This window comes from Sarcophilus harrisii, chromosome 4, assembly GCF_902635505.1.
Source record: "Sarcophilus harrisii chromosome 4, mSarHar1.11, whole genome shotgun sequence".
In the NCBI taxonomy this organism is placed as follows: Eukaryota; Metazoa; Chordata; class Mammalia; order Dasyuromorphia; family Dasyuridae; genus Sarcophilus; species Sarcophilus harrisii.
The window spans coordinates 420,054,817-420,117,866 of record NC_045429.1 but is presented as its reverse complement, the minus strand read 5'-3'; the positions used below and the strand labels follow the sequence as shown (position 1 = coordinate 420,117,866).

General features: G+C 37.1%; 1 protein-coding gene across 1 annotated transcript; it reads right to left on the bottom strand.

The window, feature by feature from the left end:
* Positions 1 to 16,542: 16,542 nt before the first annotated feature.
* On the bottom strand, positions 16,543 to 56,171 carry CD101 (CD101 molecule). The gene is given in 10 exon segments (XM_012549622.3): positions 16,543 to 16,787; positions 16,790 to 16,966; positions 26,430 to 26,825; positions 28,477 to 28,887; positions 31,293 to 31,703; positions 32,930 to 33,310; positions 40,699 to 41,088; positions 42,322 to 42,735; positions 45,058 to 45,438; positions 56,096 to 56,171. Coding segments are annotated over 10 exon segments (3,084 nt in total). The 5' UTR covers positions 56,142 to 56,171; the 3' UTR covers positions 16,543 to 16,710.
* Between the last annotated feature and the right edge of the window lie 6,879 nt (positions 56,172 to 63,050).

Below are 63,050 nucleotides of genomic sequence, written 5' to 3'. Positions count from 1 at the left end.
TGGCCACCTTCAATATGTAACTTTCAAAGCTGTCCAGCTTGTCTGAGTTTCCTTTTAGCCTTTTTGCTCTTCTCTCCTGAGCACCTAAAATGTTTCAAGTGATCCTCTCTTTTTGTTTTATTATTGTTATTTTGGCAACCCTGTATTGCTAGATACCTTCTCCACTCTGAAACTCACATCCAGATTTAAGAAAAGAAAAAACCTTGTAACAAAAAACAAATACACCAGTCAAACAAAACAAATTTCCATATTGGTCATGTCTGAAAAAACATGATACATTTTCCACAATTGAATTCATCAATTCTCTTTCAGGAGGTTGATAAGATGCTTCATAAGTCGTTTGAAATCATGATTGGCCATTGCATGGTTCAAAGATGTTGTCTTCCAAAGTTGTTTTGTTTAAATAATGTTGTTGTTAATCATATTACCTGTTGCTGTTTTATACACACACATACACACACACACACACACACACACACACACACACACATATTTGTCCTAGTTCTACTCACTTCACTCTAAAATAGTACATATAAAGTTTCCCAGGTTTCTTTAAAATTGTCCTTTTTGTCATTTGTTATGATGACATAATATTCCATTCTTTCCACATACTATAGATTGTTTAATTATCCCTTGGCCATCTCTTGGGCTTCCAGCTTTTCACTACAGCAAAAAGAGCTGGGTGAATGTTTTTTTGTACACTCTGGTTTTTTTCTTTTATCATTGATCTTTTTGAGATATAGGCTTAATGGTAACATTGCTGGGTTAAAAGATATGCATACAATGATTTTTTTTGGGGGTAGAGTTCAAAATTGCTTTCAGAATTGTTGGACCAATTAATAGTTGTACTTCAAGTACCTGTTTTCCTGCAGCCCTTCCTACTATTATTTTGATCATCTTTACCAATCTAATAGGTATGAGTTAGAACCTTAGAGCTGTTTTAATGTGTATTTTTTCCCAATTATTGTTGGTTTAGAACATTTATTCCATATGATTGATGATAGCTTGGACTTCTTCTTTTAAGATAATTTCCTTTGATCATTTATCTATTGGAAGCAACTCCATCATTTACCAGATAAGGACACTGAGGCCCAGAGAGTTTAACCTCCTTACCCAGAGTTACAAAATTAATGTGTCTAAAGAATGACTTGAATTCAGGTCGTCCTTACTCCAAATTCAGCACTATATATATCCAGTTCTCATTTTAGTTGTCTACCTTATTCAATTCAATCCATTAATCATGCTTTTTGTATATGGTTTCCTAATCAACTAAAATTTTGTTCAATTGAACTATCATTCAGCCCATTTGTCACCTTGTTCACAAGTATATCAGAGACTTGTCAGATATCTTGTAAAAATTCAGATATACTACATTGATATCATTTCATTCATCTCTCAGCCTCAAAACCTTATCAAGAGAGGAAATGATATGAATCTGGCACTGTATGTAGAAGAACATAAGAAACAACTACAAATCCAGACTGGATGAGGCTCTCTAGGGCAAAAGACCACCCTTCATATTGAATGAATGATTCCTTAGTTATACCATCTTTCTACCCCTTCTGTTCCTTTTTGCTATTCTACTGCTACCTTATAGAAATAGGAACATTTTGACTTTTTATCCCATCATTAACTTTATTCCTGTTCCCTTCAAGTTCTTTCTCAAGGTTTATTTCTGCAAGAAACTTCAATTTTTATAAAGGTTGTGGGGTAAGAGGGAAGAGAGGAGAGTGATGGTGAAGGAATCTAGATCTATAATATCAGTTTGAAGATTTCCACTGTGGGAACTCCATCCATGGATGCAAATTTGCATCTTACTTGGAACACATGAAACTCTAGAGAGTTTCTTAAGGTTACTGAGACATTTATATAGTGTGTTAAAGTTTGCAAAGTACTGTGTATATAAGGTATGTGCACATATAATGTGTGTATAGATACATAAACAAATATACACACACATATTACCCTTCTGGATCATTTCCTTGTTGTGGCAGAGGGACTTGAGTAGCTCACTGAAACTATGACCTATGCCATTCAGGGTTATCCAAGATAGATAGGCCATAGTGGAGAATTATGACAAAGGGTGATCCTTTGGAGAACCACTACAGTGTCTTTGCCAAGAAATTCCCATGGAGAATATCAAATTTTTACATTGAAAGATGAGCCCCTTAGGTTAAGGGTCTAGTATGATGTGGTCCATGGGGTCATGAAGAATCAGACATGAATAAATGACTGAACTATAACAACATAGATAGACACATAAATTTATTGATTAGATAGGTAAAATGGATAGATGGATGAATAGATAGATAAATGGATGGATGGATGGATGGATGGATATATAGATGGATGGATGGATGGATGGATGGATATAAGACGGATGCATGGATGGATGGATATAAGACGGATGCATGGATGGATATATAGATGGATGGATGGATGGATATATAGATGGATGGGTGGATGGATATAAGATGGATGGATGGATGGATATATAGATGGATAGATGGATAGATGGATGGATAGATATAAATAAAACACATTTAAGTCTCATAACAACCCTGTGAGGTAGTTACTACAGGTATATCATTATCCCCATTTTACAGATGATACAGAAGATACCTGTATATATCTATTTGTGCATATATTTACTTCATTAGATACAAACTCCTTGAGGGTAGGGGCTATGTTGCCTTATTTTCATATCCTCAAAACTTCTTATAGTGCCTGGCACATATGGAATGGGAACTGATTTTTGTGACTTGTACAAGAGTTAGCATATTTATTAAGTTTAGAAGAATACTTAACAGATGGTAGGTTGATCAATAAATTAATGATGTATGTTTAGTAAATATACCACTCTTATTTTAAAGAACTTCTTTGAGTATAGTTGAGGGATATAAGATATCCCAAAGTCAAAGCATCCTGAATTCAGAAGACTAGCAACATGGTATAGATGGTAAGAGTCCTGGACACAGGGTTAGAAGTCCTGAGTTTTAATCTTGTTTCTGCTACTTACCAACTCTGTGTCTGGTCACTTTATTTCCCTGAGTTTTAATTTTATCATCTATAAAATGGATATATTCATATTTGTACTAGCTACTATACAGGATTGCTGTGAGAAGAGCTTTATAAATGCCATTCTTGGCATTCCTGTGGGGGTTTTTTGGTACTCTTCCTTCAAGTTCTACCTGAATACTTCTGCAGGGTCTTACCATTCCTCCAACTCTAAAATTCTTCTTGCTAGTATCACCTTTGTTACTTAAGTAATATCCTATTTCTGATAAAAGAGCTGGAGCATAGCTAAGTTGTAAGCTGAGAATGTCTTGTCGGTTTATTTGGCTGGTTTTGCTTTAGAATTAATCCCAAGTGTGTTTGCAGAACAAAAATAATAAACAAATGGCATTCTAAGGACTCACTCCGTTTGAATTGTGTCAGTGGCTGAGAAGAAAAGGCCTATGGACAGGTATAGGGTAAGTCACAATTCAATATATTAATTAAGTGGTCAATTCCCAAGTCAGTTATTTGCTATCTTCAATAACATTTATTTTCCAAAGAAATGTCCCATTTGCACTTAAATCTACATATAAATTGAATTAACTAATTAATATAGGAATAAAATACCCCAGGATAGAAGTCTCTGGTGACTGTATTTCCCATTAATTCCCAGGTATATAAATATATATATATATATCTTCACTTGGAAGTCCTGGATAAAACTCCATTGGTTATTCACTTCATTGAAAAGCTATCAAGAATATTGTATCAAAATGCTTGTCGGTCCTACTGCCTTAGATTACCAGCTCTTACTTGAATCATCCTATAACTATGGAATTAGGAATTAGGAAACTGAATACAAATGTCTGTTTATTAGTTTATTAGTCTAGTTTATTAGTATTATTAGTAGAGAATAGGTAGATTAGCTATTTTATAGGTTAGAACAATAGTTTACTTTTAGGTAGTCCTTCATAAAATAAGCAATATAATGTAAAGAGAAAATCTCCAGAAAATCTGCCTTCAAATACTGGTGCGTTCATGGAAAAGTTAGTTTCCATCTCTGAGCTGCAGTATCTTTATCAAATAAAGGAATTGGGCTCCATGACCCAATTTTAGCTGTAATTCCTATGATTCTATAGCTTCCAAAATATTGTACAAATGTTAGAAAGGTACCAATCAGAATATAGCTTTAGGAATGCAAAACAGAGGTTCCCAAGTCCATCCCAGTTCTCTAGTGTTGCTAAATGAACTTTGTGGATAACTTGCATGATGCTGAAGGTAATTATATGATGGGAATTGAAAGGAATTTATTCCACCTAATCCAAATACTCAGTGAGCCTGGGGAAGATCCTGATGACAAAGAACTGGGTGCTTAAAAAGAAGACTAACCTGAGGGACTTTTTGTTGGCTGGGTGCAATGGTTGGAAGCCTGCCTCACAAAAGAGTTAAAGTGCCCTGAGGAGTTGTTTCCCCAAATAGCAGTAGAGGGCTGCAATTCAATAATGAAATATCTTAGTATCAGCTTCAGAAGCTGAGAGGTATTCCAACTGAGATACAACCTTAGAAGCACAAGTTGTCTAGGAAACAGTGTTCTTTCTCCCACCAGTAGTTTGGGAATCTGAGAGAGATTGTTTCCATGTGTCTAGAGATGGGAAGGGGTGTTTCTTGTTATTTACTTTATTATACTATTTCATTAAAAGTTCTTTGTTTTAAATTGATGTATAATATTTAATAAAAGAGAACATTAACTAGGCAGTTGTGAACCACAGGTTTGAATAGAAGCTGAGCCAAAGAATACCTTAAACCTGAGCATAGCTTTCAATGAACCACAATGAGAAAGTATTAGACTATGAATCTTTTTGATTTTTACAATCTTTTTGATCTTTACTATATTCAGTGAAATGTGCATTGTTATTCTCATATTATAGATCACATTATCACAGATTTAGAAATGGAAGGAACTAAAAGACTATCTAACCCTTTCAATTTATAAATGCAGAAAATGAGACCCTGTGAAGTGACTTACCCAAAGTCACACATAAGATCTGAATTGAGGTCTTCTGATTCTAAAGTTAGTGCCTTTTCCCCTATACGGGGCAATATCTCTTATGAAAAAAACTAAGGTTAAGTGAGGTAAAATATTGTGTCCAAGGTAAGTAGCAGAATGCAATTTTATTATGCCCACCTATCCAAGGCTTTTTTCATCAATCCCAAACTACCAAATTTCTCTCTTAAGCACTGTTTGCTAATCAATGGTTAGCTGAAAGTCAAATTAATGGAGTAATTTTGAAGTGTCAAGTATTGATGGCCTTGCTAAAATGCTCTTCTCCCAGGGACTACCATGCCTTTTGGAAAAAAGGACTGGCCCTATTGATCCTTATATGATATATGGCATTTTTTATTTATCCTTGTCTTTCAGAGTAGCAACTTCTCTGTATTTACTACATCTAAGTTATCCATATTTAGTCCTAAAACTATATTACTTTTATCAATCAAAGAAAGAATTGACTTTTCAAGATGGTGTTTAGGGATTTATGTTTATGGATCAGTGACGTCAGTGAGAGCAGTTGCCTCCAGAGTGAATAGTCTCTCCTTGGTACTAAAGCAGGACTTAGACATTTCAGATAGTTGAAATTTTCTCTGTGTATTTTTTTTCCAAATGATTTTTTTTTTGACTGAGATATTCTGGTTCACTAATTCCTTCTCAAGAATAGCACCATTTTATTGGTCTGATTATATCTCAGGAAGGGAAGATAATAGAATTCATCACCCCCAACCCCCACTAAGAATTTTTCACAGTTGCCTTTGTGACAGAGTATTACTGGCTACCCTGTTAATAATACAAAAATTTTACTCACATTGTCATATTGCTTCTACTTGTCTTGTACAACTATATAAAGTGCTTCATACATTTCAATAATGCAATGTGTATGTACACATATGTATGCTTACATACTTGAATGTATGTTTATGAGCATTCAGCATTTAGTCAGATGATGTAGTGGTGAAAATGTACTTGGTATACCTCAGGTTTATCCAGACAGTCAATAAATAATTGCTGGATTGAATCAATACCAGCAACGATCAAGAAGAAACAGTATGAAGTCTTCTTGAACTACTACAGCCTTCATTTCACTTTTTTGCTTTGAAGCCCTATAGATGAAATGAGATAATAAATCACATTTTCAAGAACGTGGCATTTCAAAGGTGTGAAAACTACTTCCTCATGAAGTTTATAACCTGTTACCTTATATTGTTAGAAATTTACCTGAGGCTGAGAGACATTAAATGACTTGTCCATGGTCAAATGTGTAGCAAGTGTCAGAGATGGGATTTGATCTCTGAGATTATAAAATTTATGAGTTAGAAAAGATCTAAATCACCTAGTTGGGACATACATATGATTATGTCATCAATACATGGTTAGAGATGAAGTGACTTGTTCAAGATCATCCAGCGAGTATGTGTCAAAAGTTGGAATCTTGGTTTCGAGGGCAGCTCTTAATCCACTGTGGCCCATGGTTTCCATCTGACTTGTGCAATATATATATAAAGTACTTTGTATATCTTAAGATATTGAATTTCAGATAATCACTATAATTGTTTTATATGTGCTTACTACATGGTAAGCACTAATTACTTCCTTATCAATATATCACAAAGGAAAAAAAACTTATTTTTAAAAAATTGGTAAAGTTGCTGTGTGACCTTGGGCAAGTCACTTAACTTGCCTCAGCCAAAAAAAAAAAGTAAAATTTCCTTTTCTGAAGTTTATTGCAAAATGGAGCTAATTATAAATATAGTCAAAGAAATATTCATCATAGTTCATGCCATCAAATTTGTCTCTTGGAACACTTAAAAAGTTCATAGAATTTTTTGAGCTGGAGGGACTTCTGAGGCTTTCTTTAAATATGAGTATAAAACCACCAAAAATGACAAGGGGAGAGAATTCTTAGCTTTGTAGTTAACAGAAAGTAAGGATAGCACTTTAAAAAATATTGGCTCCAGATTCCTGAATTAAGCTCACACAAATCTCGCTATTTGGAGCCCATTGTGCTCTGCAATTAGATACTATAGAAGGAATCTACAGTACGGGAAGAAGAATAGCAGGAGAAATGCTCAGAAATTCACAGAAGGCAAAATCCAAGAAAATAGCCAGCAGTAAACCCAGCCGGAGATATTTAGAGACAAATTCACAAAGTATGGGTAACAAAAAGGGCGAACCAGAGATCTTAATGTGAGGAAATAAATTTGATTTCACTGGTATCACAAAGACATTTTGGAAATGGGATATATGACCTGACTATGACTAGAGGGAGCGTATAACTTATTCAAAAGGAATAAGATAGGGAACGGGGTAGGGTAATAGTACAAATAGCATTGTAGAGTAAGAAGATATACCCATGTAAGGAAATTCAGGCTGCAGATAGGAAAAAGCAGGTTGGAAAATATTTGAGTGAAGATCAGTTCAGGAGGAAAAGAGAAATATTATGTCATAGACCACCTGGACAGAAAGAGGAAGCAGTTGAGGTTTTCAGGAAACCACTCCCAAGCTTGGAACATGGGCATAGCACGGAGTGAGAAGTATGCTGGTGTGAGAAAAGGAGCACAGGATGTAGGTGCATCGGAGACCTAGGTAAGTTTTGTCTCTAAACTTAACAGTTGTATGATCATAGGCAATTCATTTTGCGCCTTAGTCTCCTGACCTATAAAATGGGGATGAGATTACCTGTGGTAGCTATCTCACAGAGTTGCTGGTAGGAATGAAATAGGTTTTTTTTTTTAAAGTCTTAAAATCATTATATAAATGCTAGGAATTATTCATGGTGGGGGGTTTCAATTATAGACATATGCTGGAGAAGGCTTAGATGTGAGTAGATTAAGAGCTGGTTCAGAGAAATGACAGGTTTCTTAGACTAAAATTCTTTTTTTTTTTTATTAAAGCTTTTTATTTTTCAAAATATATGTATGGACGATTCTTCAACATTAGCCCTTGCAAAATCTTGTGTTCCAGTTCCCTCCCCTTCCCCAAACACTTCCCTAGATGGCAAGTAATCCAATATACGTTAAACATGGTAGAATGGGAGAAATAGGGACATTTTCCATAATGTTTTTTCTTATTTTATTTTCTCTTCCTGCTACCTTTCCCTAGTTTTAAAAAACACAGACCAAAGCTTTGCAACAAATAGGCATGTTGAAGCAAAGCAAAATTTCAAATTGACCAAGTCTGAAAATATATATTTAATTATGCATTTTGATTCCATCATCTCTGTCAAGATAGAGAAAGCATGCTTCTTGATTCATCCTTGGAAATCAGTCAGTCACTGCATTGATCAGAGTTCTCAAATCTTTGTCTTTATAACAATATTGCTATTATATAAGTTGTTACCCTGATTCTGCTCACTTCTCTCTGTATCAGTTTGCACAAGTCTTCACAGATTTCTCTGAAACCATCCCTTTTTTTTTTCATTTCTTATGGCAATAATATTGCATTACCAAGAATAAAATTCAAAAGATGCAAATTGAGGTAATTCTGATGAGGAAGAAAAAGCTATCTGAAGAAAACAATTTGGATGTATAAGGAAGTTATTGATAAGCTAAGATTTCAAAAAGATCTGTACAGAAGATAAAAGGAAGGATAATAAATGAAGGTTAAATGCAAATATTGGCATTTCTTCAATGCAGAAAATATCCTTGTCACCAGGCAACTCCAGTTGGTGAATTCAGGGCATCTGCCCATTACCTCCAAGCTGGAACATGTCCATTTTGAGATCAATGTTTGGTTACTTATTCTTAAGGAAGAAACACAAAACAAGAGGAAGCTGAAGTTCTAAAATTTAATTTCAGGCTCACCTAGACAGGATACAAATGTTTAGCTGCCATGTGCTTATGGATTCCAGGGTAGACAAAAAGAGTGAGATGCCCTTCTCTTGCTCCTTACTGGTCAAAGAGTTATATGATAGATCTGATGGTTTAAAGGAAGAGAGATCTAGGAGTACAGTTTTTTTTAAGCCTACTAGTTGTAATCTCTTCCTGCTCAGTGGCCAAAAATGGGATTACTTCATCATCCCCAGTGTATTCCTGTCCTGAAATAAAGAGGGTGGTCATTACCCCCAAAGCACTCAAATATAGACATAGTGCTATGGCTGATCAGAATCAGGGTGCATATGCCTTGTGCGATCGCCAGTTGTAAAATAAAACAGATTGCGAATGACCAAAGGCCAATGAAGAGACACATGATGGACAGAGAGAGGCTACCACAGTGTGCAACAATGGCTTGCATGTATGAGTTGATGTAAGAGCAGCTCCTAGGAATGCATCATCAGAAAGGAGGTGGGCTGATCATATAAGGAGCCCAAGGGTTAACAGATGTATAGCTGAAGCATTGTTCTTGTATCCATTCCATGTTAAACAGTGTGGAGAAAAGTCTCCAGTACATTGTGTAGGTCCTAAATGTATGGAAAGGGATACTGACCAGATAGAATGACAAAACAAGAAGGCATGGATGGTTTGTATTCTGTATCAGCTAGGGGAGAATCCATGTTAATAATGTCTTGGATTCATTTAAGTATCTTAATCATGGATTGGGGGTTCCCTCAGTCAAATTGAGACATAAGAAAGACCTTAATTTTAAAAGCTAAGGTCTCCCACTATATCTCCCATTGTCCTGCTCCATATCCGGCCACTGAACCCAGAGCCAAATGAGGCTGGTGACTTTGTGTAACCTCCCCTCACTTTCAAGTCCCGGCATCACCTTCCTGGTCTCATGGTCCTCTTCCAGAAAGAAGGACAGACAACAAAGGATGCTTAAGTGGATTTGTTATTTCCAGTGTAGACATTGCCTCTGGTGAAGCAGGTGAAGCCCATCCATTTCTATCATATCAGCAGCTAGATGCCTAAGTGAAATGAACTTCCTGAATTCAAATCTAGCCTTGGATGCTACTGTGTGAACCTAAGCAAGTCACTTAATTCTGCCTCAGTTTTCTCAGCTATAAGAGGGGGATAATTAATAGCAGCTATCTCCCCGGGTTATCGTAATAACCAAATGAGATAATATTTGTAAAGCACTTAACCAGTGCTTGGTACATAGTAGATGCTTAATAAATAATAGTTTCCCTTTCTTTCCCTCCCTCCCTCATTATGTGTGATTCTTCTCTATGTCCTCTTATAAATTAAAGATGCAAATTTAAAACTGAAAAATTTATTAATTCCCTTCTCTTATTTATGATTGTCTTGCATATAGATTATTTTCTCCCTGCCCCAACCTCTTGGTATTTTTTTCTCAAGATTTCGCAACATATTCTCTCTAGATCTTCCCCTTTTATCTGTCTCCATCAATTTGGAATTACAGTTATTTGTGCACATGACATATTCTCCTTAAGCTCTCTGAGGGCAAGGACTTACTCTGGTAGCACTGGTTGGGACCTGTAATTGTAGGGACTGCCAGATGAGAAAACCCTTTTAATTCTACTACAGGAGATTAGCAACCGGTCTCAGACTTCACATCTTAGAGAGTATACTAGAATATTGAGTGGTTCAGTGACTTACCTATAGTCACACAGCCAGTAAGTGTCAGAAGTGGGGCTTGAACCTCAGGTCTTGCTCCAGAGACTAACTTCCTTTCCCACAACAATTCTCTAAGAGGCATTTAATAAATATTCATCAAAAATCATAATCAGTAAGCTTGCTTTTGGCAAGGAGAACTAATTGAAGGAGAAAGGCAGGTTTTAGTCATAGCTAATACAGATCCATGATCCACAAAGCTATCATTATAAGTATTATTCACCACTCCTGAAAGACTACATGACACTACAGCCAACTGAGAGAACCAAATGTCTCAGGAAGAATGGAAATGATAAAGAAGAATAGAAAAGCATGAAAATGACTTCCCAGAGTTCATTACCAAGCCTTTATTGAAAAGGCATGAATGAGCTGAACATGGTTCCTAAGCCAACATCCAGGGTGCGGAAACTTAAAACACAGGGAGAGCAAGACTGTAAAATAAGGGAACATGACAGTCCCAAAGGCATAGCATAATTTTGAAATGAAAAAAGCAGCAGTTTCAAAGCCCTGAGCCAAATATCTAATAAGGAAATCAAACATAAAAAGAAAAGACAAACTTCAAAAAGATAAATCAAATTTTTAATGGAAGGCCAGTTATAATGATAACTTGGTCTAATTCTCCTCCTGCCCAGCCCCCTCTCACTCCCCTGCACTGGAGTGTTAATTGACACAACAATTTGATTATAATTTTACTTTGCAATAAAAAGTTTTTTTCTTTACCTTATGGATTAAAAAATGGACTGACAAACCTTGTTCCTTTAAGGTATTCCTAAATTCTGTGTCTTCTAATGCAAACAGAAGGAAGTTAAATATAAGCTATTATGATTTATATAGTAGAAGCCTATAACAATGATGAGCCTAACATACCCCCAAACCTCATAAAACAAATACTGATAGGATATAATTTAAATTGGAAGGAGCTCATTCTGTTCTCCAACAGTAACATTAAAAAGAGTTCTCTACAATATAGAAAAAGGGACATCCATCAAATTATATCATGAATGAAACTGTAGAAAGTAGAGGCCAACTGGGGATGTGAAGTCAGCAGCCTTGAGTTCTTATCCCACTTTGCTACTTTACTTTCATGTAATTGGACAAATCTTTTACCTGTCTGGACTCTTGTTTCCTCATTTATAAAAATAAGGATGTTGTGTCAAATTGACCTCTAAGGTCTATTCCACATAAATCCTTTGGGTGAAACTTTTGTTGTTGTTTAGTCATTTTTAAGTTGTGTCCAATTCTTCAGGACCTCATTTGGGGTTTTCTTGGCAAAGATATTGCAGTGGTCTACCCTTTCTTTCTCCAGCTCATTTTACAGATAAGGAAATAGAGGCAAACAGGATTAAGTAACTTGCAAAGGTTTGCCCGGCTATCCTTTATTGATTTACCCCAACAATCTGCCTCACCCCATCAAAACAAAACAAAGCCAGACTTTCTGGAAATAGGTCTGTATTGCCTTCTTTGTAATTTCTCTGTTGTTGATTTGTGGAATATTCTCCCCCTATCTGTGAAAGAGGAATAATATATTGGTTGCCACTGATATGATTTTAAATGAGGCTATAAAGAGATGAATTTAAGGAACCAGTGGTTCTATTGGGGAATTCTTATTGCTGCCAATGATTCCCTTGTAAAGGAGCTAATTACATTTAGAAAGGACTTTTGCCTGATAAAATAATTAAAAATAAATAGCTCTCTTTGGAAATGCAAATTGCCTTGCATTAAAGCAACCATGCTGTCTACAGAGGCTGTAAACAGATTGATTCTCTCAAGTCTGTTTGTTACTTGGGACTTACTGCTACCTATTCAGTCAGCTGCAACAGTCTCTTGACAGTTTCTAAAGTTCATCTGAGGGATAGTTTTTTTTTTTTTTTAATTAAATTTTATTTTTTTTAGATCAATGAAAATCTGCCTTCTCTCTCTCCTATCTCCTCCAGTTGCAATAGTGAGAAAGAAAAACAAAACCCATTACAAACATGTATAGTCAAGCAAAACAAATCGTGCATTGATCATGTCAAAAAGAAAATTCTCAATTTGCACTGAGTTTGTTACCTCTCCATCAAGAGGTGGGAGTAGCATGTTTCATCATGAGTCCTCCAGAATCAAAGTTGTTCACTGTATTGACCAGAATGCTTAAGTCTTTTAAAGTTGTTATTCTTTAAGATGTTCTTGTTATTATTTAAATAGTTCTCCTGGTTCTACACACTTCATTTTGCATCAGTTCATACAATTCTTCCCAGGGTTTTCTCAAACCAATCTCTGTCACCATTTCTTACAGCACTACATTCAGATATTTGCTCAACTATTCCTCAACTGATGGGTGCCCCTTCTGTTTCTTAATTCTTTGTCACTGCAAAAAAAAAAAAAATTTCTGGGGCAGTTAGGTGGTACAATGGATAGAGCTCCAGGCTTGAAGTCAGGAGGACCTGACTTCAAAACTGATCTCAGACACTTAACACTTCCTAGTTGTGTGACCCTGGGCAAGTCACTTAACCCCCTTGCCTCAGGGGAAAAAAATGGTAAATATTTTGGTAAACTTTTAACTGTAGTTAATTTTGTTTAGGAATAATCAGGGAATGTAATTTTTTAATAAAGCTTTTTATTTTCAAAACATGCATGGATTTATGCATGGATAATTTCCAGTATTCACCCTTGCAAAACCTTGTGTTCCAATTTTTTTCTCTCCTTTCCCCGAATCTCCTCCCCTAGATGACAAGTAATCGGGAGGCATTTAGGGTTAAACATGTGCAATTCTTCTATACATATTTCTACAATTATCATGATGCACAAGAAAAATCAGATCAAAAAGGAAAAAAAAATGAGAAAGAAAACAACAAGAAAAGTGAAAATACTTATGTTGTGATCCATACTGAGTTCCCCCAGTCCTTTCTCTGGGTATAGATGGCTCTCTTCATCACAAGACCATTGGAACTGGCCTGTATCATCTCATTGTTGAAAAGAGCCATGTCCATCATAATTAATCAACATGACCATCAAAGCATAATTTTGCTTTGCTGTGTACAATGATCTCCTGGTTCTACTCACTTCACTTAACATCAGTTCATGTAAGTCTCTCCAGGCCTTTCTGAAATCATCCTGCTGATTGCTTCTTATAGAACAATAATACTCTATAACATTCATAAACCATAACTTATTCAGCCATTCTCCAACTGATGGGCATCCACTCAGTTTCCAGTTTCTTGCCACTACAAAAAGGGCTGCCACACACATTTTGGCACATGTGGCTCCCTTTCCCTCCTTTAGGGATCCCTCTTTGGGATACAAACCTAGTAGAAACACTGCTGGATCAAAGGGTATGCACAGTTTAATAGCCTTTTGGCTATTTGGGTATAGTTCCAAATTGTTTTCCAGAATGATTGAATCAATTCACAATTCACCAACAATGCAGTATGCTCCAGTTTCCCCACATCCCCTCCAATACTTGTCATTGTCTTTTCCTGTCATCTTAGCCAATCTGAGAAGTGTGTAGCTTCCAGAGTCGTCTTAATTTGCATTTCTCTGATCAGTAATGATTTGGAGCACCTTTTCATATGACTAGAAATAATTTCAATTTATCATCTGAAATTTATCTATTCATATCCTTTGATCATTTATCAGTTGGAAAATGGCTTGTATTCTTATAAATTTGAGTCAATTCTCTATACATTTTAAAAATGAGAACTTTATCAGAACCCTTGAATGTAAAAGTTTTTTTTTTTTCCCCAGTTTATTGCTTCCCTTCTAATCTTTTCTGTATTGGTTTTGTTTTTACAAAAACTTTTTAACTTATTGTAATCAAAATTATCTATCTTGTATTCAATAATATACTTCAGTTTTTCTTTGGCCACAAATTCTTTCCTTCTCTACATATATACGAAGTAAACTATCCTTTATTCTTCTATATTGCTTATAATATCATTCTTTATATCTAAATCATGAACCCATATTGACCTTATTTTGGTATACAGTGTTAGGTATCGGTCAATGCCTAGTTTCTGCTATACTAATTTCCAAATTTCCCAGCAATTTTTGTGAAGTAATGAGTTCTTATCCCAAAAGCTGGAGTCTTTGGGTTTGTCAAACACTCAATTACTATAATCATTGACTATTTTGTCCTGTGAATCCAATCTATTCCACTGATCCACTATTCTGTTTCTTAGCCAGTACCAAATGGTTTTGATTACTGCTGCTTTATAATATTGTTTTTGGTTTGATTCGACTAGACCACCTTCATTTGCATTTTTTGTCATTAATTCCCTTGAAATTCTTGACCTTTTTGTTCTTTTAGATGAACTTTGTTATTATTTTTTCTATCTGTAAAATAATTTCTTGGGAGTTTAATTGGTATGGCACTGAATAAGTAGATTAATTTAGGTAGTATTGTCATTTTTATTATATTAGCTCAGCCTACCCATGAGCATTTGATATTTTTCCAATTGATTAGATGTTATTTTATTTGTGTGGAGAGTGTTTTATAATTGTGTTCATTTAGTTCCTTATTTTACTTTGGGAGTCTACTCTAGTAGTTTTTTAGTTGATTCTCTAGGATTTTCTAAGTATACGACCATATCATCTGTAAAGAATGAGGGGAATATAATTTTGAATAAACTTTAGTCCAAGTTGCTTTGGGAATTCTTTTTACTTTACATGACTGTTTCTAGCATCTGGCATAATACTGGCTCATGTAGCAAGTTCTGATTGATTGAGAACAAAGAGTTTAAAGGAATAATATTTGATCTACCCCAACTTATTTATTCCCTTAAGTTCATGGCTCATTTGGAGGAAGAAAAGGTGGGTGGGTGGTACTGTTGACCTTTCTTCTTGCCCTGGTCCCAGATCTTATTAAGTCAATAAGAATGATAACATTAGTTTAATTATTCTGAGCTCACTCATTATACAAATTATATACAATTTCCCACCAAAAAGCAAAGCAAAACAAAACAAACCCTCCCCTCCCACCAAATCAGAGATCATTTTGACTGGCTTTGAGCTTCAAGAAAATTTGGTTCATTAAAAGTAATGGATTTGTAGTTGGAGAAGCTGTGTTCAAATAATGATGCTTCTATGTATTATCTGTGTAACTTTGGGGAAGTCTTTTAACTTCCATTTTCCTTATAATACAAAGAGGTTTGGTTCAGTTATTATCTAAATATTCTTTCTAGCTCTAAGTCCTGTGACTAATTTTTTTTATTTTAATAGTATTTTATTTTTCCAAACTCATGCAAAGATAGTTTTCAACATTCACCTTTGCAAAACCTTGTGTTTCATATTTTTCTCCCTCCCTCTCCTTCTCCCCTCCCCTAGACAGCAAGCAATCCAATATAGATTAAACATGTGTAATTCGTCTAAACATAATTCCATATTCATCTTGCTATGGGAAAAAAATTAGATCAGAAGGGAAAAAGCAAGAATAAGAGAAAAAATGAATAAGCAAACAACAATAAAGGTGAAAATATTATGTTTTGATCCACATTTAGTCTCCATAGTTCTCTCTCTGGGTGCAGATGGCTCTTTTCATCACAAGGCTATTGGATTTGCCTTGTATCACCTCATTATTGAAAAAAGCCAAGTCCACCATAGTTGATCATATGACAAATTTTAAACATGACTCCTCTTCCTTACTCTGTCTCTAAACCAGAATATCCAGAATATTAATTAATATTAAGTACCTTCTGTGAATAGAGGTCAGTCTAATTTGAAAGTGGTAAGGTAGTGCCATAAATAGAATGGTGGGTCTGGGAGTCAGGAAGACTAATCTTCAGATACTTACCTACACTCAACCCTTTTTGCCTCAGTTTCCTCATGTGTAAAGTACATTAAAGAAGGAAATGACAAATCAGTATCTTTGCCAAGAAAATGGGGTCATGAAGAATCAGACATGATTGTAACTACTAAACAAGAAAAAAGGAAATATAAAATAAAATTCATGCCCTTAGGAAGCTTATGATTTAGTAGGAGAATCAGAACTCACTTAGAGGAGATGAGTGAAGAATGCATTTTTATTTCCTTCTGTTGTGCTAGTTGGGTACCTTCTTGCTGCCACACAGGTCTGTGAAACTGGCAATAGAGGCTGTTATATAAGGGAAAAAAATGAGTGCAATTAGAATGATTCAGTCCATATGACTATTTCCAGATAGGGATTCCTTTCAGCATTCAATTGATTTCATTTTCTTCCTCCTCCTCTGGCTTCTCATCACTCTTATAGCCATTGTAGTTCAGGATGTTTCCATCAAGTCTACCCAGAGGGCCTTTTCTTTCGCTGCTTTAGACCTCTGTAGAGACACCTTCTTGGCCTTCCTGTGTAAGTAGAATGTGGAAATGAGAAGGGGGAGGAGAATAATAAAGGGATAGATAACCAGGAAGTATAATAAAAGTGATGATGAGCAGATCCTAGATGAAAATGTGGGCTCTGCAACAAAAAAGAGAAAAACAATCATTGGAGGTGGCAGCTAGTTCTTTCCTAGTTCATTTGTATCGATCACTTAGAAGCAATTCCTGATTTGTTACAAATAGTTATCTATAATGGGGGTTAAATAACAGTCATAAATCTCTTAAATCATAGGAGATGAATATAGAGGGAATAACATGTAGAAATTGAACTCATTCATCCAACTAATAATGCTCTTCCAACAAAAGCATCTTTCTCCTCCTGTCAAGCTATTTATTGTTACTCCAAAAGTCTAGAAAAGTACAGAACATATCACGGATGGCTATGGGATTCTGGAATTGGGAGAATGACTCAAACAGTAACCACTATTGTTAACTCTTGGGGGAAAAAGATCTACCATTGGGCCCTAAATCCTGAAGAGTTTTGAAAATTCTAGTTGTGTTTTGCTTTGTTTTTTAAGATAAAAAATTTGCTTTTCTACCACTTCCCTTTCCAACAGATTTCCTCCTTTTCTCTACACCTCTATCATATTCCTCCCATTCCTTCTTCCCAGAGAGCTATCTCAATACAAAGAAAAAGAAGAAAAAAAGAAATAGTTCGGCAAAATATGTTGAAAAAACGTTGACATAATGCAAAAAGTTCCATATTTATAATCTTTCAACCTCTTCAAAGAATGATTTTTTCACCTATGTTCTCAGGGTTCAATTAACCAAAGTAGAGAAGTGGCAAAGAAGTTGGGCTGAGAGGATTACGTGGAAAAGTAGATAATGTACATTGAGGCTGAAAAGGTAGAATATAGCTGAGGCTGAGAAACATTTTAAATGTTATACAAATGAATTTATATTTGATTTTATAAACAATAGGGAATCAATGGAGTTGATTAGATAAAGGAGTGTCAAGGTCAATCCTAAAATGCAAGAAAATCACTTTGGTATAGCAAGGTCTAGGATGGAAAAGAGTAGAAAGAATCTGTAAGCAATTAACTCAATTTAAAGTTGTTTCAAGACCATTGAGCATGATGAAGGTTGAAATTAAGGTAGGAGGTATGTGAATAGAAAGAAGAGGTCTGATTAAAGACATGGGAGTGGGAAAATACAGGAATAACTGTGATGTTGATACTATTTGAATGACTAATATCTGAAAATTGCGTTTGAAGTAGAAATGGCATTCCCCTTTATGATAAAATGGCACAGAACAATGGCAGTTAATGATTTTGGGTTTTTTTTTTATGTTTCAAAGGCCTATTTGCTACAACAAGACATTTTGTATGAGAATGCTTTTATTTACTGAATTATATGAACATATAAATTAAATAAATGATATTTTTTTAAAAAGAGGTTAGGCTAAGGAAATGACATAAAAATATTCAGAAGCCCAATGAGTTAAGCTTCTGGCACAGATGAGAATTACTGCGAGGAAATGGTAGGCAAACCCAGAGTACAACCCAGCAGGCAGGGGAGACAGGAGAGGAGGCAAAACTGTAAACAGAAAGGGATCCCCAGAAAGTGTTCATATAATTTATTAATGGACAGTGTTTATGTGAATTTATCAGGAAGAGACACATATTCTAATGCCAAATGCAGTTTCTTATTTGAATATTAAAGTTTAAAGTCACAGAATCCTAGAATTAGGGAGCAGAAAAAGCAGCTAGTTAGTTTTGTTATTTATATGGTCAATTATGGCAATGATTTTCCTGATATTGAACCAGCCCTGCATTCCTGTTATAAATCCCATTTGGTCTTAGTGTATTATCCTGCTGATAACTTGCTGAAATCTCATTGCTAGTATTTTACTTAAAATCTTTGCATCAATATTCATTAGGGAGATTGGGCTGTAATTTTCATTCTATGTTTTGGCTCTTCCTGGTTTGATATCAGTCAAACTGAGACTTGTTAAAGACTTTAACTTCAAAGAGCCAAGGTCTTTCATCTCATCCAAGGCCATCTCCAATCTTCCTGATCTCTTTCTAGTCACTGGACCCAGATGGCTCTGGAGGAGAAAGTGAGGCTGGTGACTTTGTATAACCCTCCCTCACTTCTGTCCAATTCACTTTCATGTCATGGTATCACTTCCTTGATGTCATGATTTTCTTCAAGAACGAAGGAGAAACAACAGCATATAACAGCATATACATGTGTGCAGGTGCATGTGTGTGTAAAAAAGCATGTGGTTTATACTTTCTGAAGGTTACTGGGCATTTTTAATTTAGGATTGAGATTTTTTTTTTTTCCTTAGGAGGAAATACCCTTAGGAGGATATTAAGGTCAGGTCACTGGAGAACCAGTGGTTAAATCTTCAGTGTGAACAAATATACTTAAGAAATCAGCAAACACTACAAATAAGGGTTTAAGTTGTTTTCTTGATTGTGTAGATTTAAGAAAATGATGGAGAAAATGTTAACAATATAGTGCATATTTTTTTCCTCTTCCCCCACACCCCAGCTAGTTGTTAAACATTTAATAACATACTCATTTTTTCTTTGACCTCCATTCTCTATCCTGGCCTAAAATCTTTTATTTCTAGTTTTGACAGGGTGAGAAATGATAAAGCCATCCAAAAGACTGATTTCTAAATCCTTATCCTCTTTTTTTTTTCTCTTAAAGTCACTATTTAGCTTTGACTATTGATTGTGAACACATTGGGAAGGAAGCAGGAAGGAGTGCTGAGAAGAGAGGGCTATCAGGGACTCTGGAAAAGCAAGAGCAAAATTTTCCCATTTTAAAGCAAATTTACACAAGGCAAATTGAAGAGCCAGACTAGCAGAGCTGGAGGGCCTCTCACTCCCCAGCCAATGCACTTTTACCAGGTGACCTAAGAGAGACTAAGGTAACATCTACATTCCATTTCTGTAGTTTTCTTAGGGAGGGGCAAAAGATTGGCAAACAGGGGCCTTTCTTCACTTTTCTTTGATGACTTCAGCAGCAGCAGGAGCAATCATAGATGGTGAAGGTGGTTTTAAAGTACTGATGAATTAAAACTGCAAGATCTTACATGTGGTACCATTCTGTATATAGTGGTGTGGAGCTGATTTAAATAAGAGAGACAGAGACAGAGACAGAAAATAAGAGAGAAAGAAACAGACGCAGAGAGAATGAGGTGGGAGGGAGAGAGAGAGAAAATAAGAGCAAGGAGAGGGAGAGGGGAAGAAAGAGAGAGGGAGAGGAGGGAGCGAGGGAGAGAGAGAGAGAGAATGAGGCAGAGAGATACAGAGAAATAGAAAGCGACAGAGACAGAGAGAAAATAAGAGAGAAAGAAAGAGACAGAGAGAATGAGAGGGGAGAGGGAGAGAGACAGAGAAAATAAGAGCAAGGAGAGGGAAAGAGGAAGAGAGAGAGAGAGAGAGAGAGAGAGAGTGTGTGTGTGTGTGTGTGTGTGTGTGTTCTGGTGCCTTTTTTCTGCCTTACAGGACCATGGTGTACCAGCACCCCATTTGCCAATGAAGCCCTGAGGTGAAGTATGAGGGGACCACTAGGATCCCAGATTTCTGCCAGAGTTGATTACCTTATTGTGAAAGACTGTCCTAAAAGGATGGCAAAGTGCTCTGATCACTGCAGTAATTTGGCGGGTGTCTGAGAAAACATCAGCTCTGATGCGTCTAAATTACCTCTCTTGAGAGAGGAGGGTTTGCTCCGGCTCCCCCATTCACCATCTGCCTCTCAGGATTAGAATTAGTGACATTCAAAAGTCTTAAAAGGTTTGGCATTTTGATTCAATCGGGGTAAGTGCCCAATACTCAGAGTACAGGGCCTGTGAAAACGGAGCCAAATATGTAATGAGAACACTTCATCAAGAGATTTATTTTGGAGCATTCCCAGTCCTGGCCAAAAACATCATGAGGCCCACTCTTGATATTACCTCAGCAGTTCTGGTAATGGTCAGAAGCCAGCTGTGAAAGGATGGCACAAAATGGGCTACTGAAATTGGGGCCAATTTGTTAAGTTCAGGGAGCAGGGTGGGGCACATCAATGGATTATCTCCTCCAAACCCCAATTTCTTGGGAAAAAAAATCAAAGATAAAGGTGATAATGATAATTAAAATAGTGGAACTGCCTCCCTATTCCAAACACACACATACATTTTGTTAATGTACCTACATTTACAGGTATTTTCTCTAGACAAGGACTCTAATAGAATATAAATTCCTTGAGAGTTGGGATCATTTTTTTGGGGGGGGATTGTTTTTATATTGTATTTATACAAATAAAAGCTCAAAGGAGTACCCAGAAGTGTCGGTGAAGACTGTGCATTTCAGAAAGGAGGAATGGTTTCTGTACAGTGAGTGATGGATAGGAAATGGAATGTTATATACAAAGAACATACCTGGTGGCGGCTGGGAAATTGCAATAGCAAACTGATACTACTGTGATCAGCTATTGAAAGAAATCCATAGCTCTCTCTTTTTATTCTTCTGACTTTCTGGAAAAAATCCTGCAGGTTAATTCCCAAGGCAGGGATGATTGGATAATTATCAAGAACTAGAGAGAGGAGCGGAGGGAGTCACTCAGGCAGCTGCAGCCTGAGATTCCCCAATGCCATTTTCTTGTTTTTACTGAACCACTGATGAAGGGGGAAGTTGGAGGTGCAAGATCTCCCAACTCAAAGTCTCACAAAACAGTCCCAGATCTTCCTTCCTTCCCTTCATCTAGGCCACTTGAATCAACCCAAGGCTCTAAGAAATAACTCCCCAACCTGGCGCAACTTAAGAAGTCTCTCCTGCTTAAGTAGAAGCAGAGAATTGTTTGAGGAATTGGCAGCAACACCAAATGCTATATTTGTCCTGGCTTGGGCTGGAATAAGCTGGTACTCGCTCAAAGTATGAGCTGGTTTGAGAAGGTGGGAAAAGAAGGGAAAAAGAGAATGAAAAGGGAAGAAAGGACAAAGGGAAAAAAAGAAAAAAAGGAGGGGGAAGAGGGTAGGCAGAGAGGCACAGGTCCTTTCTGGGGATGGTGAGCCAAAGTTGGAGTTGGAAGAACCAAAAAAAAAGAAAAAAATCTTGTGTCACAAGAGCCTCCAGATGTATTCTGAATGATTTTTTTCTTTAGATATAACAAAAAGCAGTTTATCAAGATCATGATGTAAGACCTAAGACTTCTCTGCTTCACCTACTTTGAAGAAGGCAAGAACCACATAATTTTAAACACTTTTCTCTCTAATATTTGTCTTTTGAAATGGAATACATGTTGCCTTTACAGTTATACTAGGGAGACTAACAGCAGGGGTATATTATACAGTGCCTCAGGAGAGGTAGACCTTTTAAGACAAAGAATTACATTTGCAGTTATTATCCTTTTCCTCCATTGTAAAAATTTCTGAAGGCTCTTGGCCCAGAACATTACATATGGAAATACGGAAGGAATGTGTGGAACATGGAGTAGCTGCTGGATGGAATAGAGGTTAGTTGTGGGGTGGGGAGTGGGAAGCTGTCTAGCAACCTGGGTGGAGCTAGAGAAAAAACAGGGGCAGAATAAAATCAAAACCAGGTTCTTCTATCTGGGTGTTTGAAGCTTACCTGTCTCAACCAGATGAAAAAAACAGGTTTCAACAATAATATTTCCCACTTTGGGACATTCACCAAAGCTGGTTGGTGTCCTCCCAAGCTCCCCCTATGTCTCCATCTCTTTTCTCCACATCACCACTTTGATTCATCCCTCGTAGTACACATCTGCTACCTTTTTGGGGCTATTTTTCAGCACATAAGCAGTTTTCCAATCCAGTTAGGATATCCATTCATTACATTTTCTTTTCAACCTCTACTCAGCGCAAAGCAAATCTCTCTTCCTGCCCTGAATCCATCTCACCCTGTGTCTGGAGTCTGGAATCAAATAAAAATGATTTCTTTTTTTTCCTTTTTAAATTTTCAATAGTATTCTATTTTTCCAAGTATATGTAAAGAATGTTTTTGACATTCATTTTTGTAAGATTTTGAGTTCCAAATTTTTTTCTCCCTCTCTTCCTTACTTCCTACCTTCCCAAGACAGCAGGCAGTCTACATGTGCAATCATTTTAAACACATTTCCATATTAATCATGTTGTGAAAGAAAAATCTGAACAAAATGGAAAAACCATGAGGAAAAAAAAGCAAACCAAAAAAGGTGAAAATAGTATGCTTCAATCTGCATTCAGTCTCCATAGTTTTCTCTCTAGATGCAGATGGCATTTTCTATTCCAACTTTATTAGAATTGAATTCCTTGAATCACTGTTTTGCTGAGAAGAGCTAAATCTAGCATCGTTGATCATCACATAATCTTACTGTTACTGTGTACAATGTTCTCCTGACTCTGCTTACTTCACATGCATCAATTCATGTAAGTCTTTCCAGGCTTTTCTGAAATCAACCTGCTTATCATTTCTTATAGAACAGTACTATTTCATTATATTCATAAGGAATAACTTATTTAGCCATTTCCCAATTGATGGGCATCCATTCAATTTCTAATTCCTTGCCTCTGTAAAATAAGCTGCAAAAATAATTTCCTATGCTGAGTAGTGCTTATATGTTACTATGGGTAAGTTGTCGTTATTCACCAGAATGACTTTCTAAGGTGGAAAACTTACCTTCTCTTGGAAATCTTTAAAAATAAGTAATAGTCTCCTAACAAAGTAACTCAAATGAACATACCCTTTGACCCAGCAGATCCCACTGCTAAGTACAGACCCCAAGATAATCACAATAAAGAGAAAAATCATATATTTATAGTAGCATTTTCTATAGTAGCAAAGAACTAGAGATAAAGTAGATGCCCATCTACTAGAATGGCAAAAACAAGTTGTGGTTCATGAATATCATGGAGTTTTGCACATTCTAACAAAGGATAAACAAAGAAAAGATTTATATGAAGTGATATATAGTAAAATAAGCAGAACCAAGAAAATAATAAACACCGCAGTGAATATAAATGTGAAAGAACACCACCTATAAGATAATTGAACTGGAATGCTGTAAAATTATAAAGATCAACCTTGGCACCCAAGAAGGAAGAAGAAACACCTTTTTTCTTTCTTGGCAGAGGTAGGGGACTCTGAGTGTGAAGTATTATAATATAACATTGGAGTTGGTCTCTACAGAGGTTTTTACAATGGAGTAAAAGGATAATAACTATAAATAGAATTTTCTGTGTTTAAAAGCTCTACCTCTTCTGAGACATTACACAATGTATTCCCATTGATAGCTAACTTGGCTAGTTATCAGTGAACTTCTTTTAAAATTCTTTGTTAGGAGAAATAACTTTCTGGAAGGAGATTGAAGAGAGAAAACAGACAACAGATTATATAAAAGCAAAAGAACCAAAGAACAAATTAAAAAAATAAATTTTGGTCTCATGTATGTATATATGTATGTATGTATGTATGTATGTATATACACACATATTCTGAAGAGGTGGATGAGTTAAGAAATTCTAGGTCAGAGGATCTTTAGTTACTGTATTTAGGAAACTACAACTTATTTTTAAACATTTCCTGGAGAAGGGGACTTTTCCACCTCACTTAGTAACATGAAGCCAAAGGATCATAGATCATTAATTTAGATTATAGATCATTAATTTAGAGATAGTTTCTAGACCAAGCCTTTCATTTTTATATGTAACAAAAGTGAGATGGCTCATTTCTTAGAGTACACACAAACATTATCTGCCTGATTGTAGTCGACCATGTGGGAACTTAGGTGGAAGGTATACTTATGGTGATATGTAATTCAGGGTCTTAACCCATGATGAGTTACCAAGCCAGAGTTAGCAGACCTTTTCAAAGAGAAAACAGCTTCTGACTGGGGTTTCTTGTTATCGGCTCTCTAGGTACTAGATCAAGAAACTGACTTCAGGGATTGATGGGGAAGGACAAAGCTGTGTCTGAAAGGCACAGAGATTTCCCACCAGAGAGAGAGGCCACCAGAAAGAACCAGTTTGGCTGTTTGGCTGGCCAGGGCTTACTGCCAAGGTGAAATGACTAATTAGCAGTATTACATGAGGCTTAAAATATTAGCCTCTCACCTAATTATAACCATAGTTAAAGGTTAGATTGTTAAAAGCTGTTTTAGTCATTCTGTTAATGTATGCTTTGATACTTTTATATTTAGCATTTATCTCTGTGTAAGAATAAACTAGTCAGCTAGATGGTAGAGTGGATAGAGTGTCAGGACCTGAGTTCAAATCCAACCTTATATAATTATTAAACATGTGACACTGGGCAAATCATTTAACCCTAATTTGCCTCAGTTTTCTCATCAGTAAAATGAGCTAGAGAAGGAAATCTTTACTAAGGAAACCCCCAAAACTAGGGCCACATAAGAGTTGGATATAACTGAAAAAAAATTTGATTAACATATCTAGACTTGTTCTGATAGAACTAGTTTTGAGGGTGGGGCAAGGGTGCCAGGGTCAGTCAGGACCTGGTTCAGAAGCTAATTTTGACACAACTCACCTATGATTAATATTTGGGCAAGTTTTACTACTTTCTGGTCTGCCCTCACAATTTTGGGTACTGGCATACAACCATGGAAAATTTAATGGGAGTTTTGTGGAGAAAGGAAGGGAAAGATTCCTCCTTACCCTGGTCTATCTTCCCTTTGTATGTATATCCTTCCTTATCAGCTCCCTGAGGGTAGATACTTTATTGCTTGCTTGTTTTTGTATCCCCAAATGCTTAGCACATAGCCTGGCAAACCAAAAACACTTAAATTTTTTTTTAATCAATCTGTCAATTGATTATTTTGTTTATTTATTCCTAAGGTCCCACAAAAAGTAACAGAGGCAAGATTAAAATATCTACATAGGAACTTATAATAAAACAAAGGGGTTGGGGCATCTAGATGACATAGTGAATAATGCATTCCTGGAGTCGGGAAGGTCTGAATTTAAATCCAGCCTCATACATTTACTACCTATATCATCCTGACCAAGTCACTAAATCCTGATTTCCCCCCTGCCTCCAAAAGTAAATAAATAACAAGATACCAAAGTATTTTGAATGCTAACAGAACAGGACAAACAATCTTCAAAGAATATCTACTAAGCTTGAGCTTTTGGGATTTTGTGCTGACTCAGACCACGAGCATCTTGACCATCTTTATGGACTAGGGTGTGAAGCTCCAACCATGAACTCCTCTCCAAGCACCCTCCCAAAAGTTTCCTTGCTCATTGTGCCTGCATTTGCCCTTTTCTTCAGCTGGAATTTGGGTCCACACACACATATACACAAATGATAAACCTTAAGCAACCAGTAATACATTTGATGCATTGTTGAGCTTTGGTCTATGGCTGCAAAATCCCAAGCTGGATGCCACAGGGATAAAGGGCTAGGTGTGGAGTCAGGAAATCCTGGGTCCATATCTGGCCTCAGATATACTTCCTTCCACAGAAATACTAAGTAACTATAATCTTATGAGTTTTCCCTCTTATCCTTATCACTAGGAAAATTAAAACACTTGCATCCAAGTTCACAAAGGTACCCCCACTCTCCCAGGGAAGATGGATAACCCTTTGTTACCTGAATGAAGCACTCTGAGCAGCGTATGTCCCGACTCGTCAGATGCCTGGCTGACCCACTGGCCGGGACTTCCGTGGAGTTGCCATTCCTCCACCTTGCACCAGTACATCCCATTATCCACCATCTCCACACTTCGAAGTTTCAGGATGAAATCTCTAGCAGAGGAGCGGTAGCAAAGCAGCTTTTTCTCATGTTCTTTCTTCCCATACTTTAGGATGCCATCATGTTGCATTTCCACTAGACTTATAACTGCAGAATGCTCTTGTTTAAAGAACCAAATTACAGAGAAAAGGGACTCCGTTGTTCGGAGGCTGTCCAAACTGCAGTTGATGGTTACATCTCTGTGCTCAAGAGTATCCTCAGTGTGATTTATTTTCATGACATTTAGCTTACTTCCTGGGAGACAAAAAGGATGAGACCAAAATGAAGGAGGCACAGATTTTTCAAGATGAACCCTTAAGATCTGAAGTCTTACATCTTCAAAGGCTTGTGATTTTAAGATCATTCCATGAGAACTGAAATTCCTCTTTAGAATTTATTTATATCATCCCAACATTTTTTAGCTTCAGTTACCTTATCAATAAAGATAAGGGCCAATGGATCTGCAATGTCTTTTTCTAGCTCAGAAATTATGTTATCTCATTTCTTTACCATCTTTACCCTTTTAATCTCATCTATTTCCATAGCCTCAATGATCAACTCTGAGCAGATAACTCCTAAATCTGTTTATCACCCTTATTCCCAGTCTCTTCCCAGAACTCTAGCTCCGTAGTTCTCACTGCTTGTTGCACATATGTAAGGGTACTGGCATGGAACAAAGGAACTTGGCTTTGGAACCAGAGGCCTTTGGTAAGAAACTCAGCTTTACCCTAGATTAAATTGTATGATTTAAGGTGAGGTACATAATCTTTCCAGCTCAGTTTCCTTCACTTGGAAAAGGAGGAATCTCAGACTAGATGATCTCTAGGGTCTCCTCTAGCTCAAAATCTGTAATCTACTCTAAAACAGAGGAGCAAATAGCCAATAGCATCTGGGTATACTTAAGACCCTATATAACTGATTATGTGGAAATGGGGTAAAAAAACAGGAAATATCTTTTTTGGTAAAGGCGGTAAGATAAGTAGGATTCAAAAAAAGAATGGGGACTAAAAAGATGAATTCCTCTAAAATTTTATCCCCTTTCCTTCTGCCCTTCTCCATTCCACATTTTCCTCTTGCCTCTGATTTTGTGCCTCAAATATACAATATTAATAACATAGTCTAAGCCTTTTTATCTCTTAATGAATTTAACTCTTATCTAGGAATACTCTTCTCTTTCTGAGTTTATAAACAAGCACATGTATGAAAAATTCATAAAAAAATAATCCCAAGTAGAATTAATCATCTGATCTATTACCTTGATTTCTACATGTATTTGGAGTTACTTATTTAGCAGATCATTTTGGTTTTTGCTTAAACTTCAATACTTTCAGGACCCTAGATTTCAATAGTATGAGGGCTCCCTGAACAATTCTGCATCATGGACACTACATGATTAATACTTATTCATCATCAAAAGTTGTAGTGGCTAAAGAAAAATTGGATCATCCAGGAGCCAAACTTCTGGATATATGTCTTTACATGGTCTTTTACTATATGTAATGATAATTATATTATTATGTAATGGTAGTTTAGTTTGGAAGGACCTCCTAGGATTTGTATTCCACTGGCACAGTCCTTGATAACCCACTTCCACTTTTTGGTGTTGTTCCGAATTTTGAACACCTAATAAATTACTCACATAGAGAATAAAAGAATTGATCATTTGATTGGTTTCAACCAGTGCTGTTATCACATGACAGTACTCATCAATTAAATAAACAAACCCACTTGTGGGAAAAGAAATATCAATACAATTGGGATATAATTATTTGCCAATTATTGTTACATATTATTGGCAGTTACTGAACTTTATATGTATTATATGTAAATATATATGTATATATGTTATATATGCAAATTAGTATAATTTTAGCCACAAGATTTGAGGAAACCTGAGAAAATTTACCTATAGGCTTGAGTTTTAATTCTGTCTTTCCTGATTCCTTTTCCCCAAGTTTATACCAAGAGCCACTTGTGGACCATAACCATTCCTTCAAAGTGCATCGATATGTCCCCTGGTCACTATTATCTACATTCTGAATGTGGAGTTGAAATAGGTCCTTTGAAACCTTCTCATTGTGAAATTTCTGTTTCCTCTTTACAATGTGAAGATCTTCTCCATATTTGACAATGCCATCTCGATCAGTAGTTAGGATCTTTAGCCATGATGCTTCTCGAGAAAAGGGGAGGTAATACCAAGTGACATCCATCTGAATCCTTCCCTTAGTTTGCGATAAGATGCTACATTCTATTTCAGCTTCCATGTTGATGGAGATCTCTTGCACTTGACTGTCTGATTTCACCAGCAGTTGACTCTCTAAATGAAAAGGGTGACTTCTATTATTGCTCTATCACAATGACTCTTCATCACACACAATGGACTCATCATTTACATTCACCTGATGGTTTTAAGAGTCAAAAAGACCATTATACACATTATCTTTTGGATCAATTGAGACCATATGTAAAAAGTGTTTTCAAACTTTTGAGTGTAATATCAAGAGTAGTTATGTTTTCCCAACAACCCTATAACAGAGAAAATTGTCATTTCATTTCTGTAGTTTTAACTTTCATTGATAGCTTTTAGTTTTATGTCACCTTTATTTCTAAATAAGACCTTTTCCTTTCCTCTGTCTCTCATGTTATCCTTTGTAACAAAAAATAAACAAATAAAAAAAAGGCAGTTCAATAAAAACTAACTTTCATACAACACTAATGCAGTTACTACCTCTGAGACCTTTGGTAAGTGACTTAATCTTTCTGGTCTCAGTTTCTTCACTTGTAAAATTAATTAATTAGAATAGGTCTTTCATAGCTCTACTAATGTTAAAACAAACTGAGTCTAACACTGTACCCTATCCAGAGTACTCAAGCCCTGGAAAAAAAAAAAGGAGGGAAGTATATTTTGTTTTATCTTCTTTCTAGGGCCAAGGTCGATCATTATAATTAAATAGCATTCAACTTTATTTTGTTCTTTCCAGTTACCTTTTTGTAGTTATTATTGATATTATTTTCCTGTTTTTGATTATTTTACTTTATACTTTGTACTCTGCATAAAAATGTATTTAACTTGATATTTTCAGGTAATATAAATCTTTTCATGCTTCTCTGAATTCTTTGTATTTGTCATTTTTATGGTACAATCCTAATACATTCATGTATTCACCATATGCTTAACTGTCCTTTAATCATAAAGTGTGATAGAATTAACTATAATTTTCATTTTATATATCAACCAATTCATTAATAAATATTTATTAAGTACCTATATGCCATGCTGAGCAGGATGGCATAAGGAATAGAGTATCAGGCCTGGAAGACCTGAGTTCAAATCTAACTAGCATTTACTCACTGTGTTATTTTGCATAAGTCATCTCACTCAGTTTGCCTCAGGTTCCTCATCTGTAAAATGAGCTAGAGAGGGAAATGGCAAATCACTCCAGTATTTTTGCTAAGAAAACCCCAAATGGGGTCACAAAGAGTGGGATACAACAACAACAGGCACTATGCTTGGCACTGGGAATATAAAAAGAGAGAGAGAAAAAAAAAAAGCAATACCCCTCCTCAAGGAACTTCTAATCTAATAGATATGAGATATGATAAATCATAGGTTAAGACTCGCTGAATGACTTATCCATGGTCACATGACTAGTAAGGTTTAGAAGGTCTGAATTCAGGTCTTTTCTGACCTCAAGCCCAGTATCCTTCCCACTTTACTCATGTCGCCTTTTGTTGATTGGAAGATTGGCAGCTGACCATAGCAAGGACATCTCATTCTGTCTGGGTTATTTCTGAGTTCCTTATAAATTTGTTTAGTATCAGCTCTGCTACCTTTAACTGTGCATTAGACAGATGGAAGCTATGTAGAGAGGAATTTTGTCTCTGTGCATTTGCATATGGGCCACTTAGAAGGAACTCTATATACATATTAGAGTCAGCTCTCAATTATCTCCAGGCAGTTTTTCTGCTTTCCCATAAATAAACCATGGTAAATCTTGTTTCTAACTTCTTGCTGACATTCTGCTTCCTTAACTCCTTCTTCATCAGGCCTACCATGTAAACCACTACCTGTCCTCAGGCCAAGTGAGATTCAGGAAACCAGCAAGGCTTGTGTCATGGGAGAGGAGGGAAAGGGAGAGAGGAGAAGTGGGGAAGAAAGAGGAAGGGAAGGAGGGAAGAAGGGAGAGAGACAGAGACAGAGAGAAAGGAGAGAGACAAAGGGAGAGAGAGACAGAGACAGAGAGAAGAAGAGAGAGAGAGAAAGAGAGAGGGAGGAAGGGAGAGAGAGAGAGAAAGAGAAAGAGAGAGAGAGAGAGAACACCTCTGCTCAGACTGTGCTGTACCTTGGATGGAGAGAGGTAATCCATCTTTCTCCAGAATTGGGTGGGGACCAATTAAGAATGGAGGTGGAGAAGCGGGTTAAAGAAGAAAATTTTCCATTTCTTCCTAACTCAGTTCTTGACATCACTGCTTTATTATTTGGTTAAACTTGTATGAATTCCCAGAACATTGCATGCAATCAATTTTAAATATAAGCACAAAAATGTATCTTAAAGCCAAATACACATGCTTTTTGGCTTACCCACACAATTCTTCTGCTTCCAGAATAATGAACATGCATGCAAACTACATGGTACATTCAGGGGGTAAATAGCGCATGATGCATTTCATTTTCCCAACTTAACATAATCCAAGTGCTAATAAGAGAAAGAATTTGTTTACCTGGCAGCGTAATATTTATCCCCAGTGGATGGGAAATGACTGCTGCTGCTTTCCTGCCTGGGCCATAGGTAGATCGTCCCTCTCTCTGATAGGCTTCCACTTTGCACCGGTACATTCCGTTATCTTCTTCTGTGGCTTCATAGATTAGGAGTTGAGAACCCGAGGAAGACTGTGAAACTTTGATTTTCTTCTGCAATTGCTCTTGGGAGTTGCCCCATTCAACGGTTCCATTCTGAGCAACTGTGACCAGTTGCTGATAATCTAACGCTCCCTGGGGCTGGAATTGCCAGGTTACTGTTATTGGCACCTTCAGGGCTGAGTAGTCAGAAAAAATGATGCAGGACAAAGCCAAGGTGTCGCTTATTATGACCTTGGGCTGACGGCTGTGCAGAGTCACACGTAAACCCGAACCTGCAGTTCCAAGCAAGAAACACATTCCCAGGACAGTTACAAGATGGAAACACAGCAGGTCCAGAGCTTCCTAGCTGTCCCTGCTACATATTCAACCCCATGTGCTCGCACCATACAGGGAGCTACTGTGTATTTATTGTCGGGCTGAAATCCATCTAAATTTATACTTTCCATATAGGCTGACTCTCTCCCAAAGCTGCCAACACTTGATACAGCCAGTGGAGAGTTTCATCCAGACTGCTTCTTAGGCATTTATTCAAGGGTAAAATGCCGCACTTCCCCAATCTGTCCCTCTAAACGCACAATCCCATGCTGGTTAGTAGGCTAATAACTGTTTTTTTAAGAGATGAGGGGAGATGGGATTGACTCTACTAACTACTAACCCTTAGCTCTAGCTGTCAGGGTCTCAGCTGTCATGTATTCCCAATATGCTCATCATGTGGTGATTCCAGGAGGAAGGAATAATTTTTGATGCTTAAAAGCTCAATTTAAGAGTCATGATTTGATGTCTGTTTCAAGGATCACTCAATTTTACAGATGTGGTGGCTTAAGATTACAGTTTGTGACATGGAACACATTTCCACCCACGCTTCGACCCTTTTGGCGGTAAATGATTTGACCATCCCATTAAACCATGTTCCCTCAGGGAAATAGCATCACTCAAGCACTGTTTTGTTATTGAGGAACTATCCTCTAGGAAAGGAATTAGTCTTGTTGTTTGGTCCCAGAGGCATAACTGGAAATAGTGGGTGAAACATGGAAATATGCAAATTTAAGTTTGATGTAAGGAAAAAACTTCCTAATAATTAGAGATAAACAAAAGTAGAATGGTGTGTGGAAGGACTAGGGAAGGGGGCTCCCTTTCACAAGAGTTCTTCAGGCACTGACCATATAATCACTTATTCAGACTATATGGTAATCATATATTATAATATTTCATATAATATAATTGTTATATTATAATGTAAATGCTTACATGAATATAAACATTATAGTATATATTATAATTATGATTATTATATATTATATAATATGTGATATATTATAATAGTATGATAATCTATAATATAACAAAATATAACATATGATAATATAATAATGTAGAATGTACTAAAAGGAGGGCATTTTTTCCAGTGTAGATTGAACTAGATGGCTACTCAGGTCTCTTATAGCTTTAATATTCTGCAAATCTGTGAAATGAAAGACAAGAAAAGGATCTGACTTACTTAAAGAGTTCACTGTGATGGAAGTCTTCTGAGACCAGCTCAAACCTCCAGCCTCATTCTGAAACTCTGTTACTTTGCATTCATAAGTCCCTCCATCTGTTGTTAAGCTGTCGAAGATCTCCAGTTGGTATGTGGCCATGTTTTCTTTTTCCAATCTGATACAGCCAGATTTGCCACGGTCTTTATAGGAAGGGCCCAGATGCACAGTGCCATCTTTTCCCAGGCTACCTATGAGCTCTGGCTGCTGCAGGTTGACTGGAATATGCCACCAAACAACGGACAGAGGATATTCTGCTCCATTCAACTTACAGCGAAAAATGAGGGCTTCTCCCTCCCACACAGATCTCTTTCCATTCTCCGTGGATAGTTCCATACTTTTTGCTATGGATTTAATTTGTGAGAATCAATTTGCTGTTTTATTAAACAAACACAAATTTCAGTCATTTTATACCTGGTGATTGCCTCATTCAATTCTAATATTTTGAAGTTGTTGTCTTGCCTGGTATTATTGATTTCACAAAAACATGATGTTAAGGTAAACAATATTATTGGGGGCAGTTATTCCCATAGGAACAATACTATAAACATGACAGTAAATAGATCTAAACTAAAGGGAATTAATACCCTGGGAGTAAAAGTGTGAGTCTGAATTACTAGAAAGTATCTAATTAGCAACTTAGGCAATCAATCTGAATTAATTATAGCTTTCTCTCCCTTTTTTCCTACTTGTGTCGCTTTCTATTGCTTTCATTTGCCCTTTCATGCCTGTATTTGTGTAAATATTGTTCTTGGACAGAGTAAATGAGAGCAGCTAGGTGGCTCTAGAGTGCAGAGTCAGGAAGAGTAATCTCCCTGAGTTCAACTCTGACTTCAGACACTGTGAGACCCTAGAAAAGTCACTTAACCCTGTTTGTCTCAGTTTGCTCGTCTGTCAAATGAGCCGGACAAGGAAATGACAAACAACTCCAACATTTTTTTTTCAAGACAAGCCCAAATGGGGTCACACAGAATCAGCCATGACTGAAATAACTGAACAATAACAACAGATCGAATGTGTTCATCCTGATATAATGGTTCCTCAGAGTCATTTAGATTAATGACTTAGATAATGGCACAGATGATAAGCTTACCAAATTTGCGGATGGTTCAAAACTGGGAGCAATAGTAAATATACTTAATGAGAAAACTGGGGTCACAAAGGTATCAATAGGCTGGGCAGGGGTTAAAAACATTAAACTTAAAAGGAATAAATGTAAACTCTGGGACTGGGGTTCAAGGAGAACAACTATCCAAATACAAGATGAAGGAAATGAATGGAGCTGCAAAGAAATTTAGGTGAAAAAGAGATAGGGGGTTTTAGTGGACCACAAACTCAATATAAATCAACCAGGTAATATTGCAACCAAAAGAGATAATGTAATAATCCTAGACTGCATGAAAGAAAATATAGCATCTAGAATGAAGGAAGTAATGGAAGGAAGAATTTGTATTTTGATCTAATCAAGCCACATTTTGATTTCCATTTCTAGAAATCAGCTTTTAGAAGAAACATTGACAATAGCAAGCTGAAGCACAGTTGGAGAAAGACAACCTCTTGGCAGGGAGAGGAGGGGCACATGAGTTAAAAGAATCATGAATGTTCAATCCAAAGAATAGAAAATTTAAGATGGTGTATAACAGTTGCTTTCAGTATATGAAATGTTATCACATAGAAGAGAGATTGCATTTATTATTTGATCCCAGAATACAAAAATAGGAATGATGGCATTGGAAGTAACAGGGACACAAATTTCAGCTCAACAAAAGAAAAAATTCCTATGGAAATGAAGGGAAATTCTATTAAACAAGTGAGAGAAACTACCCTTCGTCCCCCACCCCCACCCCTGTAATAGACGGATTTGATTATGCTATAATAAAGCATATTTACACAAGAAAAATTAATATAACCAAAATGAAAAAGACAGAAATAAAATGGGAAAATATGTTTAGTAAATAAACTTTAAATTTCAAGGATCCATGATTTTTTAGTAAGATAAGATTCTTCTACTACAATCTCAGAAGAGAGTATTACTCTTTTGTTTGGCATTCAAAGCCCTTTATACTCTGGGTCCTCTCTGCCTTTCCAGTTCTCATTTCCCTTCACATACTCTATAATCAAGCTATATTTGCCTTCTGGCTACACCTCACATATTAAATTCCATGCATTTGCATGTCCTATTCCCCATATATGAAATGTTCTTCCCTGTTGATTCTGCCTCCTCACTTTCTTGGCTACCTTCAGCATTCAGCTCCAATCCCCTTTTCTGCAGATGGACTTTCCCATTCTTCTCAATGTCCTCCCTTCTTCCCTCCCTCCCTCTCTCCTTTTGCAGTTTTGTAGACATAGGGTTGTGGGTTTTTCAGAGTTGTCATCCAGATCACGTTACACCTATTTAGGCTTTCATCATCCAAGTTGATATTCATTTACATGTAATTGATTATTAGAGAGGTTGAACACTTTTTCGGCTGATTATTTCTAATTTACATGTCATCTTTTATAATTATTTATTCATATCTACTGACCATATATTTCTTAGGGAATGGGCCTTTCCCTCAAACATTTGTATATGTCCCTTTTATGGTTTTGGTGTCATTTTAATCTATTATATTTGTTATCAATTTATCCCAATCTATTCTGTTACATAATTATAATAATAGTAATTAGCATTTTTATAGTGACCTAAGGTTTACAAAGCATTTTGCATATAGCATCCCATTTAATTCTCACAACAACATGAAGCGAGAAGGTGCTATTTTTATCCCCATTTTACAAACAGGGAAACTGAGACTAAGAGAAGTTAAGTGACTTGCCATACAGAAAGTAGACATTCAAGGCAGGACCTGAATTCACCTCTTCTTGACTTCAGGACAAGTAGTACTTCATTCACCTACCTGCCTTCATTATACTGAGAGAAAGCAGCAACATGTCATAATAAAAAGAATTGGCTATGAAGTTAGGTGGATCTCATTTCTAGTCTTGCTTTTTACACATTTTAGTTGTGTGACTCTGGGCAAATCACTTAATCTCTTAGCACTCTAGTCAACTCACTAAGTCACACAGGGAAGAGGGGCACTGCATTGAAAGAAAAAACATCTTTTTTTCATCTGGGAATGAAGAATTTTCTTTTTCACCTATAACAATGAAATCAGAGATTGAGTCTCTATCCATATGTTTACACATAATATACACCTGTATTGACAGTTGATTTTTATTATGATTGTTTATAGACAGTGGTGTTTTTATAAATAGTATGATATGTGCAGAGGCAGCATATGGAATAGTATGAAGAGCACAGGATCTGGAGTCAGCATATCTCGATTTCACTCATCCTTAACTACCCATCCAGCAGGAGGACAGTAGGGTCTACTCAGCAGAGGGCTCTTGCCATCTGATTTGCCTCTCTCCAGGAGCCCCCATCCCCATTCACCTTCACATACATATATAATCTACCTCTTATTCTGTGATCTCTATAATGAAATTACAGTATCATGTGATAAATTCCTTACTATCATTGCTATTAAAAGTCCACAACTACTTCTCTGCAGCAATTCTAACAATCCCTAGGACATATTAAAACTCTTCAGTGGTCATTCTAACCCTCTCTGTATTCTTCCTTAGAATATAAGATCCTTGAGGGCAAGCACTGCTTCACTTTTATGTTTGTATTACCAGAGACTAGCTTGTTCCTGGCAAATAGTAAACATTTAATAAGTGCTTCTTAACTCAATTATAGACTCCAACTTTTATTGGCTTCATAGTCCTGGGAAAATTATTTCATCCCTCTGAGCCTCAGTTTTATGTATTATGAGTATGGTAATTTGGGCTAGGATCTCACAAGATTATTATAAAGGAAGCATTCTGGAAGTGCTCTGTAAATGTAGGTTATTATTTGTTCCAAAGGTTTATTTTTAAGTAATCTAATCTATGTATCATATTCCTCATCATTTCTATTGTTTGTTCAATAGACACAAATTGAGATAACCTCCACCCACAGTTGAGATAAATATTTTACCCCCTTTATTTGCAAAAGGAGCATGGCCCATGAGATAAAATATAGGCCTTTGAGAATGGGTTTGAGTTTAGTCTCTCACACTTGATAGCAGTGAGATCCTAAGTAACCTAAATTACTCTCAGCAGCAAAAGTTTCCTCCTTATTTTGTTTTTGTTCCGTTGTTTCAGTCATGTGTGATTCTTCATGACCCCCAGTTTTCTTGGAAAAGATATTGAAGTGGTTTGCTATTTCCTTCTCCAGATCATTTGTCAAATGGGGAAACTGAGGCAAACAGGGTCACACAGACTTGGCCCTCTATGCACAATGGTACCATCTAGCGTCTGTTCCTCAGTCATTAATGTGGGGATAATAAAATCGGTAGAACTCATCTCATGGGGTTGATGGAAAGCTCAACTTTAAATGTCACTGTTATAATACATTCTGTTGCTATGGTTTGTCCTTTTGTGGGGTCATCCACAGTCAACTTTAAATCTGTCTTCGGTCATTGATTAGCTGTATAATCATGGGGCATGTAGGTGGTACCAAAGTGCACCAAGTGCCAGGAAGACTCAACTTCATGAGTTCAAATCTCTCCTCAGGCACTTACTAGCTGTGTGATCCTGAACACGCCATTTAAATCTGCCTCAGTTTCCTCATTTAAGCTGGAGAAGGAAGTAGCAAACTAATCCATTACTTTTGCCAAGAAAGTCCTAAATGGTGTCACAAAAAATCGGACCCAGCTGAATCATGGGAAAGCCCCTTTAACCCTTCTAGGTTTCAACTGTAAAATGGGTATAATACTACCTATAGTAACTACATCATAGCGTTGTTATGAGACTCAAATGAAATAATGAGTCATGGAATCATGAGTCAAGAACTGGAAGGGATAATCATTTTACAGATGAGGAAAATGAGGTTCAAGAAAATCAAGTGACTTCACACAAGACATGGAAGAAATTTAAGGAATAAGATTTGATCACACCTTCCTAGGACTCCAGAACCAAGGCTCTTTCACTTATGCCATGCTGCCTCTATTATTCGGTTCCCTCTTTACAGAATGATGTGGCAACATTTATGATCCCAGATTGAAATTGTCTCTTCCAAATTCCTTTTAGTTAATCAGCCCCTTCTCTTCTATCTTTCTGTGGTAAAGGGAAAAGTAGTCAAGTTCCTTCATCCCAAACATGACTCAATGCATGAAATAAAGAAGCAAATAACCCATTTAATTCTGTTTACTGTAGCAAGTACTTAGAAGGCAATGGTTCAAACACACTTTGTGCTCCTCTGAGCCTGGAGAGTGTTGACATTTCCATAGTGTCTGAATGCTGCCAGATCCCTTTACAATCATTCTCTCATCTGATCCTCTCAACCTCTCAGTGAGGTGCAGTTTTCAATACCCATTTTACAAATCCAATAACTGAGGCACTGAAAGAAGTGATCGGCCCGAGATTCCCCAGAATAAAGGGGAAAGAGAGTGGACATTCACTTTTTAATCTGCTGACTCCAAGTCCAATGCCTCTCAGAGGAACTCAGAGCAGTCTGATTAATGAACAGCTGAAGGCAGAGCTCCCTGTAACATCAACTTCCTTCTTTTTTGTTAGGATAAGTTGACCTTCAGAGTCTTTTCAGCCATCCCCTTACACAAAGATCTTACTCATTATCTTCCCAAACAAGCTACAGGATCCACATGTGTATATAGTTCTATTTTCTAAAGATTAAACTTGGGCTAATGTTTGTAAACAGGTAAAACAAAATATGAATTCATGTAGAGTCTGAGATTTTATTACATGCTTATATATAAACACATTTGGGTGGAGTTGGAATATCATCAGAATAGAAAAATAGTCTTTTCTAATGCAGATCTACAGCCACAGTGTTGTTCAATTTATATTATTAGAGTCAGCAGAGAAAAATAACTTGTCCATAGCTGCACAGAGGGAAGGAAAGGCAGCAAGGATTTATTAAGCACCTACTAGGTGCCAAAGGGACAGCTAGGTAGCAGAGTGGATAGGAAGACTCGAGTTCAAATGTGGCCCCAGACATTTATTAACTGTGTGATCCTGGGCAAATCACTTTCCCCTGTTTGCCTCAGAGAAGGAAATAGCAAGTCATTCCAGTATGTCGCCAAGAAAATCCCATGGACTGTGATGACATCACAAAGAATGAGGGACAACTGAACAGCAACAAAAACAACTTCCTAACTCCAGGTCCAAGTCTCTAACCACTGCACAACCTAGCTACCTACACATTTTAGACAATGGGCTTGAGCCCGGGTATTCTTAACTCTCAGGCCAGTTCTTTATCTAATATCTCCTTCTTCCTCTTGAGTAGGTATTTAATATAAAATGCCTTGTAAATTTGAAAATGCTATATAATTGTCAGCTATCATTACAAGGACAGAATGTAGGAACAGGAACATGACTATTGCTCCCCCATCCCATGAAAGATGGAAGGGAAGAAGTTAACCAGAAGCATTTGGAAAAGGATAATTCCATCAGAGATTGTAATTCTGGCACTTTGTTTTCCCAAAAGGATGAAGAAAATGCTGGAAGCAGTGTGGTACGGAGTTCTGTACCCCCAAACTGGATCTGGAGTCCTAGGGTCTCAGTTCAAATTCTGACTCTGATTCTTATTGAATGTATGACCTTTGAAAAAATCACTGTGATCCCGAGATCTTCCCATTTACCCACCCACATGGCAATTCTATCTTCCCTATTTCCTGTCCACCTTTCCTCAAGCCCACTCTCTAGGCAGGAGGATTCAAATGCTTTGTGTATATTTCTTTAAGTATGAAAAACCAAAACTTATAAAAAAAAACAGAAGAGAATCAAGGAAATCTAGAACTGAAAGGAATCTTAGAGATCATCTCATCAATATTCCTCATTTTATAGCTGAGGAAACCGAGGTTCAGATAGGATGGTTAGCATATTCAAACACATAAAGCTAGTTGCCTGCAGAAATGAAACTGGACCTTGAGTTACCCTGATTCCCAATCTACCACACTTTCTCTTTGTGGAATTGTTTCACCACTCTTTGTAGTCCCATTTTTGGGTTTTCTTGGCAAAGATACTGGAGTGGTTTTTCATTTCTTTCTCCAGTTCATTTTACAGATGAGGAAACTGAGACAAACAGGATCAAGTAACTTGGCTAGGATTACACAGTATCTGTTGCTGGATTGGAACTCAGGAAGATGAGTCTTTCTGATTCCAAGCTTAGTGCTCTATCCACTGCATTACCTAGCTGCCTATACTTTCTCTTTCTATGAAGCTATTTAGGGGAGAATCATTTGCCTAAATAATAAACAAATAAAAGGCAAAGTGAGGGTGAGTATTTTGGAGTTCAGGAAAACCTTAGTTCAAATTTGGCCTCTGACAATTTAGCTGTTTACTGACTGACAAGTCATTTATTTTTTCCAAATTCCAGGCAACTCTCCTAAGATTCATCTACTCAGCCATGTATGGATTGAACTGCATTAGTGGAAGGAATTCGCACACCAATGAAATCACATATTGGCATAGTCACTTTATAAGAGGATTTACCACATGCTCCTTCCAATAAGAACTTTCCTTGGTGTATTTCAAATAAGACCTGATTTATGCCCAGTTCCTCAGGATGTATCCTTTGTGCAAATGGAGGTATACCTGGACTCACTAGGAAATATTAAAAGACAGATCCTCATTCAGGATTTTCCAAGAGTTTTCCAAGGGCATTTTCCAACAATGCCCTATCCTGACTTACCTCTTGGCTTTCTGAGGTATACATTGATGTCTGCAGATTGCTTCCTTCGAGGTAGCCTTGGAAAATCTTTCTGAGTGCTCATCACCTCCCCTATCTCACACCTGTAGACACCTTCATCCTGAGGACCCATGGAAGAGAGGGTAAAGGTGAAGGCATTGTGGCTCATCTTTGACACCTGGAGCTGTCCAAGTTTGGCTCTTTCTTCATAGTCTTTCTTCAAGCTCAGAACACCACTAACATCAATACTGCCAATGTCAGTGGCATTCAGGTACCAGATCACCTGCAATCTTCGGTTCTGTCTACTCTTTGAAAGCACAGAGCAGATCAGTCGCAGAGGTTGCCCTATGGCAAAGGAACTTTCCACAGAAATGTTAACTTGAAAATCTCTAACTGGGAAAACAAAAGTGAGACGTTTATTTTCAAGATTCACTTCATTTCTCTTTGCCTCCTTTCAGCAACAGAAAGATCATAACATTATATATCATCATCATTATATTATCTCAAGAGATCTTTAACCTCTTGAGACCATGTAATAGCTTGTTTTCTGCCAGAGCTATAACTAAGGTAGGCTGACCAGGGCTTTTCCAAGGGTAATGAAATTTAAAGGGTGCCTAAAGCATCTGTACTCCAATAGTTAAAAACAATTAAGCTTGTTTAATACCTTGTTAGGAAAAATAATTAACTAAAATTAGAAACTACTATAGATCTCCCTTGTCCCTCCCCATTTCCCCCAGAGGATTTAGTCTCTACTTGAACTCTCCCTGTTTTCTCCTCTAGCTATAGCCTTTTCAACAGCAGCCAAATATTCTCTCCCTATGTAAGGTCTTGAGTCCTAGCATGTGAATTCCTTTTTTGAGATCTTCCCCTAAAACTGAATTTGTCTTAAAAAGTTGATTTGAGATCTTTCTTGCTGCTCACTCTGGGCCCTTTAAATTGCTAACTACTGTTCTGTATTCTGCAACAGAACAGGAAATAACTAAGAGAGAACATAGAAATCTGCTTTGTATTCTTAGAAAATCTTTTTTCATCAAGTCCAAGGTTTTATTTTCTAGACAGAATGTCTAAATAGTTTTTTTTTTTTTTTCTGACTGGGATCAAAGACAGGTAACTTCCTGCCCTGATCACATTCCTGACCTCATAATAGTGAGGATCCATCCAAGAGTAACACAAAGCTGTGTTGAAGGAGGGGAAAACAGCACAAACAAAAATGAAGCTTCATATGATAAATATCAGTTGTTTGGAAATATATAATTGAGATATAACTCTCAAGAAAGGGGACTCATTTTTACAAATGGCATGTGGATTGTCATTCATTATTTGATCAATAATCAATCAATCAATCAATAAGTATTTATTAAGCCTCTGGTATGTGCCAGATGCAGTATCAGGCAACATCCCATATATGATCTCATGTGGCTAAAATTAAAATGGAACACTGCATTCTTAATACCTATGATTCCCACTTGGTTAAATCCTGGTTTACTCACACCTTCTAGAAAATGTGTTTTGGAACTAAAGCAAAACAAAGTCCCCAAATGGATTTCCTTTCCCTCCCATTAAAATAAAGACACCTCCAGACATATACATGCATGGAAATAATTAATAATCTAAGAACAGTCTTACCTTCAGGTTGGACTATCAATGTAGCTTTGTCTGTTTGTTTCCGAGTGATAGACATCCATGTCTCATCAGGGTCCTGAATCCATTCAACAGCTTCACAGAATAGCTGGCCTTGATCCACAGGCTGCAGTCTCCCTATGGACAACCTGAAGGCTGTATTCCCGATTTTGTCTAGCCTCACATCCCCTGCTGAAAACCTCTCTGTGTAGGAGGATCCGGGGATCAAGATAAAATCTTTGGACAGGGAAATGATCTTGGTGGATTGGTTTCCTCTTTCCTGGAGCCGGTACCAGGAGACAGAGAGGTGGGTGTGTTGAGCTGTGGCTTTGGAGACCTCACAGGTAAGTGCTAATGACTCTCCTTCCTCTCTTTTGATGGTCTGAGGACTCATGGTCACAGAGAGGGTATCTGGAATCACTGAACACAAGAGAAATAATGATGTCCATAGTGCCGTATTATATAACATGACTGAATGAAAAGACACAAGATTTGGATTCAAAGGCCTTGGGTTCAAATTCCAGCTCTGACTAATAGAAGCTGGAAATGTCAACTAACCTCTAAACACCTCAATTCTTTCTCTGCACATCTAAAGTTATAATCCTAGTATCAGAGACTCATATAATTTAGTATTTAAAGATCATCAATTCAAACTAGCTTATTTTGTGCATGAGAAAAGATTTCCTCAAAGTCATACAGGTTCAGGGATGTGCTCATGAGAGTCAATTGCTAAATTTTCAGTGTGAACATTTATAGCCTAGAAATCAGCAAATGTTCCACATTAAGGCTTAATGTATTGTTTTGTTGATCGTCTCAGTGAAGGAGAAAATGTAAATAATGCCAATTATGCTTAAAAGTACATTGTGCTTTTCTGGAGAAGCAATTGTTAAACATTTACCAGCATGCTTCTGCACATGTTGCAGGTAGCAGAATCATGATTTGACCCTAAATACCCTTATCCCAAATCAAGTGCACTTTCTGTGAGACTAGTCTTACTCTGAGGTTACCAGCATGTATTGGTAAACTGGTAAACATCTCATTTAAGAATAACAAGGACTATCTCAAAGTGTTGTTGTCAGAAAGATGATATTATTAATATTATTATTATATGAAGGTACTTGCCCACTATCATCACAGCTCTTCATGTGTTCTCTCACCCCATCTCCACTGTTGCCAATAGCATATATTTGCAAAAAAATGGGCTGAGCCAGTGATCTAGGCCATGATACAGATCAAAGGCAACTGGTGTATTAGAGAACTCTGGTTTCCTTCACAAGTTGCTCAAAGCAAGTTAGCTAAATCAGCCTCAGGTAACACTTAAATGGTGCTGGGGAAAGAATACTGAATTAGGAGCCAGGAGGCCTGGATTCAAGGCCCAACCCTCTCATTAGCTTATTGTGCAACTTGGCAAAGCATAACCCTTAAAGGGGTTCAATTTCTTCATTTGTCAAATGAAGGAGTTGGATGAGAAACTCTCTAAAATCTCTTTCTAGCCTTACAATCTGTGACCTATGTTTCTTAGCCAACATAAAATGCATGAATAGAATCTTGGCACAAAAAAAGGATAAAAAAAATTACACAAGCTTATAGTAATTCTTCACTTGCGTTGAGACAAAAGGGCAAACCCAAAGACCAAGATTTCTGTAGAATAACTAAGACAATTAGGGAATCTATAGTCAGCAATGACAACCTCCAAGTTAATGATGAAGTTCACTTAAAGCCTGGATATTTAATAGCATTCCTGATCTCAAGTCAAGTCCCTAAGGGGGGAAAAGAGGGATGATAATTTTTAATAATCTTAAATAATTTTTATACTTAAAAAAGTACAATTACATGGTAGGTATGATAGATATAAAGAATGTACCGTCTTTAGAGAGACGGTACATTCTTTATTTCTGGGCTCTAAACCATTGACATGAAATATATACTCCATATATACTCTAAAATGACAATAAATCTGTGGCTTCATCAATATGGATATTCCCTACAATGATGCACTTCATTCATGCATACCCATCTTATGCAACTGTCATTTAAGTTTTCCACATGTGCCTTCCTTTCCTCCTCTTGACCTTGCACTCTTGCTTGCAAACCCACTAGTGATCCATCACTCTTGTGATCTCCACTTTTTGGTCACCCATTTCTTCACTGATCTCATATATTGATTTGATTCATTGCATCAGAGATTTCAGTTATAAAAAGAATGAAAATTATGATATACTATCAAATCACATATCATAGGATTTTGTAACTGAAGTAACCATAGTGTCGTCAACCAATAAGTATTTATTAATTTCCTTCTTTGTACCAAGCTCTGTGTTGATATTGGGGATACAAAAATAAAAGTGAAATGATCCCTACCCTCAAATAGCTTATATTTTAACCAGGGAGATAGCATTGTGTCAATTAGTATATACAGAATGTATAAAAAGTAAACCAAGGGAACTTTGGGAGAGAGGATATAAGGAGCTTGGAGGGGTCAGGAAAGGTTTCATGTAGAAGGTAGCACTGAAGGAAAGCAGATTTTAAAAGGCTGAGGTGGGGAGAGAATGAATTCCAGGTATGAGGGGCATAGTCAGTACAATGAAATAAAGATGAGAAATAGAGATCGTGCATAAATAAGGAGCAGGGAGTAGGGAAAAGGGCAGCTTAGCTAGGTTGGGGAATTTGAGAAGGGGAGCCATTTATAAAAAGGCGGGGACCAGATTGGGAAGAGCAACATAGAAATAGGGTATACTTTACCTGTTAGGTTCACCTTGTCACTATAACTCCCAAGGTATCTATCATCAGTGTTGGGGGTATGACACTCATACTCGCCAGCATCCTGGGTTTGAAGCTTTGAAATATGTAGCAAGACTGAGTTTCCTTGGATCCTCTCTATGTAGATGTCTCCACGCTGAACTCGAAGACTATAGAAGGCATAAGTGAAGGCAGGGTCTTTAGTACTGATTATTTGTACCTCTCTTTCTGGCTTATCCGGTTTGTAAACAGACCATTGGAAAGTCTGTTCGGACTGTCTCTGGTGGCCAGTTACATTACATGCGATGCTGACTGGATAACCTTCAGCCCGGTACAGTGGTCCTTTCTGAACTGTTACTCTTCTCTGACCAGTGCTGAGCTCAGCTTTCCCATTAGAAGAAGGAAGAGAAATAAAAATATATTAATTCTGCAGTTCCCTGTGCACGACACAACGTAGCTCCCTATGTTACAATTCTGGTAAATGAGATCACAGGTTATTGACTATAGTAGCAGCCCAAACACTCAATGTCTTCTCAGGCTGAACATTAGTGGAATGGTTTGATGAGCTAATTGGACTTTAGGGGTACAGTGGGAAGCAAGGATATGGTGGAGTGATATCAAGAGAGTCTTGGCAGAAGGCATGGGATGAGGAGATGAAGTTAAGACAATTTTTAAAAAGGTCATAAAAGCAAGCCTGTTGAAGTATGGAATTTGGTGAACTTTATGAATCCATAAGGATAGAGAATGAAAAAGAGAAAGTATCTTAGAGGAAAGGGAGGATGAAAGGAATAGAGAAGAAAAATATCATAAAGACCACATTAATGCTTTTTCAAAAAAGAAAAATAATTCCAAGGAGCAGAGAAAAAGGATGCTAAAGTGGAGGAGGGGCAGGGTAGGAAAGACAATGATTCACCAAGAGAGGCAAACCCAATCCAAAAGAATTTGATTTGCTAAACATTTAACAAGTACCAATCCTAAGCAAGATACTGTGCTAGGATCTGAGGAGCACAAGAATAATAATAATAATAAAAAAAAAGAAGACCTAATCCTTGATGATGGAGCTTGCCATCCACCAAGAAAGATAAGCCTATAAAACTGTATATTATTTGCTATGCAACTCAAGAAAAATCATTTAACTTGTCAATGTTCTAGGCAACTCTCCTAGATTATAAGTTGTAAGGAAAGTGCACTCTTACAGTGAGAGAGGAAATTTCCTCACCAGGAACTTCCCTAAACCAGAGTGATCATAGTTTGGCCCCTGTCCCAATATTACATAATAGAATATTCAATGGCCAAAGGACATGTCCACCTAGATGTGCCCCAATAGTACCGCAAACTGTGTTCAAAATTTTACTTATATTCTTTTTTCCTAAACCTGCTCCTCCACCTGTCTTCAATATTTCTATCATGGCTACCAGCATTTTGCCCTGTCTTCTAGACCTGAAAACTTGGATCTCTCTTGGATTCTTCCCTTTATATATGATAAGTTCTACAATTTCATTGACTTTAACTCTGTAGGATCCCCAAATCTTTCTCCCTCTTTTTATTCCCAGAGCTATCACCCTTATTATTATCCATTCTGCCTACTGTAAAAGGTACCTTCCAGGGAGGTCTTCTTCCTCCTATCTCCTTTTCCTGTTACTAGGCTGATATTCCTCATGTATAATTTGGTCATTTCATGTATCTGCTCAAAACTCTTCAGTGGCTGTGCAGTAAAATTCAAATTCCTTGATCAGACATTCAAGACCAAAGTCTGGTGCTTTTCCATTCTCCCCTGATCTATAATCCATCTAGAATTCTTATTTTGTGCTTTTCCTTCTCAATGGCTTTGTTTAGATCATTCATTCATTTATTCATCCAAATTTTTTTAGAGGAACCAACTTATGATTTCATTGATGTGAAGTTCCTCATGGACTCCCTCTATCAGTGAAGACCAGCTATGTCAGGCTGACCCCCCCTCTCAAAATGAACAACAGCAACAACAAACATTTATTAAGTATATGCAAGGCAGTATTATAGGATTGAGGATGCAAATATAAAAATACTAAGGTCCCAGGATTACATAGTCAGGACATATGATTCATATTGAAAATCAGAGGAATTCCAGTCAAGGACTTTCTAAATAAACCCAGCTTTCTATCAGCTGTCGGGCTGCCCCCTCTCAAAATGAACAACAACAACAACAAACATTTATTAAGTATATGCAAGGCATTGCTACAGGATTGAGAATGTAAATATAAAAATGAATAGTGTTCCTGCCTTCAAAGAGCTTATAGTCCTGACACTGTAAATGCTTTCACCAATCAACTCTCTTGCCTGTTGAACTTCTACCTATCCTTTAAATTTCAATTTAAAAATCTCTTCCAAGAAACCTACCCCAATGGTTCCCTTTCCACCCCATGACTTCAATAACATCTATGTTATTTTGTGTTCTAGTTATTCGTGTATATGTCACATTCCCCTATTAAGTGTAACTAGTTATGTGTTCAGGGTTTGGTTTGGACTGTGGGTTTTACTCTCTTTTCAATAGCTGGCAATGACTTTCTCTGATGTAGCTATCTAGGTGGCACAGTGGATAGACGCCTGGGTCTGGAGTCAGGAAGATCTGAGTTCAAATCAAGTCTCAGATACTTATTATCTATGTTGACCTAGGTGAGTCACTTGATTTCAGCTGCCTCAGTTTTAAAGTGAGGCTCACAAGGGCACTTACCTCCCAGGATGAGATAATATTTGTAAAGCATTTAGCTTAAGAAACTTTTGTTCTTTTCCTAGGAGGTTATAAGCTCTGTGAAGACTGGGGAATCTCATTTTATCAAAAGTTGTATTTCTCTTTCTTCTTTCTCCTTCTTTTCTTCTTTCTTTTTCTTCTTCCTTTTCTTCTTTCTCCTTTTCTTCTTTTTCTTCTTCCTCTTTTTCTTTCTCCTTTTCTTCTTTTCCTCCTTCTTTTCTTCTTTTTTTCCTCTTCTGCTCCTCCTCTTCCTCTTTCTTTTTTCCTCTTCCTCCTCCTCTTCCATCTCCTCTTCTTCCTCCTTCTCCTTTTGCCAATGATCACATAAGAAATAAATATCTGAGATTGGATTTGAATTCAGGTCTTCTTAACTCCAGGACTGGTGCTCTATCCACCAGACTGCCCCACTATATATGTGTGTGTGTGTGTGTGTGTGTGTGTGTGTGTGTGTGGATTTATACATACACTATGTATATATACACATACACACATATATGTATTTTTTAGGCACAAAGAAACAACCATTTAATTAAATATCTAAATACAACCAATATTTCCCAAAAAATGACTGTATACCCAATTATTTTGCTAGTGCATGGCCCTTTGGTAAATTTTTCATCAAAAAAAGAATTCATATCTACATCTAAGGCAGTTTTCTGAAAGTCATCATCACAGAGGTTTTGGTTTTCTTCAAGAGAAATCTTAAGTTTTTTTAGTTGTAACTACTACTGAAGGCAGTAAAGTATTTTAAAAGTTAACTCCAAGAGGTACAAAATACAGCTAGAAATCAGAGACAAAGAGCAAAGGATTCTAGATTTAGACCCGAAAGAGTCTTTGGAGTCATCAAGATTACTCCTCTCTTTTTTTAAATAGACGAGGAAACTGAGACTCAGAAGTGACTTGTTCAGAATCACACAGCTGGTAAGCATCTGACATTAATTAAAACTGAGGGATTCTGGACACTGTATACACTATGTATACAACTGCCCCTCAATAAACACTGAGATAAAACTTTGTATGAAAGTATTTTCAAATCCTAGAGAAAGGAAAAGGCCAGACTGCAACAGATGATTAAAAAGAAAAGGATCAATTGCCAATCCTGATGGTTTAAAAGCATTTATTAAGCCCTTACTATGTGTTAGATGTTCTATTAAGCCCTGGTAGGTGATTCATGGATTCAGATCTGTAGGTTACATCCCCAGCTCCCCTTGGCATTGCCTGTTTAGATGTGGGGCCAGAATGAATCCCTTAGAAATCGCTGAATTGCTTTGACCAAATTGATTCTCTACCAGTCGGAGGGTGATGTGTAAACATGATTCATGCAAGGGTATCATTAACCCGTAGGAGGGATATGTTCTAGAAATTAAAAAAAAATGGATTGGCAGCATCTGCCAAGCCTTTCTTGGATTTTTGTTTAAAATCACTCCTTTTCATGGAGACAGTGCATCCATTTGGTGAGATTTTGTCTGAATAGACTCAGCCGAGTACCGTCAGCATTTTCTTTTATCCTGCCTCATTCACCATTTCTACTGCCCAATTAGCACTTTATTATATACTGCTTATTCACTCATGTGTATCATGTGTTCAAGGCTCCCCTCCCCAAACAAATAGTATGTCCTTTGTAGGCAGGGACTGTGCCACAGGAGCAGAGAATTAAGGCTGGAAGGTGCCTTAGAAGCAACCTTTCATTATCACAGTTCAGGAATGGGGGTCAAGATGGCTTGAGACCTGCCAATAGGTAGCTAAGTGATACATTCAGACCTCAGTTCAAATCTAGCCTCAGCTGACTAGCTTTGTAACTCTGAGCAAGTCACTTATCCTGTTTGCCTCAGTTTACTCGTCTATAAAATGAATTGGAGAAAGGGATGGCAAACCACACCAATATCTTTGGATCTTGGTGTTTTGTTTCAATCACATCTGACTCTTTGTGATCCCATTTAAGGTTTTCTTAGAGTGGCTTATCCTTTCTCCAGCTCATCTTACAGATGAGGAAACTTAGCCAAACAAGGTTAAGAAACTCGCCCAAGATCACAATAGCTAACAAGTGTCTGAGGCCGGATTTAAACTCAGGTCTTCTTGGTATCCAGAGCTCTATTCACAACATACCTAGTTGTTCCTAAATCTTTGCCAAGAAAATCCCCAAAATGGGGTCATGAGTCGGACACAACTGAAAATGACTGAACAGAGCTAGTACATAGCTAAAAATCTTTAGGTGACTCAATGACTCAGTCACTGGAATAGGAAGACCTGAATTCAAACTCAGCCTCAGATACTTATTAGCTATATACTAGCTCTCAGCCTCAATTTTCTTATCTGTCAATTGAGGATAATAATAGCACCAACCTCCCAGGATTATTTTGAGGATCAAATGAGAAAATACATGTAAAGTGCTTTGTAAAACTTAAAGCACTATTTTAAAAAAGCTAGTTCTTCTTTCTCCCTTTCTTTTTCCTTCTCATCTTCTTCCACCTCCTTTCCTTCTCCTCTCTTCTTCCTCTTGTTCTCCTCCTTCTCTTTTTCTCTTTCCCTCCTCCTCCTCCTCCTCTTTGTCTTCCTTCTCCTCCTTCTCTCCTCCTCTTTGCCCTCCTCCTCCTTGCCCTCCTCCTCCTCCTCTCCTCTTTTTCCCCTTCTTCCTCTCTTCCCCCTTCTCCTTATTCCTTTTCTATCCCCCTTCTCCCCCTCTTCTCCTCTTTCTTGTCTTCTTTCTCTTCTCCTCCTCTTCCTGTCTTCTTTGTCTTCCTTCTCCTCTTCTTCTTCCTCCTTTACTCTTCCCCCTGTTCTCTTCCTCTTCCCCCTCTTCCTCCTTCAATTCCAAATCTAGCCTCCTTTATACTGGGCTAACACTTGGACATATACTTCTAATAGAAAGACCCCTAGACTTAAACTGGCCACTTAAGATATGATTTTGATTGTCAGCTCTGTTACTTATGGCCTAGATGACACTGTGCAAATCCCTTTACCCCTTACAGTCAAAACTTTCTCACCTATAAAATGGACATAGTCTTTGCACTCCCTGTGGAGTATGTATGTGTATAAATATATATCATATATACATATATATGTATGTATATGTGTATATACACATATATTTCATACATGAAGACTGTGTGAGAAAAGCTTTGTAATTGGAAAAGATTATATTTATACAGATGTATATTTCTGAACATATCATGCCTACTTAGGTGTTTGAAAATGCTTATTTTTGAGAGCTATGAATTATGATAAATATAGTGTCATAGAGGCAGTACTTGGAGTTATGTCTTCGGTTCAAATCCTGTCACTGACACATACTACCTGTGCAATGATGGCCAAGTCACCACTTCCCAAAATTCCAGTGATTCCCTTAAGATGATAAATTAAAGATGGGTTGCTGAGACATAGCAATGGAGAGAATTTCTATAGCAAAATAGTTTCCCCTACCAATTATATCACAATCTATTCACACACACATACATACACACACACAGAGTATCATGCATATGTGTGTATCTATATATCTCTTGATACAGATTTGCCAAGAATAGTGCTATTTAAAAAAAACTTTAAAATAACTAATATTTTGGAGATGAGCATGTATCAAAAAGATAGTTTTAAAGCAGCCTGATCACTGGAATGTTGGGTGTGTGTATGTGTGTACGTGTATGCATGTGTACATTTATGTTTGTGTACTCTCAATCATATTAGGATGAACTCGAGCAACGATTCTAAAACGTTTTCTGGAAATACTAAGAAGAACCTTATCTTCTTTTTCTAAACTCAGAAGCAGACCCTACAAATCTAAAGGATGTGGCAAGCCCCAATAAATTTTATCTTGATACATAAATTCAAGGGTATTAATTAGACATCCCCTTCCAAACTGAAAGTGAGAACTTCTTAATCCATCCAATATGTCGTTTCTAAGACGCCCTTGTAACAAATGGGATTTATGCATGAAACTAAACCAAGTGCTTATAATAACTTTATTGTTAACACTTTAAGGAAGCACTTTATAAATATTATCTCATTTTATTAAAAACCTTAGGAGACAGGAATGATTGTTATCTGAAGAAAATGAGACAGAGGTTAAATAACTTAATCAGGATCACTCAGCTAGTAAGAATCTAAAGTTAGATTTGAACTCTGTTCTTGCTGACTCCACATCTGTCCCTCTTCCCAACACGCTCACCTCGTGCTGCCTCAGATGAGGTCATTGTCAGAAACTGCAAACAGCCAAACCTGATGGGTCCATCGGCTCTCTTCTCTAACCAGATGAGTTTCATAGGCTTTTTCATTGACAAAAGTAACTATTTCAAAATTCATGTTAATAAACACACATATTCACCAAAGGAATCAACCATTTTAAAATGAATTTCTGCAAGGTGGCATTTGGGCAGATTACAATGCTGTTTTTCCAATTTTTTCATGTTGCTTTTTTCAGCATGGTATGTAGGGAAAATCACGGGATTTGGAATCAAGGAGGCCCACATTTAAAACCCAATTATGAGGGGCAGCTAAAAGGTACAGTGGATAAAGTACTGGTTTTGGACCCAGGTGGACCTGTATTCAAATTTGGCCTCAGACACTTAGCCAAGTCACTTAAACCCTACTAGCTCCAAAAATCCAGCTCTGTAATTTACAGCCTATGTGATCTAAGGCAAATCATTTTATTTCCTTAGGGCTTTGTTGAATGAGGGCATTCTTATCTGTCCTCCCTTGCCCCCCGGCATGACTGGCACCTAGTCTGACAAATGTACTGAGAGAAGTCTTGGGGGAATAGACACTATAGGAGTTCCCAGAATTTTATCATTACATTTTTGGTTAGTGAATCACCTAACTTCTTGAGGTCTGATGTGTGAACTTGAGAGAAGAAAGACAAACAAAACAGAAGCATCTGGTGCTTTTGTGGGTGAATAAAGTTTTGAAGGTGATAATGTTCTGACAAGAAATGGAAAGTCCTGATGTCCTCTACCCATAACTGCAGCATTGTGTATAATTTTGAGTAGCTCATTTTAAGAAGGATAAAGATGAAGAGGAGAAAGTCTAGAGGAGGACAGTTTAGTTAGAACATGTAGGAGCTTGGAGATCCTCTAGTATTTTAGGAAGGGGAGAATCTGAGAGAATCATTAGCAGATGGTGACTAACAAGGATAGGAATGGCGTTTAGGTCTTTGGAATCAAAATCCATGGACCTTTCCACATGGGATGTCTTTTTCCTCTTCCTCATGTTCCCATGTGAAAACATGGGTCAATATTGAAATCAGGTACCGCAATGCATTTCAGAGTGAGCCATAACCACCAGAATTTAGAAGAAATATATCAACCTGTTTAGATAAATTTAAATGGGTTAAGAAAAAAAATTACTTCCATATTCTCCTTCCTGTTCTGTTAACTATAGGTTCCCCCCCTCCCAGGCCCAAAAGAAAATAAGAAAAAAAAGGAACTTTAGTTTCTCTAAAATGCAGCTCAATTTAAATTCCAATTTAGTTTCCTCATATAATGAAACTTGGCAGTGCAGTGTAGCAAAAAGTACACTGCAGTTGGAGTCAAGGGACTGAGTTTGAAGTCTGGCCCCAATACTTCCTAAGGTTGTAACTTCAGGCACTCACTTAAGGTGAGGATAATAACTCTTTAAATAACAATAATAATCATTGACGTTTATAAACTATTTTGAAGTTTACAATGTCATTTACATAATTATTTCATCTGATCTTCCTAATTATCCCTTGTAATAAATGAGGAGCACTAAAGTTCCGTAGCAGCTAGGTGGTAGAATGGATAGAGTGCTGGGTCTGGATGAGTTCAAATCTGGACTCAGACACTTATTAGCTATGTTATACTGGACAAGTCACTTAACTCTATTTGCCTTAGTTTTCTTATCTGTAAAATGTGCTGAAGAAGGACATGGCAAACCATTTCAGAATCTCTTCCAAGGAAACCCCAAATGGAATCATAGAGTCCAGCATGACTGAAATAACTTAACCACCACAACAAAACAGGTTCTAAAATAAAGTGACTTCAGCAACAAGATTATGTGATGATCAATTCTGATGGACGTGGTTCTTTTCAACAATGAGGTGATTCAGGTCACTTCCAATAGATTTGTGATAAAGAGAGCCATCTGCACCCAGAGAGAGGACTCTGGGACTGAATGTGGATCACAACATATTATTTTCACTCTTTTTTGGTTGTTTGCTTCTTTTTTGTTTTCTTTTTCATTTCCTTTCCTTTCTGATCTGATTTTTCTTGTGCAGCATGCTAAATGTAGAAATATGTATAGAAGAATTACACATGCTTAATCTATATTGGATTACTTGCCATCTAAGGGAGGAGTGAGGGGAAAGAGAGGGAGAAAAAATTTGGAACACTAAGTTTTTCAAGGATGGATATTGAAAACTATGCATATATTTTGAAAATAAAAAGATAAATTTTTTTTAAAATGAAGTGAGCTGCCTGGAATTGCACATCTAGCAAATGTTGGAGGTGGGCAGATTTATGAACTAGGTCTTTCTTGACTCCAAGATCATCCAGGTCTTGTATAGGGGTTGTAAAGAAAGTGCTTGGTACTTCTACAAGGCTGCAGAAATAGGAATTATTGTTATTTTATAATAAGCAAAAGCATTTGGAAACTGTCAACCTCAAACACACTAAATAGAATGTATAGAAATAAATGCATGGGACTTTTAGCTTTCTCAGGATCTCCATCCTGTCTCAGCACAGAGATGATCATTTAACTCCTAATTTCCAAGCCCAATGACATTCCAGGAACCTCCATGAACTTCTTGGTCCCAGAATCCAACCTGACCTTGACCATGGCCCTCAGGACTTTCATAAGTCCAACTCAATTAAGTCAGTCAACATTTATTAAACATATACTATAGGCTAACTACACCTTTGAATTCTTTGTAGTCAGTTCAGCTCATATTGGTATTAGGACAGCTAATCTCCCTCTGTCCATCCTCTCCTAGCCCTGCCTCAGCCTAGTATAGCTCTCCCAGCACTTAGCATACCCAGTTAGATGAAAAGTCTTCCATTCCCAAAACCTAAATATCCCATCAACCCAACTAGGAGCACCTCAGTTGGCTCCCACTTTAATCAAAGCAGTTTCCACTTAGCCTCAATTCACTCCTAGTAAAACTTCTTTTTCTCTCTCTGGCATGGTCCAGACAATCCTAAATTCAAATCCAAAACAGCAACATCCCATTAAGCTCCCTCATGATCCTGTCTTCTAGTCCAGTTACATCTTCCTAGACCCACCAGCCTAATCCAAACAGCTAATGAGAAGTCTTACCTTGAGGCAACTAGGTAGTACCAAGGTACATAGAGCACTGGGTTTTTGGAGACCTGAACTGAAATCTAGCCTCAGATATTTACTAGCTGTATGACCCTGGGCAAGTCACCTGACCTGTTTGCCTCAGTTTCTCAACTATAAAATGGGGATATAATAAGCACCTATCTTGCAGGGTTATTGTGAGGATCAGATGATACTTTTAAACCATTTAGCATAGTAGTTGGCACAGGTGCTATATAAATGTTTATTCTCTCTCTCTCCCAATCCCATTTTCTCCTCTCTCCTTCATCCACCTTATGTTAGCCCCTTTAAGGTCTGTCTTTCTACTTCAGCATAAGTACAACAATCACCTCCCTAGAAGTCCTTATGTAGTCCCAGAAGACTTAATCCCAGGAAGGAGGGGCCAAAAATAGAAGTTCTAGGAAGTGCAATGGAGTGATGCACAGGAGAGGTATAACCAAGACATCTTTCCATCCTCTAAGGCCAGTCCTATCCTAACACACAAATGAGCTAATGTATTTATAGTTTTTTTGTTTACTTCAAAATGCTAATATAGTCATTCAATAAGCATTAACTAAACAGCTGCTGACCTAGCCACTGGAGACATAGACAAATATGAAATATCCCTGCCCTCAAAGCACTCACATCCTATATGGAAAGATAACATATCCAAGGTACATACATAAGCAAAAAAAAAGTTAATGGTAAGGAGGGCACTAGTGGGTACAGGAATAGAGGAGATACTATTGGAGTGGAGCTTTGAAAGTACCCAGAGATGCTAAAAGGTAGAGATGAGAAGGGAGTCCATTTACATTCTGGTCTTGGGAAGCAGCTTGTGTATAAAGTTAATGATAATGTTGAAGAAGAGGTCTATTCTTCTACCTACCACAACAGACCCTACCATTGTAAAACACTGCATCTTCCTTGCCACCCTCCCAATTTGTAAAGTGCTTCATAAATGCTTGTTCTCTTCCCTCCCATCCTTTGCTTCATTCTACTTACTAGACCTGGCCACACACAGAGAAAAATGTGGATCGTGAAACTTACTCAGGAAGAAGAGAACATAAGTTGTCACAACTGGGACAGGCCCCATGGGGAGAGGGAGAGACGAAGCCTTTTCTTGGTGGAGTGAAGTTATTTGAAAAGCAGATGGTGGCAAACAGCTTTCTTCACAGCCATAAAGAGGAAACGAGACTGTGGTTTTTAGTCTACAGAGACACAGAGGTGCGTGCAAACATAAGGCATGTTGCTCAATGCTACCCTGATCCAGTCACTTCTACTTGTGCATGAGAAAAAATTAGTCCAAATATTATGTGTATTTTTTTTTTTTGCAAACAGTTTACATTCATTTCCCAGTGTTTTTTCTTTGGGTGTAGCTGCTTCTGTCCATCATTGATCAATCGAAACTGAATTAGGTCTCTTTGTCAAAGAAATCCACTTCCATCAGAATACATCTTCATACAGTATCGTTGTTGACGTATATAATGATCTCTTGGTTCTGCTCATTTCACTTAGCTATTATGTGTATTTTTTAAAGCAATCAACCAAACAACAATAACAACAAAAATTTCCTAAGAGACAGGCCCTTTCCTGTGAGATGAGTGGAAGCTAAAAGCCTTCTTCTGCAACTCTCTGTGATTTCCTTGAATATATAAAAAATACATATGATCAATCAACAAACATTTGTCAAATGCCTACACTGTGCTAGGCACAGGGGAGCCAAAGAAAAAATAAAACAGATCCTGCCTTCAAGAAGCTTACATTCCAGGAGGACAACATAAGATCATTAGAGAATAGAACTGAGAAGATAGAGACCAGAATCACTTTCCTCCCTCACTTTCTCATTAAGAGAAACCAAAAAAGACACAAGGGCACAGCTTTTGAGGCGGAGGGGACCTTGAAAGTCAATTGCTCCAATTCTCTTGGTTTTGTTTTTTTCAGATGAGAAAGATGAGTCCTTGAGAAGTGAAGTGACTTCCCAAGGTGGTAGAAGGGGTAAAAGAAGCATCGTTCAACCCCTAGACCTCTGACTCCACATCCTAGTTCTTTATATTTTATACTTCATCATGCAAACATGCCTAACTCATTCTCCTTTGATTTTGTACCTCCAAATTAGGATCCGTCCATCCCTCTCCAGGCTCCACTCTTGACCCTTCACTCTTTCCCTGTGTCTACCTTATTCTGGAAGTCTACTCTGATTCTGTCCTAACACTAGAAATGAATTCTGTCCCTTTGGTCACTTTTTCTGATTGGTCAATTTATCCTAGGACCTCCATTTACATATGTATATGTGTGTGTGTGTGTGTGTGTGTAATTTAGTATTTGGAGACAATCAGGATTAGGTGAATTTCCAGGGTCACACAGCTAAGTGTCTGAGGCTGGATTTGAATTCAGCCCTGGAGCTGATGCTCTATCCATTGTACCACTTAGTTGCCTCTCTAGAACCTCCATTTTAAGGAAAGTGCCCAGTACAGCTATTTTCACTCCTCTCTGAGTCAACTCCTAATTCTTTCCACCATGACCCAGTAAGTACTCTACTCCCAATTGATTTTTCTCTCTCATTTATATGTTGCCTTCCCCATTTAGAATAAAAGCCTCTTGAGGACAGGAATTATCTTTCTTTCTGCTTGTATTTGCATACTCAGAGCTTGGCACAATACCTGGTACAGTAATAAGGACTTACATACTTAATAAGTGCCTGTTGACTTGACTTGTACATGCTGATCATCTTGCAAATAATATCCTTTTTCCTACCTACCTGATAGCTGCCTTTCTCTATGATACCTTCTCAGACCCTCCCTGCTAGGAACTCCAATAGCACTTATCTGCCACAAATTTAACACCCATATACCAATATACCCAGAGATTTTTGTATCTCTGGAAAAACTAACCATGTATTTTGTTTCTTTAATTCTATTAGAAAGCTCTTTGATATCTTTTAGGATCCTCCAGTTGTAGTGCAATGATCTACATATATTATAAGTCATCAGTAAATATTTATTGGGTAGCACTGGATCATGGATCATAGATTTAGAGCTGGATAGGACTTTAGAGATCACATAGTCCAAACTCAAGGAAGTTGGAAGATTTACCAAGATCATACACGTCATAAGTGACATGACTTAAGCTGTGGGTTGGGTTTGCTAAGACTAATTTAATGCATAAAAGGAAGGGGAAGAGAGGTGAGAAATGAGTTAAGGAAGGAGAAGTGAGGTTAGGCTCTCTCAGACCACAATCAGGAAGGCCAACCTGGCATGTGCAACTCTCCACAGAAAGAGTTCTCCACTCATAACCATGATCACAACAGCAGCACAGTTCCCCTAGGGAACAAAATTTGCTGCTAGAAACATTGCCAGGTCTGGAGTCAGTGGCTAATAATATAAGGGCCATGGTGGTCTGTCATTCTGTATTTAAGTAGGATAGTTGATGTTTCTGATCTTTTTCAGAGCAGAGACTATCTCATTTTTATTTTGTATCACTAGCATAGTATGTTGTGTAGATGTGTTTAAAAAACTTTAGATTAAATTTAATGTCTGTGATCCAAGGTGGTCCTGGGGAACACAGTTCTTGGGATGAGGAAGGTTTTCTTTTTTTTAAGCTGGTCTTCACCTTTAAGATCATAAGTTGTCTTTTTCTCAGAGTCATCTGTGATGCTCAGATTCTCTATCCTTGGTATCCCAGGTCCATTCTGAGAACTTTGTTTAGGGAAGGGAAGAGGGTAATATTCTTTATTCTAAGATAGCAATGCACAGGTGATTCAAGGCAATTTTACTAGACTTGAGATGGAAAATGCCAATCACATCTTGAGAGAGAAATATGGAGAATGAATATGGATCAAAGCCTAGTATTATCACTTTTTTGTTTGTTTTTTCTTTGTGGTTTTTTAAACTTTCAATCTGATTTTTCCTTAGGGAAATATGTTTAAAAAAATAATACATATTTAACCTACATCAGATTGCTTGTTGTCTTGGGAAAAGGAGAGATAAGGGAAGAAAGGAGAAAAATTTAGAACACAAAGTTTTAACAAAAACGAATGTTAAAAACTATCTTTACATATATTTGGAAAAATAAAATTCTATTTTAAAAAATATAGCAAAGCACAGTGGAAAAGGTGTTGGATTTGAAGACAGAAGATCTAGTTTCAAATTTTAACTCTACCACATCTAACCTTAGCTTTTCTGGGCCTCTTCCTCTTCTATAAAAATAAGAAACTAGATTAGATTAAATTAACCCTAAGATCTCTCCAAGCACTAAATAATATGATATTAAAAGGAGTAGTGTTTATCCATTAGACTATCAAGTTCCCCAAGAGTCTTTTATTTTCTTTGTGTCCCTTGTGCTTAATATATATTCTCAGGTACATAATAGGTGATCAATAAATGTTAATTGACTAATTACTTATTGCTACCTGTAACATCATGCTATAATGGAGAGCATGTAGATTTTAGGTGAGAGGACCTGTGTTTGAAATCTCACTTATGAACATTTATTGGAGATAGAAATAAAAAGTAAAAGTCCCTTCCCTCAAGAAGCTTACATTCTAATAGAGATTGTCACCTCCGTGTACATATAGCCATATAGGTGAAATAAAGTAGATAAAACTATAATTTTGGAGGGGAAGCCACTAAGAGGTATTGGAACAAATAGAATATAAGGTCCTTGAGCACAAGGTTTGTTTTAGCCTTTCTTTAGACGCCCAGAACGTAACACATATTAAGTATTTAATAAATGCTTATTGACTGACTCCAAGAAAGACCTCCTACAGAATGACGTTGGGATGAGAAAGGTTTTCTTTTTTCTAAGCTGGTCTTCACCTTTAAGATCATGAGTTGTCTTTTTCTCAGAGTCATCTGTGATGATTCTATCCTTGGTACCCCAGGTGAATTTTGCATGAAATCAGAGATTCTCTAAGGTTAATGTGAGAAGGCAGAACATTTCAAACTCGAAGAACAGCCAGCGTGTGTGTGTGTGTGTGTGTGTGTGTGTGTGTGTGTGTGTGTAAGAATATGTAGACCAATATGATGAGATTTTAAGTGTCTGTGGTGGGAAATAATATGTAAGAAAACTGAAATATAGGAAAAGTTCAGGTTTTGAGGTAATTTAAATGCCAAACTGAGTACATTTTTAATCCTAAAGATAATGGGCCACTAAAAATTATTGAGTATGTTTGTGTATGTGTGTAAGTAACATGGTCAGACCTATGTTTTATGAAAACCACTCAGAAACCTATTATTCAACCTCCCTGGTGACATAAAATGACCAGATTGAATTAGATAACATCTAAGGTCCCTTCCAGTTCAGCACTGTACTAGATGCCAGGGACATAAAAAACAATTAAAAATAAAAGTCCCTCCCCTTCAGTAGCTTACATTCTTTTTTTTATTATTTTATTTTTTTTTTTAGTAGCTTACATTCTATTGGGAATGAGGAGACCTAGTCCTTTACTTCACCCTACAACAATTTTAACCCAATCTATCTACACAAGAGACTTTCACTATCTCAAGTTCCCATTTAAAATTTAGGAATGCTGTACCTGTTGAGAAAGTAAGGGAGTAACCGTAAACAGCTCCTCTAGAGAATAAGGTGGAAACTGAATACAATCCTCTGTAGAGTAACAGGAACTATTTAATCATATTATAAATGCTTATGAGGGACTATGGACAGAAACAAAGGTTTGACGTAAGGAGATAATCATTGCCAGTGCAGTCTATACAGATGACCATATCTGCTATGAAGATACACACTATTATTGATCATTCTAGGAGTATTCCCTGCTTCCTTCCCCCAACACACACTCCAATCTCACTTTCCCATTTTAGTGGCTAATTCATACTAGGCCTTTATATTGATGTTTGGAGAGGGAAAATGAGGAAGAAGGAGATACATAGAGACAGAGAATCACAAAGAGTGAAACAGAGATACAGAGACATCCACACACACACACACACACACACACATACAATATTCTTGTTATCATTAAAAAACAACAAAACAGTACTAATAGAAGACAATTATTCTATGGACCTGGGAATTACTTCCTTGCAAATATATCAACTTAAAATGAATGTTTAAATTGTGTGACGATCAACAAGATTGCTTGCTATCTTGGGGAGAGGTAAGGTTAGAGAGGAAGGGAGAAAAATTTGAAGCTCAAAAGCTCATAAAGATAAATGTTGAAAACTATCTTTCCATGTAACTGGAAAAAATAAAATACTATTGAGTACAAAAAAGAATGTTAAAACATAATTACTGAATTTAAGAACAAAATCAATGAATGGATAAATGGGGGGAAAAAATCTTCTGTTAGGATAATTCTATGCCAGTTCTAGGAAAATGAATGAAAAGAAAATTTTTTTTCATATCTGACTCATTACAAAGCTTGTAAAATTTATACAATTCACATACACAATTCCTATGAATGAGGTCTGTAAATGACTCTTAGAGCTGCCCTTCTATTCTTCATCTGAATTGACCTTTTAAGATATCCATCTGGAGCAACCTTTGATCAAGAGGGTAAAGACTAAGAATTTGGGAGTGCCAGCGTCAAAGAGTTTTAGACATAGAAACTGGGATGGGTCAACCTGGGAAGTCAAATTCAATGTCCTCATTTTACAAAGGACCAGAAAAATGAAGTGACTTGTCTAGAATTACAGAGGAAGTAAGGAGCAGAGCCAAAACTGGGTTTCTTTGATGCCAATTCAGGGTTTTCCTTACTCTATTATGTTGCCTTGACTTCCAGTTTAGTCAGTTCTCTTGGCCCTCTATTATTAGTTTAATAATAATTAAAAATTAAAGGCAGTTAGGTGGCACAACGAATAGAGGGACAGATCTGGAGTCAGGAAGCATTCAAATCCAGCTAACTATGTGACTCTCAGCAAGTCACTCACCCTGCTTGTCCCTGTTTCCTCATCTGTAAAATGGGTGTACCTACCTCCCAAGACTGTTGTGGGGATCAGATGAGAGAATAATTGTAAAATGCTTAGCATAGTACCTGGCACACAGTAAGTTCTATATAAATCTCAGTTATTATTATTATGGTACTTAGCATAGAATCCGGCACATAGAAAATAATAACTTTGTTGTTGTTCAGTTGTTTCAGTCATGACTCCATTTGGAGTTTTCTTGGCAAAGATATTGGAGTAGTTTGCCATTGTCTTCTTCATTTCATTGTACAAATGAGGAAACTAAGGCAAACAGGGTAAAGTGACTTACTCAGGGTCATCCAACTACTAAATGTCTGAGGCTGGTTTTGAACTTAGAAAATAAGATCAGCCTTCTTGACCCCAGATAGGGCACTCTGTCCACTGCACCACCTACGTGCATTAGTAACTCATAATAAGTAGCATTTATATAGTGGTTAAAGTTTGCTAAATGCTTTACATATCTTAACTTACTTGATCACTTTTGCTATTGAGTTTTTGATGACTAACATATTATATTCCTGATAATAATAATAAGCCCTTAAGAAATGCTTGTCAATCAATAAATATGATGCAGTAAATAGAATAAGATTGAAATAGAGGAAGGATAAAAGATCTGGAAGACATATTAAAGGAAGGTGTGTATAAATCTTCTCTCTTTTAGTCCTTGAGGACTCTTGAAATCTAACGTGACAAACTTACTGGGCTCCTGGATGTTCCAGAAGGTCTACACCTAGACATGCCTGTTGTCAAGAGACCACAGATTGGGTACAAATTGCTATGACAGCCAGCCACTGGGAAGAGTAAGCCTTGGAGTCAGGAAAACCTGAATTTAAATCCTACTTAAGATCCTTATTATCTGTGTGACCCTGCCAAAGTCACTCTCTGCTTTAGTCTGTGCAATATGGAGATTGGATTCAATGGGTCTAATCCAGTGGTTCTCAAACTTGTTTTCAGTATCTTTATCCTATTAAAAATTATTGAGGATCTCTCCAAAGAGTTTTTGTTTATCTGGATTATATTTATATTTACAATATTGGAAATAAAAACTATTTTTGAATTTGTAGACCCTCTAAAAGGGT